The sequence below is a fragment of the Euprymna scolopes genome, chromosome 14 (genome assembly GCF_053919585.1).
Source record: "Euprymna scolopes isolate OS-2025 chromosome 14, ASM5391958v1, whole genome shotgun sequence".
NCBI lineage: Eukaryota > Metazoa > Mollusca > Cephalopoda > Sepiida > Sepiolidae > Euprymna > Euprymna scolopes.
The window spans coordinates 78990405-79062493 of record NC_136495.1 but is presented as its reverse complement, the minus strand read 5'-3'; positions in this window follow the sequence as shown (position 1 = coordinate 79062493).

Genomic DNA, 72089 nt, shown 5'->3' with positions numbered 1-72089 from the left:
AGGCTACTTTTCTCCAAGAAGCTTTCGACAGAAAGGATTCAAAGGCATTCTATGATGGCATGAAGAGAGTGTTTGGTACTCAAGGAAATGGTGTTTCTCTCATTTTCTCCACTGAAGGTAATCTTTTGACGGATAAGAACGATAACCTGAAAAGATGGAAAGAACACTTTCATTCAGTCTCGAAGAATATTTTCTCTACCAATGAAGATGTACTTGCTTCAGTATCTCAGTGACCTGAAAATCCGGAGCTCTCGTTTGAACTGACATTGCAGAAGGTTTTGAGGGCTATTAAACAAATTTTGCCTTGAAAAATATATTTTCAGATACAGGGGATCAACACTGGCTAAGAAACTTTTATGCTTGTTTATTGAGATTTGGAGACAAGGGGATAGTGCGACAAACTTCAAAGATGCATCCATTCACTATCTGCTCAAAAATAAAGGTGACAGAAAGATATGCGATAATCACCGGGGAATTTCTCTTTTGTCTATGGCTGGAAAAATATTGGTCAAACCAATTTTGAACCAAATAATAACTCACATAGTTGATGACATCTATCCTGAATCGCAGTGTGGCTTTCATTATGGCCACCGAGAGTAGAAGAAGACCTGTTAACTGAAAAATGCCTGCAGGCAATGTAGGTAAGATTTGTCAGACTGTCAGGGCTATATGAGGGCCATTTAAAAAAGAGCAATAAAACATTTTTAAAAAGAAAAAGGAACACAGTTTGATTAATACTTAAACTGAACTTTATTTAATATAAAATATAAATATTATCTTTGTAAAATTAAGTAATTTTAAAGCAATATACAATTTAATACTGATAAAACTGAATTATGAATTTAGGGAACAAACAATTAAAGAAACATTAAACACAAATATTTTTTGGCTTTCGGAACAAAATCACAGTGTAGTATCTGCTTTAATGCTACACTTTACCTTTTCTGTCCTCGGTCAGTGGAGGAGAAATCTTTCATTACTGAGATTATTTTTGTTCCTATCCAGAGTTCCTTATTGGGAAGCTGGATTTTGCCCACAAGAGTATATGTTGAAATATTTTAATAACTATTACTTTAAATACAGAAATTATATTTAAAGTTTTGGTTTTCTGTTCTTCTATGTTGTTTTCCATCAAAATGTGTAGCATATTAGTTGTCTCACACGCCATCATCAGTGATTGCTCACTGGCAGTAACCTGTGGTGTTTCCTAGAGACCAAGTGACAGCAAGTTTCCCCAGATTTCCAGTGTTCTCCACCTTTTGACCACTTGTGCAGATGATTGCATGTTATCGTAACAGACGTTGTCACCGATTTCTCGTTGGCATCGGCCATTCGTGTTTCCTGGGGTTTGGATGACAAAATGCCTCGCCAAGGTACCAGATTTGAACTGCACACTTCCAGTGGAGATTTGGTTAGTCCTTTCCCACCTAGGTCTTTCCGTCCTCCCTGACCCTTCAAAACTAGTTGGTGTGGCGCCAGTCGATGTCATCTATACCAGTTTTTTATTATTATTTTGATAATAATAATAAGGGTGCTTGTGCAGTGTACGCACATGCATTTTAAATATTATTTCCAAGTTAAATTAAATTTTGGATTTGTGTTACTGTACACATAGATTCGAAAAAGTTGTCAAAAATCAAATATATACCAAATAAATGTTATCAAAGGCAAGATAAGTTACTCTACTACCTATCTAGAAATGTTTTTAGTGGTTTTACTCACTTTAAAACGTGTAATCGCTTCGAAAATCATACAATGTTTATCGATATATTTTAAAAAGGAATGTCGGCATGCTCGCTATTGAACTCGGTAAGTTTGGGAAAATGAGTTCAAACGAACAAATTATACAAAATACTGTTAGAAACCCACCGAATATATGTCACGTGTCATGGTAACATATACTGAGTAAGTTTCTATCAGTATTTTGTATGATTTTTTTAATTTAAATTCGTTTTTTCAAACTTACCGTATACAACAGCAAGCATGCCGCCATTTGCATTTTTCAAATACATCGGTAAATACTGTATGTTTTTGGAGCTGAATAAACATGTTACATTAAATAAAACACTAAAAATTTATCCAGTTTGGTAGAAACGTAACTTATCTTGCCTTTGATAACATTTATTTGTTATATATTTATTTTTTAACAACTTTTTCGAATCTTTTTCAAATCCATGTGTATAGTAAAACAAACCCCTCATGTGAATTATTTACAGTTAAAATGCTATAAAAACAAAAGCTTTAAGTTTTAAATACGTCTGGTGCTAAAATATTGAAAATTCACCGATCGTAAAAAAAAGAAAAGAAAAACTGCCGTGAAAAATGCTAACTTTAAAATATTTGGAAATACTCAGTGAAAAGTTTTATTTATTATTAAAAGAACAGACTGAAAAATATTATATAAAAATTGTTTGTTTTGCAGTAAAAAAAAAATATTTGACTTTCTCTAATAGAAAACAAAGTTCAAAAACAAGTTCACTTACTATATTTTATTAGATTAAAATTATCCCAATGTGTTATTATAATAATTATTACCCAAATGGAGAATTATTCTTTCTCCTTAGAACATACATGGACAATCGGTAACACATATTGGTAGCCATGGACAATAGGTAACACAATCGGTAGCCATATTTTTTATGCCTGTTAACATGACCACGTGGTTGAATACCGGAAATTTTCTATACCTACAAGTTAATCAGGAAGTGATGTTACGTTGTCATGTTCACTGGCCTACTTTCTCGGTGGTGGCGCTTTCGTGCAGGTCGCGGAACCAGTGATATGATTTTCTCCTTACGACAGGTTGCTGAAAAAGGTTGTGAGAAAAATCAGGAGTTGTATGTGATGTTCGTGGACCTCAAGAAGACATTTGATACAGCGAACTGTGCTGCCCTGTGAAAGGTTTTGAGGAAATCGAGAATACTGGTGAATATGTTGAAGTTTATTATCTCTTTCCATGATGGGATGAAAGCCAAGATGGTGTCAAATGATGAAACATCAGATTCCTGTAACTAACAGCACAAAACAAGGTTGTATTATGGCACCTGTTCTTTTTTCTCTCTACTTTTTTGTCATGCTGAACCACGCATTTGCAGAGGTGGAAGATGGCGTTAAACTTCAGAACAAGTGGAGGCCTTTTCAATCACCGACGATTCAAAGCCAAAACTCGGACAAGGACCAGCATAATCCACAATCTAATGTTCGTTGACGATGCAGCTCTGGTGACAACTTCTTTTGAAGAAGCTCAGCGCCTGGTGGACAGGCTCTCTGCTGCTTGCAAAGCATTCGGTCTGACCATCAGCATCTCAAACCTACACCCAGACAAGTATGAGGTGTGAAACAAAACTCACCTGCACACAAGTTGTCTGAAGGTACCAATACATAGTTGATGGAACCGATCTCAAGTATGTGGAGAGTTTTGACTAACTTGGTAGTAAAGTTAATTCAAGTGGGATTTTGGATGAGGAAATTGTCAATAGAATTGCAAAAGCGTCTAACGCATATGGCAAACTACACCACCATCTTTGGAATGACGGGATGTATGGATCAAAGTCCTGGAGCGTGTATTGTAGACAGATTCAGCAGCTGCATGTCTTTCACAAGGTATGATACCGAGCAATCTGTGGATTAATCCTGAAGATCAGGAGATCCAATACTGATCTTCTAATGATATGTAACATTGATGGAATTGAGAGCTTCCTCTTGAGGGCACAGTTATGATGTCATGCTGTATGGATGCAAGATGATAGAATTCCAAAGATTCTCATGTAAAGTCAGCTTGAAGGTGGTCAACGAAATGTTGGCAGACCAGGTTGCTCAGGTTTAAGGATAAACTGAAAAGTAATTTTCCAGCTGCAAATATTGCACACACTGATTTTGAGGAATGCAATTTACACTGGAATCAGGAATTTTTCTGCACCAACATCGTCAGGTTGCGAGAAACAAGAGAAAGGAATAGAGCTTCAGAGGGTGTCAGGGCAACACACACTCTTCGTCCACACTCTTGCCCACTCTGTGCTTTTCATCCCATTTCATTAGCGGGTCTTAAATGTCATTCTAGATTCAAACACAAGGTTCATTAAATGGTCATCGGAACCTCATACGTCGAAATCATATATATATATATATATATATATATATATATATATATATATATATAAAACTGTGTGTTGTTTGTAAGAAAGAGACCTAGCAAAGTTCTCAATTATAAAGAAAAATAATTTTCAATATATCTATTTTTAAAACTTCATAGAAGTTAAGAAAAAACATTGGTACCCCCGGTTTCAAATATAATATAGGGGTACCAGTTTATGATCGAGAAATATTGAACTCTCTTTTAAAGTTAGGTATATCGATGTTTATATATTTGTATGTATAGTATTCACCCTTAAACTAATTAACAAATCATTATGAATTTTGTAACATAGTTGATGCATGTAAAGTTTGATAATTTAGTATGCTTTAGCTCTCCATGGCAATTCAGATATTTTGAATGTTTGTGAATTTGTTACAATAGAAAGTCGATATGAATTAATAAGTATTCACAAAATTTCAATGCCATTTAAAAGTGATTTTTTTTATGGGAAAAAATTTTATTTGAAAATTTAAATATTTCAAATTTGCATTAAATTCGATCCATAGTAATTAGACATCAATTAAGCAAGATTCCCTGAATTTGAATTTCTTCTTTAGTACCTCTCAAGCTTGAACCTTGAATTTCAGATATTTTCTAGAATTAAAATCATGTAATAGATTTTGATTAAAATTGGAATAAAGATTGTAAGCATAAAGTTTATATCTTGGTTTTAGTCAGACATAAAAGTGGTGCAAAACTGGTCTGTCTGGAGAATAAGATTCTTCTCATATATATATATATACACCCCATGTCAGAATTATATGCAAATCGATATTTTTGTTTTAAGTCCGATGAAAATTCGTGAAACTTTTTGTTTTAACTCCGATGAAAATTCGTGAAACTTCGCACATTATACGCCAACCCATTTTGGTGACTTGCAGTTTTTCAGCGTACCAACTTTATATGCAAGATGGGACGTAAAGGTGCTTTAAATCAAGCTGAGAAGTCTAAAATTGTTCAAAGTCTCCATCATAAGATTTCCACCTTAGAAATTGCCAAAGAATTACACCGTGATCATCGTACAATCAAAAAATAGTGTATTAACCCTCAACTTTACGACGGACGTTCTGACAAGAAAATTCGTAAGAAATCATATCTGTCACGGCGAACAATGAGCAAGATCAAGAGAGAAGTTCGCGGTAACCCACTTGAAACTAGCAAACAAGTTTTTGAAAAAGCTGGCGTTCCTGATGTGCCCAAATCAACTCGTTGCCATATCCTGAGGACAATTGCAAAATTTGGAAAGCCAGAGGGCTGCCCTCAATTGAAGAAAATCCACAAGAAACAGAGGATGGAGTGGGCAAGAGATCACATGAAGGTGAATTTTCAAACTGTTTTGTTCACCAATGAGTGTCGAGCGACTCTTGATGGACCCGATGGGTGGACGGGAGGACGGTACCATAATGAGGGTCTATGTCCCCAAAGGATTAGGCGTCAACAAGGAGATGGTACTGTGATGTTCTGGGCTGCAATCATTGGCAATGAGCTGATAGGACCATTCAGAGTCGCAGATGAAGTGAAAATTACTGCCAAACTCTACATTGACTTCATTAAAGAAAACTTGGAACCCTTGCACAAGAAGAATAATTTGGCATTCCGGAAAAAGATGGTATTCATGCATGGTAATGCACCGTCTCACTGAATATTTGGAGATAGTTTTTGTCAGATGGGAAAATAATACGATGGCCAACCTGTTCTACAGATTTAAATCCCATCGAAAATCTGTGAGCATCTTGAAACAAAATATTTACTCCGGAGGAAGACAGTACAACTCCAAGGATGACCTCTGGAATGCTATTCTGACTGCTGCCAAAGACATTTCATCAGATGAAATCGAAAGTTTGACATCTTCAATGGACCAAAGGCTTTTTGCTCTTGTCAATAAAAATGGCAATTATATAAGATATTGATTGTAGCATGAAACGATATTGAAGTTGTTTGTTCTTTATTATTGTTGTTCTCAATTTACAAATTCCTAGAATAATAAATGTTTCGATGATCTTTTAGCACTTCACCATATTTTAGCATTGGTTTGCATATAAAGTTGGCACGCTGGAAAAAAATGCAAATCACCAAAATCGCTGCCAATTGGTTATTACTGTGCAGATTAGCTTAAAATTTTAGATCTGCGCTTGTGTTAGTGTTGCATATAACGTGCTAAATTTCAAAAATTTTCATAGAAAACTATCGGAATTAGAACAAAATTATCGATTTGCATATAATTCTGGCACGGGGTGTATATATATATATATATATATATATATATATATATATATATATATATATATATATATATATATATATATACATTGGATTAAACCCACCCTCTAATACTAACCTGGAAATTTCTACATCCCAGCACAGTACATACGCCTAGTATTCCCAAATGGTCCCCCATTTGGTACTCGTCAGGCTGATCGTTGCTTACCTTCAGTAATCTGGCAAGAACTAATGTGTCAATGTGATTATGCCATATATATATATATATATATATATATATATATATATATATATATATATATATATCTTATAATATAAAGCTGAACGTCTGTGTGTGTGTGTCTGGTCACGAATAGGCTCTATATGGTTGACTATTTTAAAAAACTGATTGCATATAATGATAGAAGATGTATCGAGGATCAGGAATGGGTATGTTTGATCTGGCAGAACGGTGGTTTATAAAAAGTGTGGGGTCTGCGTTCGAGCCTGGCCCCAAAGTATGGAAATAAAAAATGAATAAAAAAAAACCGTTTACAAGGGTTTTTGATATAGATGTACATAAAAATACTTTGATAAGTATGTTTCAACTTCAATAGGGATGGTATAATAAAATTGTGGAGTCTGCGTTCGCACCTGTACTCCATGGAAATATGGCACAAACTTTAACAAAGACTTTTCATATCTATTTGCGTAAGTATACTTTGATAATTATGTTTCAGTTTGAAGAAATATGGTATAATAAAATTATTGGGTGTTCCTTCGCGCCTGACCTGAATGTAAATATGTCACAAAGTTTAACAAGGTTTTTTAAAAGGGGTGAGGATCCACAATAACACCTTAACTTTAATCTAAATTCACGTTAGCTTTTATTTATTTTTTTGAGTTGAATAATATTTTGTCGAATAAATTCACCTCATAAATTCACGTTCTTATTAAAGTGAAAGCCAAAAAAAAGTCGGAACTTTAGACAATTCTCGACACAAATTTTGCATAACTCTGTTTTTTCCTTCTCCACTTGCATGTGGCACTCTTTCGAAAATAGATAAATAATAAAAAATAAGAACGTTACTTGTTATCATGTCAAAAGAAGGAAAAAATCCTGCTCTTGTGATTACGTGTCTTTTTAAAAACATTTACATAAACTTTTTATTTTTATTTATATATCTGTTTAAGCTTTTTTTTGTCAGTGTACTAGAAGGAATTCAGTTGATTACAACCCTTTCTGTGTGTTCTTTACATTACAATAGTACAACCCCGAATCTGACGGCGCAATACTACACAGTTCAATACTGTAAAACTGAAACGAAGCTGTTCTGCTTGAAAAGAGCGCCATATTCTTCTTATTTATATTCATATCGATTATTTGCTTAAAAAAAACTAAAGTAATTACGTGTTTACTTTTTAATATCCCATTTTGCTGTTTCGGATTATTTTACTAAAGTAAGTAAAGCTTCATTATTTTTCAAAACTGTTTTTTTCTTTGTTTTTCGATATTTCGCCGATATTATTTAGTAAGAGTGTTTAGCAGAAAAGCCAACAAACGACTACCCGAATAAATATACAAGAAATAAATGTTACCATAGTCAATAAAAGTTCAGTTCATGTTGTTTTTTTTTTGTTTTGAAATAGTTTTTAGTGCTCTTTACTTGAAATAATTTCAGCAAACCGGAATTAAAACGAAATTTGAGATGATAACTACTTAAATGAATTTTATATAAACTACAAATGCCATAATCGGATATTCCTCAAGCACAAAATAACGGAAAACATTAAAATATGTTTAAAAATATTCCTTACGTTGACGGAACTCTCTTAAATTGTTAACACAGAATGCTCAGGTACCCCTCCTTCAAATTGAAAACGGGGCTCTCCATTTCAAAGTCGCTGCCATTTTGATATTTTTTAAAACAGGTTCGTGAATTAAAAAAAAATTTTTTTTACAAACTACTTAAAAATACAAACCAATGAACTTTTCTGTCATAAAAGTAACTATTATTGACTATGGTAACATTTATTCTTGTATATTTATATTATTATATATATAACATTTTCTCTTTGTAAGGAAACATCATTTTGTTGGTCACTCTTGACTACGAATAGAAACAATGTTGATACAAAAAATATATTTTCGCGAAAATTATCTTTACTTTCATCATATTTTGCTTAAGGTAAAATTTGTGAGTATCAAAACCCATGTCTTTACAACCCCTCCTTTTCATAACCTATCCTACTTTCATCAATCACAGTCCATTTTGGTAGGCTGTTTTTGAACCTAGTCAACGACGGGTACTTCTGCTAGTATATATATATATATATATATATATATATATACTAGCAGAAGTATATATATATATATATATATATATATATATATATATATGTATATATATTTTCAGTTTGTCTTTACATAAGCAGTAATGTGTTGCTACACAGCCATGAGCATGTTTCGGTCTTCTAGTGTTTAGTAACTAGAGACCTCTTCAGGCAACATACGCTTATTTACGAAAGCGGAATTCAAAATTAAAACCGAAAATCAAATTTCAGCAAAACGAAGGCCGTTTTTTTCCTTTTTTTCTCGTGCTTTTGAAAAATAGCAACTTCAAACTATATATATATATATATATATATATATATATATATATATATATATATATATATATATACATATATATATATATACATATACACATATATATATATATGTGTGTGTGTGTGTGTGTGTGTGAGTATATATATATATACTCTCTCTCTCACACACACACATACACACACACACACACACACACACACACACACATATATATATAATTTCAATATCTGAAGCTTTCATGAACCAAAATATAATAAATTCCTACAAAATGTACATATACGCACATTTAATAAACCGATCAGTCTGATAGCCTTGATTGAATTCAAGAACTCGTCTTATTTTGGTTCCGTCCTTTAACCTAAGAATGAGAGAATTTATTTGCAATTCTTTATCTAATAATCCAATAAGCAGTGCCAGTGACTCTTGACTTCTCCTTCATGGCACAAGTAGTAAAACCATAGTTTCTTGAGGAATTAAACCAAAATTAGAAAGACTCTTCTTTTCCTTTACTCAAGTCTCTACATCCTCTTCCCGCTCCGATACAAGAGATATATTCTTGAATGACTCTCTTTGTAACCAAGAAGAAAAGAAATGGAATCATTTGTTATAGTAACAAAAAGCAATAGACAAATAAAAAAAAGAAATGGCCAACCATATTGGAATCCAGTAAAGTGCTTCCTCCTTTATACACGTTCTCCTGAATGAAGGGGGCTTTTTGAATCCCACAAGTCTTTCTAGCCATAAGGAGATTATTGGTTAAATACAAGGATTGAGACATGATTGTTCGAGTGCATTGATACTCATAAATAATTCTTTCTTGTGTTACTGACTAAGCTTGGTGGTAAGCATAGTAAATTAGTGGAGAGAGACTTGAAGAATTCGAATTTAAACTTCGCATACGTTTCTTTCTATTCTTATATTATTATTTGGATTCTTCAGACTACTGTTCTCATCTAGACTTTTTTTGGTATGGATATTTTTATTGATAGTACACACATGAAACTCTAGTCTCCTTCCAAGTAATCTCCTTCGGTTGCAATCCACTTGTTGTATCGTTCTCAACAATAACTGGAAGGTCCCCACGAAAGTCCTCTTGTGTTAGGATGCAAATGACCCTCGTCACAGCCTCTTTCATCTCCTTAATTGCCTCTAAGGTTTTGCTTCAGCTTAGAGAATAACCAAAAGTCACAGACAGCAAAGTTTGGTCTATAGTGAGGATGAGGAACTGTTTTGATGCCCATCTCGATCAAATAATCTGTGATTTTCTCTGACCAACCTTTGGCTAATCTTTTCACAAAGCGTCCACACCTTCAGTTTCTTGTGCTAATTGTGTGTATTGTACAGTTCTCACACTGACAGCAAACTGTGCACTTATTGTCGCTATAGACACACGACGATCCTTATTCATGAAATTGTTTATTTGGCCAATCAAATCTGGTGTTCTGATATCTTTATTCTTCAAACACTTCTCAGCATCCCTCACAGACTTCCTGCCTTCCTTGAATCTCTTATGCCACTCCAAAACTGATGCTTGATTCATATAAAATGGTCCAAAATCAGTCTGAAGCACTCCATACGTTTCTATGGCATTTTTTTCCAAGTTTAAACAGAATTTTATTGCATATCGTTCTTCTAAAGCGTCTTCACGTCTAGATTGCATTTTTGAAATTCACCAGCTGTGACAGCCAGGCTTTAGTAGAGTGCATTCCAATTTCTGCTGTAACCTAAAATTGTAAATTAGTCCGGCATCTCATAAGATATATTGCAATGACATACTGACCTTTTAAGAATTTCAAGACAATTTTAAGTGCTTGTACAAAAGAAAAAAAAAAAATCAAGAAAATTATTTAAGGTGCCTCGTACAGGGTGACCCAAATAAACGGGCCTCAACTCTAATTAGGCGCCGTTTCTTAGTGTTTTATCCGAATGAAATGAAACTTTGGTCATAACTAGTTTATTATATTCAAGACATCACATTAAAACACTAGGGTCTTTGGCCCTTTTTTCTCCGTTCTACAGCATATGTTCTAGATGGCCTCCATTTAGCTTTTGTTTTTTTTTGGGTCACCCTGTATATATCACTGCTTATAACAGATTATTGATATATATATATATATATATATATATATATATATATATTATAACAAATTACAAATATATATAAATATATATATTGTATTGGTAGTAATTATTTGTTTGTTTAAAACAAAATATATAAGTGTGTCACCCAAAAGAGTGCTCAATATTTAGACAGAGCCAAAATAAGTGAAGAGAGTTGTCCTTGGCCTGACGAAGCGATTCCCTTACTGGGTTTTCGCTGAAACATGTATGCTTATGTGTAGCCATTTGTTTGTAAACTAAATTCACTTATATAAATATATATATCATTACTTATAAAAGATTACTAATATATATATATATATATATTTATAGCACTACTTATTATTACAGATTCTGAATATATATATATACGTATATATATATATATATATATATATATATATATATATATATATATATAAGAAAATTAAAACTCTAAGTTGAAATTTACAATTCAAATTTATTGTTCGACTGAATACTCCAAAAGATAATTTACAAAGTCCTTATTCCGCGGAGTTTCAAAGAATGCTATTCTTGTTATTCTTCTCATCAGAGGACACAAAGAAATCAGCAAATTATATTTGTAGCAGTGCTAGAATTTGCTAGTTAAGGCATTAAATGAAACCGCAATTTATTGTAGTTAAAAATTGCCAAATAAAAATGTGAAAAAATGGTGGACATGTAAAAAACTATATATAAAAAACAAACCGCGTGTAATATTTCAGCTTGCATGGAATTCCTCTGAAGTTGATCCAAAATGCAAAATTGGATTTCTCTCTTTTTACTATTAGGTCCCATTTGACTGGGGATATACTTCTCTTTGGGCTACTGCACTGCTTGGAAAAAAACAATTTTCATTATTTCAGATGTTTTGAAAACTTTCCAATCGGATTACATGCATCGTCACACTGGAGTTATTTTGGAATCAATTAACTCTAAAGAACTATTTTGCATTTTGGATCAACTTGAGAGGAGTTTCATGCAAGCTGAAATATACGTCGTTTGTTTTTTTATATATAGTTTTTTACATATCCAACATTTTTTCACTTTTTTGTTTAGCAATTTATAGCTACAATAAATTGCGGTTTCTCTTATAATAAGCTCTACTCTCTATTGCGTATTGAGCAGTTTTAATTAGGTTGTGATTAAATTTTCTATATATAAACACTGTTATTTATATGAGTTTGATGTCTACCATTGCATATATCAGGTAAACACTACTTCCCTTTGTTTTCATTAAAATATATATATATATATATATATATATATATATATATATATATATATATACTACTTATTATAACAGATTACTAATATATGGATCTAGGTCATTAGTGTCCTAGATCTTTAGTGTACTTTTTTATCTGTGTACGGGTAATGTCTGTTTTATTGTTTATAGAAGTCAATACAATATTGATGTCACTTTCAGTCTTAAGTGTTCTAGCCTTACAGCACACTCATTTCTATCTGTCTCCGACGTCATTAACGGATTTGAACAGCTAAAAGATGATGATAGCTTGCCACAGGAACTCATATTATATTTTGTATTAGACTATATAGTTTGCATGAGAGGTAGAGGGCGAAACACACATAGATTAGTTCCAAGTTCACCTATTGACGTGTGGAATTGTTATCAACAATGTGGAATTGATAACTTTCCACGAACCAATAACAACCTTGAAGCATACCATAATGCATTACAGAGTCCAGTATCATGCTTGCATCCAAACATATGGACGCTCATCAACGTTTCGAAAAATGAAGATAATCTTTCCGTGACAAAGGCGCTGCAATATGAAGTTGGACAGCCTTTGCAAACACGGAAATGGTATAAGAAAGATTAAAAAGAATAATTGCTCAATGTAACCCCGAAAGCAAATTAGACTTTTTGCAATGCATTGCTCATAATTTGAAATATTAAATATCTGCTGTTACTTAGTAATGTAATCGTACATATAACTCTAGCAGTAATTTTTCATTTTGACGTTAATATAACATATATTCAATACTAACTTGGGTGCCCGGCGTTGTCTGGGTGTGTATACGTGTGTGTCGAGCAAAAAAAAGTTAATAAATGTTAAGGGGTAAAAATTGGGGTCAACGTTAAAAAAAATTTTGACCGCTGCAGTCTCTACGAAATTACTTAGAAAAATTTTTGTCTAAACATTTGAAATCTGACATAAACTATATATATCTATAATATAAAGCTGAACGTCTGTGTGTGTGTGTGTGTGTGTGTCTGGTCACGAGTAGACTCCTATATGGTTGACTATTTTTAAAAAACTAATTACATATAATGATAGATGTATCGAGGATCAGGAATGGGTATGCTTGATCTGGCAGAACGGCGGTTTATAAAAATTGTGGGGTCTGCGTTCGCGCCTGGCCCCAAAGTATGGAAAACAATGAAAAAAAAACCGTTTACAAGGGTTTTTGATATAGATGTACATAAAAATACTTTGATAAGTATGTTTCAACTTAAATAAGGATGGTATAATAAAATTGTAGGGTCTGCGTTCGCACCTGTACTCCATGGAAATATGGCACAAACTTTAACAAAGAATTTTCATATCTATTTGCGTAAGTATACTTTGATAATTATGTTTCAGTTTGAAGAAATCTGGTATAATAAAATTATTGGGTGTTCGTTCGTGCCTGACCTGAATGTAAATATGTCACAAAGTTTAACAAGGTTTTTAAAAGGGGTGAGGATCCACAATAACACCTCACCTTTAATCTTAATTCACGTTAGCTTTTATTATTTTTTTGAGTTGAATCATATTGTGTCGAATAAATTCACCTCATAAATTCACGTTCTTATTAAAGTGAAAGCCAAAAAAATGTCAATCAGAACTTAACACAATTCTCGACACAAATTTTGCACAACTCTGTTTTTTCCTTCTCCACTTGCATGTGGCACTCTTTCGAAAATAGATAAATAATAAAACATAAGAACGTTACTTGTTCTCGTGTCAAAAGAAGGAAAAAATCCCGCTCTCATGATTACATGTCTTTTTAAAAACATTTACATAAACTTTTTATTTTTATTTATATATCTGTTTAAGCTTTTTTGTCAGTGTACTAGAAGGAATTCAGTTGATTACAACCCTTTTTGTGTGTTCTTTACATTACAATAGTACAACCCCGAATCCGACGGCGCAATACTACACCGTTCAATACTGTAAAACAGAAACGAAGCTGTTCTGCTTGAAAAGAGCGCCATATTCTTCTTATTTATATTTATATCGATTCTTTGCTTTAAAAAAACTTAAGTAATTACGTGTTTACTTTTTTAATATCCCATTTTGCTGTTTCGGATTATTTTACTAAAGTAAGTAAAGCTTCATTATTTTTCAAAACTGTTTTTTCTTTGTTTTTCGATATTTCGTCGATATTATTTAGTAAGAGTGTTTAGCAGAAAAGCCAACAAACGACTACCAGAAAAAATAAATACACAAGAAATAAATGTTACCATAGTCAATAAAAGTTCAGTTCATGTTTTTGTCTCGAAATAGTTTTTAATGCTCTTTACTTGAAATAATTTCAGCGAACCGGAATTAAAACGAAATTTGAGACGATAACTACTTAAATGAATTTTTATATAAACTACACATGCCATAATCGAATATTCCTCAAGCACAAAATAACGGAAAACATTAAAATATGTTTAAAAATATTCCTTACGTTGACGGAACTCTCTTAAATTGTTAACACAGAATGCTCAGAATGCTTCAAATTGAAAACGGGGCTCTCCATTTCAAAGTCGCTGTCATTTTGATATTTTTTAAAACTGGTTTGTGAATTGAAAAAAACTTTTTGTACAAATTACTTAAAAATACAATACAATGAACTTTTCTACCATAAAAGTAACTATTATTGACTATGGTAACATTTATTCTTGTATATTTATATATATATATATATATATATATATATATATATATATATATATAATATATATATATATATATATATATATATATATATATATATAATATATATATATATATATATATATATATATATAACATTTTCTCTTTGTGAGGAAACTTCATTTTGTTGGTCACTTTGACTACGAATGGAAACAAAGTTGATATAAAAAATATATTGTCGCGAAAATTTTCCTTACTTTCATCATATTTTGCTTAAGGTAAAATTTTTGATTATCAAAACCTATCTCTTTACAACCCCCTACTTTTCATAATCTATCATACTTTCATCAATCACAGTCCATTTTCTGTATGTTGTTTTTGAACCCAGTCAACGATGGGTACTTCTGCTAGTATATATATATATACATATATATATATATATATATATATATATATATATACAAGTATACTTACATATATATATATTTATATATATATATATATATAATCATATATGTATATATGTGTGTGTATCTGTGTGTCTGTATATATATATATATATATATATATATATATATATATATTATATATATATATATATATATAAAAGTGAACGTGTCTGTCTGTGTGTCTCTGTGTGTGTCTGTGTACATTTTCCTACGCAAGAACTCTATCAATTTTCAGTCTACAGACTCGAAATTTGATATACAGGGTACTGATATTTGGAAAAATCGTTGTAATCCGTTTTCGGCCAGAAATTTGGCTGTTAAGTTCAAAGTTCAACGATTTAAGAACTCTGCCAAACTCCTCCATCAATTTTGAATGATAGAAGGCAGGCAGGCTCGAACTCGTACCGTCAAGGAGGAAAAGAATGTGACAAAAAAACGTGACGTCTTTGCTGTTGTGTCCGTCGCCAAACCGGAAGTGACGAATGCTTAAATTAAGACTAGTCAATTGAAAAGAGGGGATGACTTTCGAAAATTTCGGCTAAAAAAGCGACCCTCCTTGTGCAAAAGTGCCAAATTGAGGATGAAGAAATTAATGTCTTAAGCCAATTTTTCGATATTTGTCGTCCGAATGGTCGCGCTTTGAAACGATACTAATTTCGTGAAAATCCGTCATCTGTGTCGAAAGTTTTAGACATACATACATACATTTTAACAGACATACATACATTTTAATATTATAGATTATAGATAACTTGCATTACTTAAAAGCTTAATATGGAATCGTTTTAAATTGTATTTGCATGTACTTTTATGAAAGCGAGATAACATATATTGTAATCATTGGGACTAATTGTCCTCTCATATTTTTACCCTTAGCAAAACAATGGTGGTTGGTATGAAGTTTTTTTAGGCTGTATCAAATAAAAAGTATACCCTGCTCTACTTCGGTATTGAGCACTCTTCTATTAATCTCTTTAAACATTATTGGTTACTTAACCTCTGGGAAACAATAACCTTAGATTATACGAGGCTAACCGTGCCCCGTTGGGTCAGTATATGTTATAGTTTAGCTATGTAATAGTGAGTATACAGAATTAATGTATAAACGTGCAAAAATTGAACGCATGCGTGCGCGAAAGCAAACATGGCGATCAGTGAAAACAATACGGAATGCATTGGATATTAAAGGTCTAAACATCATTTCCCTTAGATTAAATGAAAAATTCTTTATATAAGAGGGGTGTAATCTGTTGAAAACAAAATTGAAAATAGAAATGAAAAGTACAGGTTCACCTTAGTTTTTTTTTTTTGTGTGTGTGTGTGTGTGTGTGTGTGCTAACATCCTTAAAAATATCAGGAAATAATAATTAACTGATTAAGTAATATTTTACGATGAGACCTTTTCAAAGTAAATCTTTATAAAAACAATGAAAAGTCCTCTGCACACACACACACACACACACACACACACACACACACACACACACACACACACACACACACACACACACACACACACACACACACACGTGCGCGCGCGCGTTTTGAAGCGTTTCTACGTATTTTAAAAAATGTTTGGAACTTATAACCCCAACCCTACTCCATTTCCCCTTTCTGCCCCCACCACTTCCACTAAACTTGAAACTTGCCTTGCTACATCGTCAAGAGGTGGGGTCTCATTATATGTAAAATTTATATAGGAAAGTGATCCCCCACGCAAAAATGTTAAATTTTAATTATTAAGAAAAAATCCTTTTATATTATCTTTAAAGGCCATTTAACCGTATTAACAAAAAAGTAGATTTTGATTTCTTTTTAGAAAGTAAACTACTTGGGTTAGGTCGTAAAAAAGCCCAAATATTTTTTAAATATGTTAATTGATCAAGTAGTTTTTTTCTTTTTACATTAGAAAAACATATTTGCTTTGTTTTTTTGTTTGTTTGTTTGAAATCAATCGGGACGACTTGCAATGAAAAATGCAAATAAAATAATCCAAATAAATAATTTTGGACACGAAAAACGTAGTCTTTTTAAAAATCAAGTTCTAGTTTAAATCACGCACAACTTGGGTAATGAAAATGTTTTTAAAAAATATGTAGGTGCACCTGAATAATCGGTACCCCCTTTACAATTTTTTTCCTTTTCGTCTTTTTTTCAAATATTTCTATTATTAGACACTAAGTTACTAGATTATAAAAAAAAATGAAAGAAAAAAATCAATATTTATAGATTTGGAAAGGGGTTTCGTTTCACATACAACGTTCTAGTAAATCAATATCTGATTTTCAGAACCGACTTACAGTCCTGATTAAACATTGGTCCTTTAGCCCCACTCCTGCCATTATTATTATTATTATTATTATTATTTTTATTATTATTATTATTATTATTATTATTATTATTATTATTATTATTATTATTATTATTATTATTATTTTTATTATTATTATTATTATTTTGCTTTCTATTTTTTTCGTGACTTTTTACTTTGAGAAAAGTTCGGTCTGCCTCTCCTCTCATCATTATTATTTATTTACGACTTTTTAAAAGGTGTTTTTGCATTTAACGACCCGAGCTGTTTTTTCTTTTTGCATAGTACTAGTCTACCCGTCGGCCCTTAAGAGGTAAGATGAAAAATGTTCAAAATAAAAAATGATTTTAAGATTATATTGTCATTTATTGTCTTGAGAAAACATTTTTTAAGTAAAAAAAAAAAATAAAACTCAGGAAGGCTCCAGAGCACTACTGCAAGCACTAATTAAAATTAAGGAAGCCCTACTAAAAGTACTAATAAAATTAAGTTTCTATCTCCCTTCCCCTCCTTGAAGAAAAAATATTTTTTTAGTAAGGGCTTAAAAAAAACCCCGCTAGAATCCACAGGAGCGCTACTAAAAGCAGTAAATATGGTTATATATATGATTAGAGTTATATATTATATATTTAAATCAGTTAAAAATTTTTTTTTAACTCAGTAGTGTTAAATTACATTTATTTGTAAGGAAAACACGCTAAAAAAGTTAAAACAAAAATTATTGTTGACATTGTGCATGCTTTGAATGCAGCAATGGCTTTAACATCGGACTTAAGACAGGGCTGCCATGAAATAGATAAACAGACGAATGTTTTGAAACTGGAACAGTGCTCTACTCAAATAGGGGGGGGGCTTTAAAATATATTTGTAGTCATCGACATACAGTCCTGTTTCGTTGTATCACAATTCATCAGTGCCACTAGACTAGCACCTATCCCAAGCAGGTTGCAATTATGTTTGTTGTTCCTTTGTTATTTATTTTTTCTAAAATCCGATTGCTGCATCGGAAAGGCCAGTTAAAAATACATAATATACTTTGTTATTTTCTTTAATTTAATCCCTTTTTTAGAATTTATTAGACAAAATTTAACTTTTATTTTACCGTGCCAATAAATATGATCATCACTGTATATATATATATATATATATATATATATATATATATATATATATATATATATATATATATATATATATTCTGCTGAACCAATCTTGCAATCGCTGTAAGTTAAATTAATTAATTTATCTTGGAAACATCATTATTAGAAATGACGACACTATCAAAATTATTTTGCTTGAGAATGTCAGGTTGAGGAATTTAAGTATTGGTCTTTCGGAAAGGATGCTATCGGACATGATTGAAAAGTACCTTCGTAGTTGTTAATGGAAAGAGGCTTTAAATATGACTATCAATATTTGGCACCATTCTATTACAAATAGTCGAGTAAAAATTATTTTTGTACCCTGTTCTCTATTTTCATTTGTTTTAAATGTGTCCATGCATCTCCACGAGAGGCTCTGGCTGTTGGTCTGTCCGTGATGCATAGGATTCAAGTAACATTATAATCTCTAATCACTCAGATAAAATAGATTCATTTATTGAATACTAATTCTCTAGTTTTCATAGTCGGGGATCATTTTTTATAATGTTATTTTCTGTTCTATAATTGACAAAGATTAAAACACGATAGATTTGATCTTTGAACCGAAAATTTAATTTGATCTTTTAGTATAATTATGCAATACTGACTTATTCTAAATTTCTACTAATTGCAGGCTTAAAAACGGATCAACTTGTATCACGGTTTCTCTTGATGAAACATTGGCTTTTTCCGGGATTCATTTCCATAATTATTTAAATTAACTGGTCTCAATTGAAGGTCAGAAATGTGAGTCAATCCATGAAGGTTTTCATAATGAAGTTTTTGAACCATCTTACATAAATCAAGCTAGAAACAGTGTTTGAAAACAGAAAATATCTATAATAAACTTTTATAATAAATAATAGTAAATTATTGTATATTTTTGATAGTATTTTTTTTGTATCGTTATCTTTATTCGTCTGTACTATTTTATCTTTCACTATTATTTTTTTAATATTTTTCTCATGGTATATTTTTTCCGATTATTTTGTATATTCCTTCAATTTATCTCTATTCTTTCCTATCTATTCAACCTTTATATACTTGTAGCATATTTTTATTTTTATTTCTAGGTTAATGTTCTCATGCTATGTTAGACACACACACATACACATACACACGCCCCCCCCCCCCATATATATATTGCGTATATTCAGGTGTTGTATATTGGTTTATATTGGAGGAGATGATATATTAAAACGTGTCATGTGTTATCTAGTGGATGTAAGATATTGTTCTTTTAACAGACAGATAATAAACGTATAAATCATATGTATGTTGTTTACCCAGGAGGACATGATATTGACGTGTAAACTGAGTCATGTTGTATCAGACTTATCACACGGGATATTTTTACAGTTCATATGTAAGAAGAATAATATATTTTCTTTTTTCTTGAAGAGTTCTTTTAACTTCCTGCTGCTCCGTGACAACCATGAAGCGATCAGGACCATATAATTGAGAAAACTGTTCTTATTTGTGTAACCATTAAAACAACTCTTTATATTTTTATAATATAAATTTATTGCAATTGCCTCAAATGGTTTTCTCAGGATCTGCAGTTTCTACATTTTCTACAGCCCGCTCCTAGCTGTCGGTCCACCCTTGTCTAGACGTCTGTCTGCTCTGGTGGTCAATCCTCAACTCTCTGAATCTCTCCAAAACTAACTACATCATGTGTTCTCCCACGACACCTAATTACGTGTCTCAGACCAACCTAATGTTTCCATCTAGTTATTTGTTTATCCAAATCCAAAAGAATGCTTACATCTATTTTCTATTTTCGCATTCCTTTTGCGATTTACACGTCAATCATTTCTTCCTCAATTTAATTGTTTATTCTTCTAATCATAATAACTGATCTAGCGAGCATCCGTCGCTCAAATCAATTAATAAGAATACAATAACAATAATAATAATGTTTTGACCATTGCTCCCGCTTCCTACAGTTAACAGATACTACACTATGATCACAGCGTAAAGGGTCATAACATTACATTTGTTAATATTCAGTTGTAAAAGTTACACTCTTTTGGAGGTTGAAGGTTCAATCCTTAGTGTGGGCGACATCCAAAATACAATTGTGAATTACATGGCTGAAAGAACGAGAGCATGATATCCCCATGGATTAATTAAAGAGTTCCATTCGAAATTTCAAATAAATAAAATAAGAAAAAATAACCCATGAGCTATTATGTAAGGGTTTTTTTTATTCGAATTGTCACAAAAGAATTTTATTTTATTATTTTATTTTTAATTTTACTGATTTTCACCCCAAACAAAACACATTGCCACAACTGCTTCCAGTTCGTCAGAACACATTCCATTAAGGTACTTATGAAACAGGCGCAGGGGATGCAACATTTCGGTGATGGGACAGGAGTTTAAGTTTGGTTGCTGGTGCGAGAGCTATAAGGGAGGCGATCATTTTTTTGACCTTGTCTAAGAGTGAGAGACAAGAGGCAAATGCACCAGCTCAAACGGGAAAACAATACTCCTTGCATGGTTGTTTTGTAGAGATATAGAATACTCTCAGGGGTGAGTAATTTTCTAGCATTGTAGAGAGAGCTCATCTTCCTTGCAGCAGCCTTAGCAATCTCTTCAATGTACCTATTCCAACTCATGTTGCCTGTGAAGACAAGGCCGAAAGTTTTGAATGAAGAGCTCTCAGGTAGCATAAGTGGCAATCAGTGGTTGTGAAGGTTTCTTGTAATTGTTAAATGAAATGTAGTTTGTGAAATGTACGTTTTTGCATATATATTCTTTTCTTTTTGTATGCCAATCATTTTTTGATTAAAAGCTCGATGTTAAAGTATAACAAAAAAAGCAAACACAAGGGTTTGTTGAGGGAATTGTATTTGCTACATTGCTGTGCATTTTTAACTTTGATAACTTTGTTTATTTTTCTGATAAGTCTCCAAATATCCATTATTGAGATAGGAATATCGATTGTTCCCCTGTAAACGAAACAGATCTGTAAATGGGTGAAAAAATATTTCGCTGTGACGATATAAAGACCAAGACAGTCGATGTGTTCGCTGTGAAATTGAGAAACAGATAACAGCTGTGAAGAGAATCGAACCTTGGACCGTCTAATTGTAAAAGCAATAATCTAGAATAAACTGAGCAGCTTTTCTCAGCATTCTAGCTTCTAATAAGAGGAACAATTTCTGCTCCGTGTATCGTTATTCACACAGAAAAGGTTTTGTGTTTCGTTCTAGTGTCATGGAGCTGTTTCTCCCATACATCAAGAAGCCTATTACATATTTGATATTGATGTCTTGGCTTCATTCCATACAAAAGTCCGTTTGTGTTTGGTTTCCTGTCCATTCTCTCGTTCCGGAGTCTTCACCATTACCGGACTCTGCAATAGGAAGTCTCTTCAGGTTTGGCTTCGCTCTTTCTTCTATATGAATAGCAACTCAGCTACAGATTTCCATCTATCTTTTGACAAGCGATTATTGAGTGAAGCAGTTAATATGACATTAAAGTGCATTAGCATTTCTCAAGAAAAAAGAAAATATAATCGTCTCTCTTCCTTTATATATATATATATATATATATATATATATATATATATATATATATATATATATATATGTGTGTGTGTGTGTGTTTGTGTGTGTAGGTGTGGGTATGTTACTATATATATATATATATATATATGTGTGTGTGTGTGTGTGTTTGTGTGTGTGTAGGTGTGGGTATGTTACTATATATATATATATATATATATATATATATATATATATATATATATATATATATATATATATATATATAATTATTAAACTCTGTGGGCCGTCCGCCGTTGTTTGAATGTTGTCCATCAAAAACATGGTAATTATATATATGTATATTAGCTTGGTGCAAAAATAATGTTGTATTTTGACGTTCAACTTCAAAAGATCATAACTCCTTTCATAATAAACTTTATTAATTGAAATAAGAACATTAGAATTGACACATTTTTGCCAACGAGCAACAGGTTTATTTATCCCATTAGCATAGAAATCCGGAGTTTTGGAGGCGATGAAGTTATGGAAGGCCAATTCAGCATCATCTCAGCTTTTGAAGCATTTTTTGCGCAAGAAGTTGTCGATATGCTTGAAAAAGTGATAATTGGTGGTCGAGAGGTCCGGTGAATATGGCGGATGAGGCAGAGTCTCGTAACCCAATTTGTTCAGCCTCTGCAGGGTCAGTTGAGCAACATCCATTGAGTAAATGAAATTGAGTGTAGCATTAGAACAGATACTACACTCTGGTTTATATATTTTGTTTTGACAAGAAAAATGTGGACAAAACAAAATTATGCATACGACCAATACAAAAATGGGAAAGGGTCTATGGTCATCATTGTTACTGACTTTTGTTGACTAATCTTATCATAGCTAGAATTCTCAGTCACCATAATACCACATTCACACTAGGGGTCCTTCTACTAAAAAATCTATATAATTACCTATATAAAGTAGTAGCGTTTGTTTGTTTGTGTGTGTGTGTGTGTGTGTGTGTGTGTGTGCAACTCTCCTACAGCCCACACCGCTGGACCGATTATGACCAAACCTGGCATGATGGTCCCCCACCTAGGAATGGTGCACATCATTTTCCAAGGTGAAGGTCCAGATCATAGCCTATGTATATGTACTCTCCTACAGCCCACACTATGGGACTGATCATGACCAAACCTGATATGATGATGGTCTCTGACCTAGGGATGGTGCACACCATTTTTTAAGGTGAAGAGTTAAGGTCATATTTGGTGCAGCTCTTACAATATTCACTTACTGCAAGGGTGCCTGCGAAACTGGTACCCGAGCATACAGCGAAATCTTGCACAAAGTGCAAGTATATTTTTGCTAGTAAAAACAAACTTTTTAATATACTCAGTCACAAATATGTTAGCGAGTACATGAACGTTAACTAATTTGCATATTACTTTGAAAAACGAGCGTTAATTACTTATTTATTTTTTATGGCTTCTTATTGGATGATTGATTTCATTTCACTATTACGCTGAACTATATTATGCATAGTTTCTACATTCTGCAGAATTGCATAAAATATAAGATGATAACGTTCCAGCATATATATATATATATATATATATATATACATATATATATATATATATATATATATATATATAAGTGACCTTGTTAGTGTATTTGCGAAGGTCTCTACCAAACTCGTTTCTGAACATTTGGTCTACAGGGTAGAAATTTGATATATAGGATATTTGGACCTATAGCACACTTCTGATATGATTTTTAGCTGGCAAAAGGGTCAAAATTGGAAACAAAACAGTTGACCTTAGCAAGAGTAGTCGACTAACCATGTTTACATACACAAACCTACATTCATTGGTCAAACAACGTTATTTTTTAGCTATTTATATGCATATGAGCGTGACTCAGACATGAGGCTGGAGAGGTGTATATTTCGGTTTCAATTCTATCTGATGGTACCTAAATTAATATTTTTCTTTTTACTTTTGATATCACTACTATATATTAGGTGCAATATAATAATCAATAGAGAATTGATTCTATAATAATGAATACGAAATCTGCATGAATTAAAATATTATATTTAAACATATCTTACGACCGGGCATAAAAAAAAGAAACGATTCAACGAGAATGATCAAGAAATCGAAAGGTACATCTCAGAACGTAACCAAGCACTCAAATAAAAACTCAGAAACCCATGCAGGAAGCCGTTGAAACCCCCCGCGATAAAATACGATCCTAAAGATGTTTTTAGCAAGTAGTTGATTATAATATGCTTATCTTCACACGTATTGATAACAGAACAACCGCTCTCTCCAGGCAAAAGTTTTGCTTACAATAATGTGGCGAAGCTCTCTTGAGAGAGTATGACTTTTGTTTGGCATCGTAGGTAGCAACTAATGTCCAGGGTTTGAATCTCACGCATGGTACACCCACTGCATCTTGCCACACTGATGAGTTTTGAAATAATGCAAAACATGTGTCTTGGGATGACTATATTTTAATATATACGCTCCGCTATAGATGGTGGACTTTGATGCAGGAGTTAATGGTTTCCACTTAAGTGTAAAGCAAGATTCTTTATGTAAAATAATTGAATCCTCTGTGGTATCAACAACGTAAAAATAGTAAACCAATTTGTTTATAAGCAATGTAGATTTTTTTGTTTATCAGCACGCAAGTGCACAAATGTAAACTTATCTCAATCGAGGTAAACTCTTCTAAAATTAAGTATGGCTTTTAATTCAAAACCCATTAACTTAACACAAACGCAAAACTTTCGCTGAAATGTGTTGAAATATAAGCCGGATTAAGTGAAACTCTTTCTCTGTTAGATCGAGCCTCTCAATTGTTTCAAACAGATTCCCTCACTATAATTTAATATAATACCTTTCAGGACAACACTTACGTGTCAGAGAGTCTTTCTTTTACCTGTAAAAGTAATTTCTAGGACTGTTGACACTTGCAATACAAGAAGCACTCGTTTTGGGGTAGCCTTCCATCATTCAAGTGCACACTTTTTAAAGCCAGAAAGGTTTTATTGGTGTTTTTATTTATTTATTTATTTATTATTATTATATATATATTTTTTTACATATTTTGCCGTTACCTTCATAAACTGTACACATTCAGTTGAGGTAGATTAGGAGAGTATATAAATGAATCTCAATGCATATTGGGACAAACTGTTTGATAGGATTTGACTTCTTATCTAGTCCAAGTAAGGGCCAAATTGGAGTATTGCAAATCACATGACCATGTAAGCAACAAAGACAAAAACTGTTCCGCCCCCAGGATCCAGTTCTCAGACATTATAGGCAGCTACTCACAACTATCAGCTGGTCCTGGTACAGGGGGGTAAGTTCTTACTTTTTTGTATAAAGGTATATTCTGCATATTCTGCAGTCATAGCTGTACCAGCTATGACTGCAAATATTTTTAACCAGCACAACAGAAAATTATCAAGTTCAAAACAGGGATGACATATTACCCTTTGAATGGAGAACGTTTAGAAAGGAAAATGTTTTGCAACACAACACATGTAATAGTATATATATATATATATATATATATATATATATATATATATATATATATATATATATATATATATATATATATATATATATACTAGCAAAAGTACCCGTCGTGGATTGGGTTCAAAAACAGGCTTCAGAAAATGGACTCTGATTTATGAAAGTACTAGCGAGTGTACCTGACGTTGCCCGGGTGTTTGTAGGTGTGTGTGGTGTTAAATAAAAAAGAAACCGGGGTGAGGGCTAGGATCGAACCCGAAGCCCTGAGGCGAAGTTTGAAAATAAAATCGGCCAGCCAGAATGAGTTAGTGAAAGATGTTTGAATTTATTTAAGTAAGAACCAAATTGACAGGTGCGCGCCCGGAAATCGTTGAGCATTACGACGCCGACACCAACGACGCCGACGACATAGGTTTGTTTATTATAAGTGAAGTAAAAAAAGAAAACAACGTTTTAATTAAGCGGGGTGGGGGGGGGGTAATCAAAACATTGAAAAAAAACACAAACAAAACTAACGTAAGGCAAACGAACGATGAAAACAGAAAAAACGAACACGTGAAAAATGGCTTAAATAAGCCTGTGTCGATATTAAAATTAAAAAAATCGGTGGGTACCCGGGTGTTTTTGGGTGTGTGGTCGGGGGTGGATAAGCGAAGTAAAAAAAAAAAAAAAAAAAAACAGAGAAACGAACGTTACGTTAAAAATGGTTTAAATAACACTGGTTCAATATTTAAATTTAAAAAATCGAAAAAAAAAAAAAAGACCTCTCACACCACGATTCAAACCCTGAACGTTCAGATAATGAACCAACGCGCAAATCAACTGACCTAACGCGACGTACATGAAATTTATTCAGTTTTTCAACTATTTAAAGTAAATCGGGTCATGACATCATCTGACGCATGCGTAGAACTGCTCGTCGTCACGAGAAGACCGTTTTTATTGACCCCCCCCTGTCGAAAATTTTCGATTTCGGGGTGAAAAAATGAACGTTTTTGGCCAATTTAATGATATTTTTCGAGCGAAGGATGGGGCTTCGATATGATACCGAGTTTGTGAATTTTCGTCGTGTTTGTCGAAAGTTTTTAGCAGACACACAAACATACATACATACATTTTCGCTTTTATATATATAGATGATAGGTTATGAAAAGGAAGGCTTGTAAAGAGCTAGCTTCGAATTTGGGGGTATCAAAACCAAAGCAATATATGATGAAAGTAAAAATAAAATAGATAAACCCCATAATTTATTATACCATACCTGTTCACACTGAAACATGTATCACCATATTCTGTGGATCTATATTAAAAAACCTTGTTAAACTTTGTGACATATTTCCATTCTATGGAGGTAAGGCGCGAATGAACACCCCATAATTTTATTATACCATATTTCTTCAAACTGAAACATAATTATTAAAGTATACTTACGCAGATAGATGTGAAAAGTCTTTATTAAAGTTTGTGCCTATTTCCATTCTAACGCAGACCTCACAATTTTATTATACCATCCCTATTTAAGTTAAAACATACTTATCAAAGTATTATTATGTACATCTATACCAAAAACACTTGTAAACGTTTTTTTTTTAATTTTTAAATTTTTTATTTCCATACTTTGTGGACCAGGCGCGTACGCAGACCCCACAATTTTAATGAATCATCATTATGCCAGATCAAACATACCCATTCCTGTGTCTCGATACATTTTCTATCAGTTTTCTATAATAGTCAACCATATTCGTGACTAGACACACACACACAGACGTTCAGCTTTATAATGTAGATATATGCATGAACTAACCTGAAAAGAAAGGATTTATAACCACAAACCATACGCACGAGCCATTTAAATATACATGGAAACGTAGAAGATTTGGACTGGGTCCAAGCATTTTGAGAAAAATCCAAACTGGAAAGAAATGATGATTTTGTTTGTAAGAACATTTGGCTACAGCAACTTTGAAATGTGAGATGTTGGAAAAATTATGACCAAAAATGATGTTTAAATGGAAACATGAAAATAATTAGGGGGTGGAGCATATATATCTTTTTACACCTCCTTCTGCCACATACACTTTCACTCTGTTACTTCTAGTGAAGGGTGGTTTGTTGGTTTATATTATATGGTGTAATCATGATGACACATCAGATTTCATTATATCATCAAAGTTAAGCAATGTTAAGCCTGGTAAATACTAATGATGGGATTATTCCAATATTTTTTCCTAATTCCGATACAATTACAGATTCCGTTCTAAACTTTCGATTCCAATACAATTACTCATGTTGATTCCGATTCGTTTTAAATTTCTGTTTAAAGCTATTTATTTTTCATGCTACGTGTGTATATATGTGTGTATATTTTCGTGATTGTAAAAATCCACTGGATTTTAGTTTTACTCGTAAGTTAACATCAATCAGTATTTTTGATTTTATCATTTTTTTTTTTTGGTTGGTTGGTTGATTGTTTTTGTTTTACGGCATATCAACCCTTTTCAGGTTATTTAATGCCGAATCCAGTGATTTTGAAGAACAATTTTTTAATAGAATATATTCGTTTTTTCAAGTCTAACCTAACAGATACTACCACCTCAGGTCAGAGTGGACCTGGGAGCAATAGCAATTAAAGGGTGGCTCCACACTACCCAAAGCCCGCAGGCTGGGGCCTCACCATCGAATATAGTTTAAGGTCCTATCCAAGACCTTTAAGTTAGGAAGTCAATAGAGAAGTGGGATTTTAGAAAAAAAGTGGTTAAGGGAAAGAGACTTTTGTTTTGGGCTTTGCAAAACATGACTTAGTTGTGCAAATAATTAAAAAGAAAAACAAAAACAGAAAGATGTTAATGTAGGTGTATTTGTGTCAGGGAGTCATCTTCCGACAGCCTGATCTAGTTGCACCAGTCATTTTATCATTAGTACCAAACGTGGTGAATACTGTTGTGAACAAAAGTAAACAAATATAAAAAAAAACAATTAAAAGAATCGTTTTTGGTATCGGAAAAATAGCACAAATATTTCCGATTCTGATACAGATTCAAGAAGTTCCAATTCTTTCAAATTCCGATTAATCATCCTAGCAATAGTCAGTCCGAGATCGTGCATGGCTGTCATTCCAGAAAGAAGCCTCTTCTGAAGGTCTGCAAACAGTTTGCTGAAGACATGTCAACAAAGCCCGTAGATTACTGGAACCATGTCCTATGGTCTGATGAGACGCAAATTAATTTGTTTGGTTCTGATGGCCTTAAGCATGTGTGGCGGCGGCCAGGTGAAGAGTACAAAGATAAGTGTGTCATGCCTACAGTCAAGCATGGTGGTGGGAATGTCATAGTCTGGGGCTGCATGAGTGCTGCAGGTATTGAAGAATTACATTTCATTGAGGGAAACATGAACTCCAACATGTACTGTCAAATAATGCACCAGAAACTGGGTCGCAGAGTAGTGTTCCAGCATGACAATGACCCAAAACACACATCCAAGACAACCACTGCTTTAATGAAGAAGCTGAGGATAAAGGTGATGGATTGGTCAAGCATGTCTCCAGATTTGAACCCAATAGAACATCTTTGGGGAATCCTCAATCAGAAGGTGGAAGTGCACAAAGTCTCAAATATCCACCAGCTCCATGATGTCGTAATTGAAGAGTGGAAGAGTATTCCAGTGACTACATGTGAAGCTCTGGTAAACTCCATGCCGAGGAGAGTAAAGGCAGTTTTGGATAATGAAATATTGAGAGTTGACATGTTGTATGTTAATATTGACAACTTTTTGTAATGGGTGTACTCACTTTTGTTTCCAGGGATTTAGCTTTTAATGGCTATATTTTGAGTTATTTGGAGGGGAAAATAAATTAACTGTGTTATATATGCTGCAGACATACTACTTTTGATTGTGTCAAAAAATCAATATTTCAGTGTTGTCCCATGAAGAGATATACTTATTTGAAGAAATGTGAGGCGTGTACTCACTTTTGTGATACACTGTATATGTAATATTCCTTAGAAACTTTCTTTTTCAGATAAAGCTGATTTAACTTATTCAGAGAGAGTAGCGCACCAAGTACCCATCATTGTAAGCTTCCGATTTTCACTTGATGATCGAGCAGTTACAGTAGTCTTGAAACTAAATAAAAAAAACTTTTCTTCTGATATTAACATTTATAGATTTAGTTCTATTTTTTTAGGTAGTGAACATGATTCTAAGAGACACTGTACACTCCCCACTCCCTCTTTCTCGCACAAGTGACGTTCCGAGTTTATGTCTGCTGCATCATTACTTTTATGACAAGTGCTTGACTGAGCTCCAATCTACGGTCCCTCGCAGTAAAACGTTTACAATAACTTCTCGCCTAGCTGCAACAACCTCCAACAAATTCCCTTCTCTCTATCTTTGCCTAAACGGAAATTCCATAAGCAGTTTCTTTCCTGGAACTGTTCGTCTGCAGAATGCAATACTGTGTGTTTGCTTCCCGGCTGATTATAACATGGTCGTCTTCAAATCTAATATGAAGAAATTCCTATTGAGTCATCCTCTCAAATAATCTAGCCCTAATCAAGTTCCACCATGATTGATCTTGTTGTGTCACCGTCTACCTAATACTTAAGACTTATCCTAGAGTGGCCTTTGGGCCTTGATAAGTTGTACCTCCCAAGTAAAAGAAAGTATGAGTAAACAGTTGTAGTGAGATACGCTATGATAATGTGAATAAAGAAACATATATTATCCTCAAAGCAAGAGACTTTTTTAGGGAAATCGCTCAAGACAAAGTATGAAGCCACTTGATGTAAAGAGCTATAAAATGCCACTTCACAGTCAGAAACTTGTCAGTGATAAACATTAGATGGATAGATTCCGATCCAGTAAACAACAATTATTCCCCCTTTGTCAGAAGTATCGCCCATGGAATGTGAGGACTAAAGCACAAAATAAGGGAAACGAGAGTAATGAGGCAGCTGAAATTAAACCCAAGGTTCATTTTTTAAAAAAATTTTCTGTGAATGTTTGACTTTTTATTTATTGTTGGATGGGAGGTGAAACCAGTGCCGACTGTAGATGGTCCATCTTTTTATGGACACGTTTTGATCCTTTATGGATTTTCTATGTTCCCAGCTCTGTACATTAAGTTAACTCTTTCATTTGTAAGAGTAAGTTAGAAGAACTTCTGTCATTATTAACTAACAGAGCGTTACCATTGTTGACTAAGAGTTGATTCTGTCAGGTATGTCTACACAGTATGGTGATGTATGGAAGTTAAACGTAAACAGTGAGGGTTGAGGATATGCGTTGCATGAAGATGAATCATATGATTCGATGGACGTGTAATGTGATATAACGATATGCAATGTGAATCTTAAAGATAGACTTAGATCTGATGACCTCAGAGGAACATTAGCATAGGGAGAAGAGTATAGAACACGAGACTTTGATGGAATGCCCATATCAAAGAATATATGAAAATTATTAATTTAGTAGACGTAGAACAGTTGAGGTAGCAGGTTCAGTTCACAAAGAAGGCTAAGAAATCCATTGGAGAAAATGATAAGAGTAGGACAAATAAAGATTTCGCCAGTGATTTTCCCCCTGAAACTTTATCGAGAACATAAAAACATATGTGGAACATATTAAAAAATGTGTGGAACATATTATTACAGGGCTACTACCCTGCAAACTTCAAGATAGTTTCCTTCAAGTCTGATGTACACAAATATACGGTGAACCGCCCTCTTGAGTAATCAGATTTATGTCTACCGTTTTAATCCCTCTCATAATATTTTTCATAATCTTATTGACAATCTCAGTAATTCTTATCCTCGAGTAGTTTTTGGCCTTAGTAAACAATGATTCATTAGTATAAAAAAAATCAAAATTTAAAACAGTTAAATAAAATTCTTTGGAATCTGAGATTTCTACGTTGGAATAAGTATTTGGAGAAAAACAAAACAAAACAAAACAAAATAAAAAAAACACAAGACAAAACAAAACAAAAAACAAAACAAAATAAAAAAACAAAACAAAACAAAATAAAAAACAAAAAACAAAACAAAACAAAAAACAAAAAAAAACAAAAACAAAACAAAAAAAACAAAATAAAACAAAACAAAACAAAACAAAATAAAAACAAAATAAAAAACAAAATAAAAAAACAACAACAAAAACAAAAAAAAACAAAAAACAAAAAACAAAAAATAAAATAAAACAAAAAACAAAATAAAAAAAACAAAACAAAATAAAACAAAATAATATATGAGAGGCATTCCAAAAGCAACACCTATTTTTTTAATCTCAGCAAGGATTGCAAATTGCATTATTATGGTGTCTGAACGTATGCATTCATGGCCTGAAAGCTTCATTTCTCTATTACAGATATTGACGGTGTGAAGCTCTAAGAAAGCAACCTCTGTTGTGAACGTGCGTCAGAAGCAGAGATGTGTTATTAAATTCCTGGCAAAAGTGCATTAAGAATCGTGATGACAAATTCTGGAGCACAAAAGGGGCTCGTTTTGATGGCACCACTCCCGTTTTCGTAGTTCTCCAACATTTTGAATTAAAAAATAGGAGGTTTTACTGTGAAACTACTATTGTATGTATGTGCCAATAACAGTAGAATGAAAAATAAACGAAATCACAGACTAGTTATAATCAAGTATCCATATGTTCTTTCTGTCTCATAGAATACTTCAGCATGACAATCTCATCCACCCTTATCTTTGAGTGGTTTTTTGCGTTGATAAGTGAATACTCATTAATATATATAAAAAAAATGTTGGTTCCAATTTGTCATTGCTTGGGGTAATTTTTGACTGAGTTATTCCACGTTTTTTTTTGTGCTTATCCTCAACCGAAATATGTGTACATCATTTTATCCAATGAGATTAGTGTTCAAGTTGTCCAAACCAAACTCTAACAACCGTATTATTATTATTATTATTATTATTATTGGTAATAGTAGTAGTAGTAGTAGTAATAGTAGTAGTAGTAGTAGTAGTAGTAGTAGTAGTAGTAGTAGTAGTAGTAGAAAAACAATTGATATTGAAATATTTGTTCCGTCAAGAATAGAATGTTGAAATAGATTTTCCCTTTGATATTTTCGTCATACATACTGATGTACTTGAAAGCATTCATAAAAACAACTTTTAACGAAGTTATTGTAATATTTTCTAAAACTGGACATGTTTTCATGCCGATAATGTCTTCAAAGTTTATTTTAAATTCTTTGTTCAAAATAAAATTTAAATTGTTTTTTCCTCTGTTTTTCTTTTTACTTTTTAGGCAAGTCGAAATTTCAATCATCAGAATTTGACTTTTGGACTTTAAGAAGCAAACTATGAACTTGTTATGTATAATTTCTATCGTAATAGATACGTTTTATTGTCAAAGTCATAATTTAGGTTTTAGACTTGACGTTAGAAATATTAATAGAAGATAAATAAGTCATTATTTCCTTGGGAAAATATCCGAAATAAAAGTGTTTTTTTTTTTTTTATCTCTTTGATCCAACAATGTTGATTTTAGATATAACCCTTTTGTTGACCTATTTTATTTTTGTATTCTCATGTACGTACGAGCGCGTACACACGCACACACATATACATGAAGAGGAAAATATATTGATAATAGAAAATCATATACTGGTCTTTATAGATTTATTAATCAATTTGACAACAAGGGAATACAATACAATGTGTAGGGGTTATGAAACTCTTTATGCTGGGCATTTCGAAGCTTAATACTTCTCATCAGAAGAGGAAGAGAGGTATTAGATAACAAGATAACGATGCGATGTCTAGCAATATGTGTATTAGGGGATTTTGTACGGGTTGAATATATTAGAGGAGGAGAGAATTGTCTAGGGGATATTATATAATTATGGTCCTTTAAATATGTTGGAGAGGGGTTTTGATAAGATTGGGCGACAGAGGATGGAGTACACTTTAGGGAGTAATTACTATGTCATGAGATTTAATTAATTAATTAATTAATTAATTAGGGTCCAATGAGAGTGGCATGCGCCGATCTATACGAGTAAAATAAAGAATAAAGGGTAAAAAGAAAAACAAGTGTGTGAGAATGTATTAGGTTGGTGCAAAAATGTTTTTTTTTACATATATATATCTGGTGAAAGCATTATTCTTGCATCAACCTAATATATATATATATATATATATATATATATATATATATATATATATATATATATATATATATATATATATACTTCCAAAAATGATGACTGTTATTTTATTCCACCCAAATGGATCAGAGAGGATTGCAAATTTCATTGTTATAGCGACGTCTATTCATCTTTATATATACAAGAAAACCCTCCCAAAGTAAAAGAATTCATATATAAAGAAATAATAAACGTGAACGTGAATAACACTAAGTATTTCTAAATTGTTTGTAATGTGTGAATGTAAGTTATAAAGTGCGTAATAAAATGGTGGCCATCGAACTTTATGTGATCATGCAAAAAATATCTCGATACAAACATTCATAGTAATAAAGTTTTCTAGTTTTGTAAGCGAATTCACTTTTTTGTGTATTTGTTTTAAAAGAAGATACATCAAAATATTTCTGGAAAGAATATGTTTAGTAGATAAGTATTAATATACCACAAACTTATGGATTGCATAGAAATAAGAAGTCGCTTACATTATGAAAAAAAAAACACGTATTTGTGAGGATTAATGATCAACTGCGTATATCATTTAAGAGAAAAACATTTTAAGTAGTTTCTTAATTATAAAATTATTGTACTTACTATCACGAAACATAAAATAATGTTAAATTGTTAAATAATTATAATGTAAACACATGTAATTGTTTTGCTGAAAGCTGAAGCAGATAGTGGAATGGAATAGTGAATTTTCAGAACGTAAACTGCTGTTAGATCTGTAATGAAAATATCTCGAGTTTATAATTATTCCTAGGCGGAACAAGTATTTTCAGGAAGGAAATAAAGCAAAATGTATTATATTCGAGCAAAGAACATGATGGAAGAAGATTAAAATTTAGTCAAAATCGAATATTAATTTGTCAGATGGATTCCTATTTAGATCAGAATTTAAAATTTTTACTGACTTAATTTATATATCAGATTCACAGGCAAAGAAAAGATAATTTCATCAGAGGAGAAAGTAAGGCGAAGAAATATGTAAATATATGTGACTGCCAGTAAACATATGAAATTGGTGAACACTCTCGATAATAAAGAACATATAAGATGCTGACTGTAAGCATCCACTTTTCAAGTGCTTTGTTGCATTTGGAGCAAGTTCAGAATTTAACCTAATCAAAAAAATATGTAAAAAACATCTTAATGATGTACGTACTCCTTATGGAATGAAAATATCATATTCCAAAAACTATGAAAATATTACAAGACTTGATGTTAAAATCTCTGTAATTCGAATTGAGTTGTGCCTCTTTATTAAATATAGTGGATCAAGCACAACGTCTCGCTTCATCAGAAAATTTGATTTTCTTAGATAAAAAATGCTACTTGACTAATTCATGTGATTTTAGGAATATATCATTTTCGTGCCGTGACCGGTACGTACATTATCAACATTTTTCTGTACTTTATTTTTATTTTTTGAATTAGGTTAAATTCTGGACTTGCATGCTGCATTTTATCAACAGTTTCTTTGCTGTAATTAATTAAGAGATTCTAGTTCTTTAAGATATTTATGAACACAAATTCTTTTAATGGTTTTAATTATGAAGTGAAGCTGAAGTTAGAGTCTGCATTATGAACAATACACATCCACGTATTTTGCTTTAATGTGATTTATCGCGGTAATTTGATTAAAATTTTATATGAAACTGATTGAAGGTGTTTATGTTTTTTACTTATTTAATTACCTGAAAAATTAAATCAAGCTATATGACAAACAAAATTAATGATGAAGGTGTATCATGCAGAAAAAAAATCAAGTAATAAAATATGACTTAATCCGTGCCATTCCTTCAAGTTTTAAAGTCAAGAATGATCGTAGTAAGAAGCTGCTGCTGATGCTACTACTACTACTACTACTACTACTACTACTACTACTACTACTAATTCATCATCATCATCATCATCATCTCTCTCATATTTATTTTATCACCTTATTTCCCTGGAAACTTGAAATCTCAGTCTCGAAGCTTGGCGATGGTAAGGATTGATTCCATTTAAATTCCATTGTCTAAGACTCTTGTTAATATTGTTTGTACCGCAGTTTTATTGGGTCATCCATCTTTCTTCCGGCCTTCTACCTCAAGGTGTTTGCTTTTCTTATCCAAGTTTTTCAAACTGTGGTATATTTAACCCTATTAACATGGTATTAGAGTTGATAATTTATTTCTGATCGGATCCGACATTTCATATATGATCATTGCTCTGTCAATACGATGAAGATGGGCGAATGAAGACTAGGTGAAGGATTAGCACTCCCTTCCAGACAGCATCATTCACCTAACACATCTGCTATCTTAATTCAAAGATATTTTAAAGAAATTGTAGGGATGTTATATAGAGCACTGCTGGGTATGTCAAGTAACTTGAGCGATTATCATTATGATCGTTGGTGATGTATGAAAAATAGAATTTTAGAAAATATGTATCGAGACGAATTAAGTATTTTACAGATAAAAATATTTATGGTAGAAATGTATCGGGAATGCTAACGTGGAATATTAGAAAATAGACAATAAATATGATTAAGTGATGCCATCAAGGTCATCATAATGCCACATGCACCAATGACGTAATGAAAGGGAGATAGATTTCGAGACATGTACAGTTCTTAGTTAGAGTTTGGAGTTAGAGAGGAGAGTTGGATAAGTTAACATGGAAGATATCGTCTCCACATTTGGAAGCTGGGAGAAACATGATCTTAGCATAATATAGCAATCAAAAGAAGCCGTCACAAACTACAAAGGACAAATAAAGTTATATCAAGTATATAACCTACTAGCAGTTCAGCCCGGTTTTGCTTTGACCTTTGTAATGTTCATAACTTACCTTATGTGTGAATACTCTTTATGTAAGATTTCAAATGTTTAGACCAAAAATTTTCTAAGTAATTTGGTAGAGACCGCAGAGGTCAATTTTTTAAAAAACAATTTTGATCTCCTAATATTTATTATTTTAGTCTCAAATCAAAATACAAAGTTTTACCCATGTTCAAGTTGCCTGCATTTAAAATTTCAAGTCTTTACGCCCAAAAATTAGCGGAGGAATTTGGTAGAATCTGCAAAGGTCAACTTTTTCAATTTTGACCTTTTGGCAACCAAATTTTCGCCCTAAAACTAATTAAAATGCTTGAATACCCGTTATGTATAAATTTCAAATGTTTAGACCCAAAACTAGCTGAGTAGTTTGCTAAACACCGCAAAGGTAAAATCTTTTGACCCTTTGACAGCTCAAATTTTCGATTCAAACCGAGTAAAAAGCTTGCCCTATCTCTGAATCTGGTAGAGACTGCAGAGATCAATTTAAAAAAAAATTTAGACCCCAATTTTGGTCCCTTAATATTTAGGTTTTGAAGTCAAATCAAATTAAAATGTTTGATCCATGTTCAAGTAACCTACATTTAAAATTTCAAGTGTTTAGACCCAAAATTAGCGGAGGAGTTTGGTAGACTTTTCAAAGGTAAAATCGTGCAATTTTGACCCCTTGACAGCCAAATTTCTGATCGAAAACCGATTAAAAAGATTTTCCAAAATCTCAATACTCTTTATGTCTCTGCTTTATCGTTATTTCCATGGCAGGTGCTCATCTGAGCTTTAATCTATGGTCCCCCCCCCGCCTCTGCCAAACTTTCACGAAAAACACTCGTCTAGCCAGAACCACTATTAATAATTTCCCACACTCTTTATCTGTGCCTAAACCTAAATGTAGATTCCATGAATAAAGCTTCTTTATTAGAACTGCACACCTGTGAAACTCGTTTCCGTTGGCCCGCTTTCCAGCTGACTACAATCTGATTGTCTTCAAGTCCAACATTAATAAGGTTTTGATGAACCGTCCCCCCTAAGTAATCCAACTTACAAAAATTCCACTACTTATGCTTACTACGCTATAATCACATTGACTAATGTATACCCATTAACCCTTATCCTCGAGTGGCTTCTGGGCCTTGATAAGTGGTGATTCCCGTGTAAAAAATGTCAAATCTCGAGTCTCTAGACCGAAATTTTTTCGTAGGGAAGTGTACACACACACACACACACACACACACACACACACACACACACACACACACACACACACACACACACACACACATTTTCACTTTTATAGATATATAGATTGTTGTTGGTTTCCTTCAGAGGGAAATAAACCTAGACAATAAAATGAGAAGACGACACAACAGAGAAAAGTATGTTCTTCGCCTTTGCATTACACAGACTGATGATAATGAACTGCTTTATTGTATGTGTTGCACACCCATACACACATTGCACAAGATAGACGCTTTTACAATCACACACATCATGGTGTATACAGCAGGAATACATAACAGAGGATGGAGCAACTTTTACTTTTATTGTTCATCATCAACCTTCTTAAGACAAATATTTAAATTCATAAAAACAAGCAAACGAAATCTCACATTTGCACTCATCGAATGCAGCAGCAAGTCCTGGGAACATGTTTACCAGAAAGAACAGTTGGAACTAATTCATACACCATCCACTATGACTATGTAATCCTTACAGCTAAGTGCCTAGAAAACAGTCATTAAACCTGGCTGAGTGATATGGGACAAGACGGAGAAAGAAACAACCTTAGTAGAAGATGATGCAACCTCAATGATGCTGGCTCAAACAGAGCTGAGAAGGAAAAGATGACGAAATACAAAGGTCTTATGTATAACTGAAATCTTAGGAAGATCTCTATAATTCCAGTAATTATAGGAGCAACTGAGCTCATAGAAAAAAAAAATTAAAAAGCTACCTGGCAAATATACCCGGTGAACCAGGTGCAAGAGACATTCAAACAATTGTACTCAAAGGGACGATCAGAATCTTAACAAGATCTCTCGGTTTGAATATCTGAGTTAGCAGGTAAATGTTTGGCATCCAGTAGGATGCCTCATCCCCAGTTTGAATAAATTGATAAAAAAATTGAAAAAAATAAGAATCTAATAGGTTCGTTTTTTAAGGTTCATATGAAACGTTCCCCCTCCTCCTCCTCCTCCTCCTCCTCCTCCTCCTCCTCATCATCATCATCATCATCATCATCATCATCATCATTTTAATTTTATCACCTTATTTTCCTGGAAGTCTGCAATCTCAGCTTTTTTTTTTTTTTTTTTTTTTTTTTACATAGGCGTCACCACATTATCAAGGCCCAGAGGCCACTCAAGGATAAGGGTTAAAGAGTGTACAGTAGAAATTGGTCAATATAGTAATCATTAGTAATGAAAATTTGGTAAATTTGATCTTCGAAGCTTAGCGTTCTTGACGATTGATTCCGTTTAAATTTCATTGTCTAAGACAGGGGTCTCCAAAGTTTTCAAAGAGATGGGGAGAACACATTGCTAGCTTTTTAGAGCTACATGAGCCAAAAACAAACAAACCAAAAAATTACCTGGACACGTTTTATACTGTTTTACTTAACTTTGCTTCTTTTTTATTTTTAATCTTTTAATCATTTTCTAAACAAAAAGAAAAAAAAAACACCAAATTATTTTCACACGTTTCCATTAAAAAAAAAAAATTTTCTAAATATTTTTACGTTTTTTATAAGAGCACCATGGGCCAGATTAAAAACTTTGGCAGGCTAGATCTGGCTCGTGGACAGTAGTTTGGAGATCCCCGGTGTAAAATAATAGATAATAGAATAATAGTTTGCATCCCGGTGTTATTAAGTCGTCCAGCCTATCACCTCAAGATTTCTACCTTTTCTTATCCAAGTGTCGCTCCTTTCAACGTGACCAAACCAACATAGCAACTGATCATCAGGGTATCAGCGTTGTTTCTGACCTGACCTAACATTGCATGTATGATCATTGCTCAATCATTATGATGAAGATGTGGCAAATTAGGAATAGGTGAAGGATCAGAATTCATCTGACATGAAAAGCAGCAAAATTCCACCCCTTCACTGTTGAGGTCCCTAGATCCCCAAAAGCTTTCTACTCTTAAAGTTTCTTTCCTTGAACTGCTAGACTTTCGATGTCTTTTCCTGTTTCCTACTTCCCCGAATCTACTAACCTACAGAAGTTTAAATGTGATATGAACAGTGATCTTGCTGCTCAACTCCCCACAAAGACCTCAAATAGTAACCCCTTATGTTCCAAGTGGCAATATGCCTTGTTTGGGTGAAAAAGAGTAAAAAAGAAAAAAAAGAAAAACATATATTCTAATAATGAAACTAATGGATCGAGATGTCGGTTAAATGTCTACGCTTACAAATAAGGTGAAATTTGGTGCTTAATCTCTATCTTACTATTATATAAAAAGAACTTTGTGTATGTGTCTGTGTGAGAGAGAATTCATTCCCTATGGACTTCAAAACGGCGGGACCGATTTTTATGAAATTTCGCACAAATGTATATTATGTATCTGGCAGTGTCCTTAGATAGATTTAGTATCAAAATGTTTTCTATAAGTATCGATGATCGATAATCGAAAAATTCGATGAAAGAAGGAACAGGCGATTTTGACATCACGATTTTATTTGAGAAGTTTTATTACCACACAAGCCGAAAGGCCGGGCATATAAAATCAACAGTAGGTTCTTTGAGATGACAGGAGCGCGTTTAAAATGAACGCCTCTGTTCAAAGCACAACTGAACCGTGATATTTGACTTTTGCATTTTAACTTAATTCTGGTCATTATTTATAAAAATAATGTTATAAAATACAGTGCAATATAGAATACAATATATTTTGAAACTGAAGTCACTGCGTAGAGATATGTGAAGCTTCCTCTCGGTTCATAGCCAACTAGTGAAGGCAATCGATCGATTTGATTGAAAAATAGATGCTTTCACTAATTTAGATGGCGATAAAAATATGGGATTTTGAAATATCCGTTCATCATCATTTAATCCCGGGCAATGTCGAGTATATCTGCTGCCGTTAATAATCTGAGAATAAATAAAATAAATAAATTGTAGAAAGAAGAAATAAAGCTCAACTTTTAATTTCATGCTTTATTTTAATCTGGACAAATATTGAAATATTTCTACATTGAAAAACAGAATTGAAAATCTACATAAAATCTAGACAGTATTACTGTCTTCATAAATAGCATCGAATTTCTTATATTTTAACTATTAATTTGTTTCACTCAATATATTAAACAACTATCAGGGAGACTCGACGTTGTCTGGGATTGAATGATGACCAACGAATGTTTTACACTCCCATATTTTTATGTGGTGAAATCGCCTATTTTTCAATCAAATCGATTGATTGCTTGCCCTAATTGAGGACCTATCGAGGTTCCCCGAGAGGAAGCTCTACATGCCTCCTCGCAGTGACTTAGTTCACAATACATTGTAGTTAGCATTGCACTGTAGAGAATCTACTGTTGATTTTATGAAATTATTTTTATATAATGGCTTGAATTAAAGTTTAAAATGAAAACGTCAAGCATCGTTGTTCATTTCCAACGCGCTTCTGTCATATCAAAGAACCTGCTGTTGATTTTATATGACGAGCCTTTCGGCTTGTGTGGTTATAAAACTTCTCACATGCACTTGTAATGTTAGGCCGTATAAAAGTGTTAACTTTGGTTAAAATCGCCCTTTCATATTTATCGAAGACATTCCGATACGAAACCTATCTTCAGGCACTGCCAGATACATAAATAATATTCATGAAAAATTTCATAAAAATCGGCCCAGCCGTTTCTGGGTACATAGAGAACGAACTTAAACATAGATACGAACAGAGTTCCTTTTATATAATAGATAGATAGATAGATATTAAGTAATAAACACTGTCTCTAATTGGTTCTCGTTATTTTGTCACTATTTACTAATCTTCAGTACTCTTCTTTCTGTACTCTGTAGCGTAATACAACTGGCAAGAATAGATGTGTAGGACGCATAGATTATGTCATCTGTTCACTGGGAAAATTGTATTTCCGCGAACAATAAACTAAACGTGTTCATTTTGACTATATTATGATCACCTATCTAGTACATATCCGTGTCATGTATCAAATCAAAGTGCTAGAAGTCAGTACACTGACAACCTACACAAGAACTACAAAATTATTAAACAGATTTTCATACACAAATACTAAAACAAGCACTAACTCTAATTTAATTCATTTTCAGCATTATCTGACTATTAGGCCAGTTTTATAGTCAGTGTTCAGTTTTTTCAATTTTAATAAAAACTGAATTTTGAGATGAAGATTGGTTATTCGTATTATTCGGATTCTCCCGACTATTGTTCTCATTTTGAGTGTGATTTTCACAACGTTTCGGTCGATGTAAACTCCGACCATCTTCAGGTGTATCTTGTCGAACTCGGGAATGTTTCTGTCGAACTCGGGAATTTGTACTAAATTCGTAATAGAACTGTGTGCAAGGATCAGTGGTGCAATGGTTAAAGTATATGGAAGAATCAATTGTAAAAGTGATATTCTCCTCAATTCTCAGTGTGGGCGACCGGAAAATACAATTGCGAATTACTTAGGACCTCTATCCAGTCATAGCTGATGGAACGAGGCCATACTACCTCCGTGAAGTAAATAAAGGGTTCCGTTCTAAATTTCTGAGTTCGACAGAAAGATTCCCGACTTCGACAAAATATATCTGAAGAGAGTCGGAAGTTATATCGACGGAAATGTTGTGAAAATTACAGATCAGAACAGTAGTCCGAAGAATCCAAATAATACGAATAAACGTACCGTTTCAACAAACATGGAATAGGATTTTTTTTTCATTTCAGTAACATAACTTCCAATTAAAAACTTCTATTTATCGACGAAAATTTTCAAAATTTGTTTTTATGATCCTATAAAGCACTATTTACTCATCTAAAAATTTATGTACTTTATAGCTTGATATAATTGATAAAAATAGACACCTAGCGGATGCATAGTGGGGTTTCATATTAAGAGATGACGGGGACATATATAACAATGATGAGGGAGAGAAGACATTTATACACTTCTGGGATGCTTTGGACTTCATATATACTGACTGGAGATGTATACAAGCTCTTAACACAGAGGAGGGGAGATGCATAATCCTCGAAGGGTTACACAATGTTCATTATAGATAATGATAATAACAATTACCTTTTCTGTTGTAACTGAATGACGACACGAGACAACACGTACAAAACATGATGATGACTTCTTTATTTATTATTATTTATTCTTATGTAAAAAAAAAAAAAAAAAAAAAATTATCGGATCGACCGGTCGAATGAATGTCAGGAATTCACTTGTATCTACATGGTTAATCTTCTACCCTTTCGCTTCCAAAGGCTCAGCTGACCACTGACTACCAACTGACTGACTCTCAACTCTTTCTCTAACTGACTGTCTGACTGCCTCTGCTAACGAACTCATAGAACTTTACGGAGAATTGTCCTTTGTCTATGACGTCAGAAGTGTGTTTTTCAAATGTGACTAATTTCACGTGGTTATGCATGTTTTTGTCCAAAACACACTTCTGCAAAGAAAAGAATCCTCTCCTAACCTATTTTTCACCTAACCTATTTTTTTAACAATATATTTTCAATTTTCATTGTTCATTATTTACTGAAATATTTAATATTCAGAATTCTAAAAGAATTAACAATAGCCTTATTTTCTAACATTCCATTTCTTAACTTTGCCTACAGGGTTCGATTCTAGGCTTATCCTAATCTCATTTTCACTTATTTAATATTCTTCTTATTTACATGGAAAGGGGGCAGCCTTTTCCTGTAACAAAATTGTTTTATTATCGTCTTGTTTAATGCCGTTGTTTCTCTTCACTGCATTTCATGATTGGTCGTTAATTGTCTTGTCTGTCTAACCAAGACGAATAAAACTCTTTTCATGCAGTAAAGACGCAAGGAGACGTTCGCTGAGAGTTTTCTTTGAGGTTTTATTTTTTGAGAGAATTGACTCAGGAGAGAGAGAGAGAGAGAGAGAGAGAGAGAGAGAGAGAGAGAGAGAGAGAGAGAGAGAGAGAGAGAGAGAGAGAGACTAATGTTCTCTTAGCTAATTATTTAGTTTCTTCTTAATTGAAATGAGTGACACACAGACATAGCGATCAAAGTAACATTTCACACATAGCGATTTTCAAAGTTTTCTACACTATTGGCAATGTTTCCTTCACACGGCTTTCACAGAGAGAGACTGATTTGATGAATTTCATTTCTCTCAGCTCAAAAACATGACGTCATTCGTCATCTAAAACCCATACCTTTGCTTTGTTTACACCGTTCAGCTTTGACCTTACATGCTAGTCATCCTTGAGAACGATTCAGCTTTGAAGATTTCAGTTATCATGCACTCAGTGTGTCCCTTTTCAAAATCTAACTTAATAGCCTCTGTCAAACAAATGTCACACATGTATTTACTTGTATGAGAACACTAGCACAAATGATATAAAGCATGTGTTACTTGACATGTCACGATTATGTTGAACCTGCTCTGCACTGTTGAATGTACGTAATGTGAATACATATCTTGCTGCTCAACTCCCCACAGTCTTTTGTTAGACATAATTCCAAATAATAGTCCCTTATGTTTCAATTTGCAATGTGTCTTGTTTGGGGGTGAAAAAGAGTAAACAAATGTGCCCAGTGTATGTATATAAGGATTATTAAGCAATATTCATTTTTTGATTTGATTCCATTCATCAAAGAAAGCCATTAGTTATGACTAGAGATTGTTAAGAAATCAATTCCTCTTAAGTGATGAATCACTTATTGTCTGAGTCATTTCGATTTAATGCAAGAAAATTAAAAGGAAAGAAAAGCAAAACAAGAACATGAAAAATCATTGACAAATGTCTTATCTATAAAACAGTAGATGTACTTATGTGTGCGTGCGGAAATATTTAACCGATGAACTCTTAAACCCATGAAAAAAAATAAATAAAAAACGTTATAATAAATTTTTATATTTGTTTAGAAAATTTATGAATATTGTTATTAGATGACATTACGTAAGAAACTTTAGATCTTATTCAGATTGGTTGGCACTTATGGCAGCAATTAAAAGTAGAGATAATCCAGAAAAGTTTACATGATGTATGTACCATTCACGGAACGAAGATGAAATATTCCAAAAATCACGTAGTGTTACATGATAAGGGCTGTCGTCTTGTCTTATGATTCTTACAAAAAGGTAAAGTGGAATTGTATTATATATTTGTATTATATGTCTTTACATACACGTCTCAACATCATCATGTCCGAACTGTCTGAACACTATGTCATCACTCAAAGAGCTTTCTTCTTCTACACGTCTAAGGAATGAACATTTTAACATATAAGAATCTCTCCTAACATGAACAATATATTTCTAGAACTCTTACAACAACATCTCTCTCTCTCTCTGAGTCTTACAACATCCCTCACTGTAATAAGACTCTTTCTAAGCATCTCTCTCTTCTAAGACTGCGCGTATAATAAGACTCTCTCAATGAAACCCCTATATAACAGTAGTTTGATCAAGTATGTTTTTTTTTATTCAAGGAAATAATATTTTATGACTAACCGAGTTGTAGCGTTTTCGTATGCCATGATGAAATCCGAAAAAAATAAACAAAGGGAGACAACTCATTTCGAAGCATCGAGGTCAAAATCAGCCGTATGCCCCCCTTTTTTTTACTTGAGTCTCGTCGCTTATCATGGCCCAGAGACCACTCTATGGTAAGGGTTGATGAAAACGACCATGTTATAGTCAGTCGGGAAGCAGCTCCACGGTATTGTGTCCCTAATAATTTCGTTAAACCATTTTTAGTATAAAAAGAATGTTTTAAATTTATTATTTCTGTGAGAAAGTTTTTTTGCATAATAATAATTAAGGCTATGACAAGAGAATATTGTTATCATTGTTTTGACTCTCGAGTATATATCCGACACAGTTAGACACAGTTAATCAATTGAGATCCACATTACTCTATCTAAAAACATATAAGATATTAACTGATATATACTCGAGAGTCAAAATAATGAAAAGAATATTCTCTTGTCATAGCCCTATTTATAATAATACTTTTAAAAGTAATGTTTATCCTCATTCAAAAGTATAACTCAAACAAATATCCATAAAGGATGTGTAAACTGAACCTGTTTATATATTTATTTCCAAACGCTTTTTTAATTTTTTGTAATGATATGTTTTATAACATTTACAAAATTCGGGTTTTATTTAGAATTCAGATTAATCACTCTTTAACCCTTATCCTTGAGTGGCCTCTTGGCCTTGATAATGTGGTGATGCCCATGTAAAACAAAAATAAATAATAAAAAAAAGAAAACAAGAAAAAAGAAAACAAGAAACAAAGAAAGAAAATCTTTATTATGTATTTACTCGTCATTGAACGAAGATGTCATATTCCAAAAATCCCGTAAATTGATCAAGTAGTATTTTTTTAAAACTAAATTACCCAACTTTACGATTTTTAGCAGAAAAAAAGTTTTAAACATTTTGAATACAAAATCTCAGTAATCAGATTGCGTTATTTACGAATTGATTTAAAAAATTTATATATTTTTTCAATGAAAATTGAACACACAACACATTTTTTTTTTCTGAATAATTTTTCATACAAATTTTAAAGGAACAAATGCCAATTCGCTTGCACATTTTTTTTTAATTTTTAAAAAGAGTCTATAATAAAAAAAACTTACAATCTCCTATCAACATGACCTATTTAAATTTATACTCCTATCATTTTTTTTTTTGTGTATTGATATTCATATTAAAAGACCGTTTTTTCTATTTATTAAAAAGAAAATACAACTTTGTTATTTATGGATCGTGGAATTTCATTCATCTTCAAAAGATATGGTTAATTTGCATATTCTTTTAAACATTTATTTTAATTAATTTCCTATTAGTTTTTTTCAGTTTTCTTATGAGATGATCATCTTTAGTTAACTATTACGTGTAATCATATTCATGCAGATATTCTACATCATTTATACTTGCGTAATATTTGCATAAAAAAGGTTATAATAAGCACAAACCTCTTTCTCTATATATTTATACATGCGTATATATATTTGTCTAAAAAGTTTTGCCTACCAAACTCCTCTGTCAGTTTTTGATCTCCAGACATGAAACTTAATATATAGGGTATTCAAACCATGCGAAACTTTATATTTGGGTTTTAACCAGGAAAAATCGGTGCAAAAGTGTGAAAATTAAAATTTACCAGGTGAAGGTCGAATGACGGCATTACGAATAAGCATGCATAACGTAGCATCTATTGGTTCATGTTTTAATTTTTAGCCTTGCAGCAAACATATCTTCATAGCTCAGGCATTAACATCAAAGAAAAAAGTAAATCGTTAGCTAAACGTTTTGATTTTGATTCTTAATGGTGGCACACGGACGCCAGACAAATAAATTAATATTTAGATAATATAAATTATTGATCCTCATACTGAAATATAAATTTCATTTTCTACTTTAGGTGGGGATGTGGGCATAGTGTTAATGGATACCAGTTCAGACGCAGATAATGAAATCAGTTGAAATCCAGCCATATACCAGGGGCGTTCCAAAAATAATGCCTCCTATATTTTTTTTTCTGCCTGAATAGATCAGCGGGATAGCAAATAGCATTGTTATGGTGACCGAACTTATGCATTCATGACTTCATGACTTCAATGTTTTATCTCTCTATTGTAGATATTGACGGTATGAGACTCTCTAAGAAAGCATCCCCTGTCATCGACGTGTATCAGAAGCAAAGATATGACATTGAATTCCTGGCAAAAGTGCACTGAAATGGTGGTCACTATGCAGAGGCACAGAAGTTTGCTCTGTTTAATGGTACTGCTTCAATCTTCAAGGCTCTTCAACTTTTTGAGTTAAAACTAGAAGGCTTTACTTTTGGAATGACCTGTATATGACAAAGTGCGCTCAGGATGCCCATGCACAGATATCATTTATCGCTGGCAAAAGTGCATTGAGAATGGTAGTGACTATTTAGAAAAATAAATTCTGGAGCACAACAGCTCGCTCGTTTTAATGGTACTACTTCCGTCTTTGTAGCTCTTCAACATTTGGAGTTAAAAATAGACGGCATTACTTTTGGAACGACCTTCGTATATGACATTGACTATTAGACAACATATGAACACTCCTCCTCAGGTGTAGATATAGCAACTTGTATTCAATGAACAGGTTTTATGGTTTGGCATTAATAACCCTAAAAAGGCACATCTTTATAAATATTATACTTCTCCAAAATGATTTTCTAAATTTATCACATTTGAGATATCCACCATCGACAGAGATATCCCACCAAGGATGCTGATGATTGTTTCTGTCAAGCCTGATAAAAGTCATGATCCTGATAAACTAGCTCAGAGTACTTGCACTTGTATTTAAGGCACTCCTCTGCAAACTTTTTAATCTCTCACTTGAAAAAGGTATGGTGTTGAAGAGAACACATGGTGAAGAACTACCGCGTATTCAATATCCAAGAAGGACAGCAAGGAAAAATCTTTGAATTATTGATCTGTTAGTTTCCCCTCCATTATTTGCAAGTCATGAAAATCATTCAAAAGCGAGCGATCATGAACCACCTTCTAGCCTCCAATGCTATTTCTGCATCACAACATGAAATGTACCTTTTTTAAAAATAATCTGCCGCTCATGGAAGACTGAGTCACCCAGATCATGAATGAGTGCAAACATATTGTTGGATTTTTATTTCAAAGTTTTTAATTCCGAAAATCACCGAGTAGTCCGATGTGCTTTTGAACCTTTTTGATTTTGTTGAAGAACATCCATTGTCGTTTTTTTTTTTGTTGGGGGGGGGGGGTTCTTCTTCGTTATTGTAGCGAAATTCAAAAACTGAAATATTGAATTTCAAGTGAGACAAATGGTATCTACTGAATTGTCATGTCGCAATGATGAAAATATCCAAAAATTACGAAAAGCAATAAGATAGAAAATTACTTATTAAAGAAAACAGATTTTTAAGAAATTAGCAATTCTAGCTTACATAATTGGTTCTTCTTCGTTTCCGTTGTGTTTAAGCCACATGTCACATGTTACAAAACAAACATGGCCGAGTTATTATTTTTTTAGTTGAATCATAGAAATACGTGTTTTATGTAATATTCCAGAAATATTTAACTAATTGTGACATGAAAAGTTGGTAGATAACATTATTTATTGTTGAAATTAACAAAAAATATAAGTAGTTATCATTGTCTTTTAATGAAAACTAAATTCTATGGCTGTCCTATTTAACTACGATAATGAAGAAGAAACGTTTTTTATTTGTGTTTATTAACTTTTGCAGGCAATCATTGTGCTGCTTTTTTTTTGCTTTTTTTTTTTAAATCTCTGTAGCAGTGGATGGTCACCTCACAAAAACCCTGGTTCTATATGATGATCGAACAGTGTATAAATAAAATATATGTGTGTATATTTGAAAGCTCTGTTCATAGAAAATTCATCCTTTGATGATAAAATGGATTGAGTGATTCTTTCACTAACGTATCTTTTAATGTCTATGTGAATGATTGTTTTTCTATATAGGCAAATACATATATGGCAATAATTTGCCAGATGAATTGACCGAAATGTATTACTTTTTGCGGACGATATAAAGCTGGTATTACTTAGCAACAATCATTATCTCAACAGAATCTGGTTATGGTTTTTAAGTTGAGATTTACCTCTGAATTTTGTAAAATGCAATTCTCCTTCTATTTCTGCTTACTGCCCCCTTACCACCCATTTTCTACCTGAACCACTCAAGATTGTCGCTAATGTAAAATACAGCTCCTGAGATAGCGAGCAAAACTGAACAGGTTCTCTACCTGAGTTGGAGATATTTTCTAAGCCACTTCCTGGTACAGCTCATCTTGAGTATTCCACCCAAGCAGCAAATCCTTATCTTCAAAATTATATCGTACACCTGTCGGGTTTATCGTCCAATGTTTGATGGTGATGGGAATCTCTATGCTTACTAACAAAGAATGCCTTAAAAGACTAAATCTGTCTTCACAAGAGTAGGTGAAGGGTATGAGGAGATCTGATTCTGCTATGGCGTATCATCATCAGAAATGTAAAACTACATTTAGAGGATATATATTATTGAATTTGAATTCATTATTGAGATGAGTATTATTTATATTAATTTATTTATTGCGGACTATTATTCTCATCTTTATTAGTTGTTGTTTCATGACGTTTCTTCCAATTATTCCTCTGGCCTTCGTCAGGTGGTAACCACAATGGGATAGGAACTCCAGGTTCCAGGTGATCATTGTCTGAAGATAGCAGTTTCAATCCTACCCAAAAGCTGGCCAGAGGCTTACTTGGCCAAAACATGGTGAGACGACAACAATGATGAAATGCAGTAATTGTTAAGAATGCAGTTAGGAGATTCGAAGTTCCTATCCTGTTGCGGTTACCATCTGACGAAGGTCAGAGGAATAGTTGGCCAAAACGTCATGGAACAACAACTAAAAAGATGAGGATAATAGTCCGCAATAAATAAATTAATATAAATAATACTCATCTCAATAATGAATTCCAATTCAAATAATATATATACCATTCGGTACGGACCCGACCATAGAAGATCAGATAATAAACGTGGATATATAAGACCAAAAAATCCAACCTAGATCGCCCTTTGGGGCCCGTGGTGCAGTGGATAGAGAAGTTTAATCTCTACGGTACCAGGTGAACACTGTCTGAAGATAGCGGTTTCAATCCTACCTAAAAGCCGGCCAGAGACTTACTTGGTCAAAACGTGGTGAGACAACAACTATGGACGAAGGGATAGTTGGATGAACAACTAAAAAAGATGAAGATAATACTCTGCAATAAATGAATTGATACATTTAGAGGAGTTTTTAAAACCCACCCCCCAACTCTGTCACATGCAGAAGAGGTACCATTGTCGCGTTCATTTCAACAGAAGAAAGGCTGTATAAGCGTATCTGCTCCCTGGAACAGCCTGACAGGGTAGGTTGTGGTGATTCGTAAAAAAGTCACCTCCAGCAAACATTCAGACGGTATGTAGATATTATTTATCTCATCTCAAGGTCAGGAATGATGAAAGTGTTTCTGTTGAACAAACTGGATTTGAACTTGGGACACCCAGATTTTCAGTCTGTATTGTTAACCATTAAGCCACTGTCAACCCCGGGGCTCTTTCTGCTGAACTCGGGAATCTGAACAGAGTTTCAAATGGAAACTCTTTATTTAATCCACGGGAGTAGCAGGCTCCCATTTCACCAGCTATGACCGGATAGAAGTAATTCGCAATTGTACTTTTGAGTATCGTCTGCTCTGACGATTGAACCCTAAACCTCTAGAGGACGGTATATAGATGCAATATGTTTAATTGTCGTTTGAAATGGGTTGCTGAACTTTGATATTTTTTATTTTAGCAAATAACATTGATTGATTGAAATCGTTAATAACTGTCTTTGGAGGAACTTTTCAATTTAGAATAAGAAATGAAAATATCAGAAAGAAGCTTAATATTAACAGATCCATCAACAACTTACGTTTTTGAATTTTTGAGATAAGGATTGGCTATTCGTATTATTTGGATTTTTTGAACTACTGTTCTCATCTTGAATTCTCAGGAATTTGGACGGAATCTGAACAAAGTCATTTATTTACTTCACAGGGTAGCATGCCCTCGTTCCATCAGCCATGATTGGATAGAGGTCCTAAGTAATTCGCAATTGAATTTTGCCGGTCGTCCACACTGAGAATTGAACCTTTAACGTTCAGGAAAATATCACGTTTACAATTGATTTTTCCAAATAATCTAATCACTGCACCACGGGTCTGCAAGAACCTGTTGTGCAATGATTAGAGTACTTGGAAAAATCAAAATCAATCAAAGGGTTCCGTTTAAAAATGCTGTCCAAATTCCCGAGTTCAACAGAAACATCCCAAGTTCAACAAGATAACCCTGAAGAAGGTCGGAGGTTACATTGACCGAAACGTTGTGAAACTGGCACTCAAGATGAGAACAGTAGTCCAAAAATTCCAAATAATATGGATAGCCTATCAACAACCTTATTCAAAAAAAGAGATTCGGGTTTGGTAGCCGATTTAGTGTCGCCGTTTTGGCTTGGCTGATCCGGTGTAGCTGATTTGGCATGTGGCCGATTTGGCGTCAAATTAACATTTCATCGTTATAGTCAAAGTCTTTTTTTTTTTTTTTTTTTTTTAATTAATTCAGTAAATGAAGATATTTATTCTTTGAATAAAATTAAAGATTATTAAAAAAAATGTAATTTTATTAAAAAAATAACTTAAAAATAACCGTTTTTATTTAAAACAAAACACAAAAACAAACAACAACAACACTCAGTCGTCAGCAAGGAGATTATATTTTTATATTGCTTTCTTAATAAAAAAAAAACTTAAAAATAATCGTGTTTATTTAAAACATAAAACAAAAGCAGACAACTCAGTTGTCAACAAGATATATTTGTAATTCTTAATTAAAAAACAAGAACTTCAAAATATTTCTTAAATTTTTAATATTTAAAAAATTAGAAAATAATTAACCAAAAAGAGTTTTGCAAAAATATGATTTTTCTCAAAAACAGTCAAAGTGATATATTTTCATATTGTTTTTCTTAATTTAAAAAAAAGTTATAAAATCTTTTAAAAAATGTGACTAGAGTGGTCAACGCTGAATTGCTGCTCTGACGAATGCTAGAAAATAAATGGGGACTTCAGTATAGATTTGAATAAAAATATTTACCTAAGAACTATTAAATTAATAAAAAAAAAGAAGAGAAAGGCAAAACATTGAAGAATGATTGGTAAGAACAAGTAATTTATAAAAACCGCAGTTATGGAAGAATGATAGAAAAAATCTGTTTAGGCATTTAAAGTAGTTTTAATTTGTTAATTTTGTTAAATATTTTAAATTTATACTATATAGCAACTGACACTCGCTACAAGCACATGCAGGATCTACTTCTCACGACTTCGAGATTTGAAATCCATTTTCTCCCTGGCTTGTCCAATCACAAGCCAGATCTCTATCACGTGACAGAGTATATAAAAGGCGAAATCTAAACCTCTCAACTCCCTTTTTCACTGCTAAGCCCAGCAGTACACATCGCCGGCCGAATGTGAGCACTACACAAGCTAACAATGGCTCTTTTCTAATTACCATTTATTTCCACGTGCTGTAACCACATAAACCTTATTTGATCATTCTATAAGACTACTCTCGTCGATACAACTCACATTCACCACGACAACACGTCAACACACTGAAGACTGTGCCATTTCTCTTTCCTTTAATCAGCTTCCTTTGCCCCGGCGACTACTAGCCATAAACACCTGTTGGCTGAACTGTTCTTTCTTCAACATGCTGGCAATATATTAATTCTATCTCTGCACAAGAATACTTCAACCTACTAACCCGTTTCTCTCTTGTATTCTTCCTCTAACACTACTAACGAAGATAGCAAATAAAGTTTGTTTATTAATATAGAATGAAACTCTATTTCGTTGTTTCTCATCTCTATATTTTGGTGAACCCAACGTGATATGAACACGCAACCCGATTGCTTTTTCTCATTTCTATAACTACTATTAATAAATAATATTAAATAATGAATCATGTCGAGTTATAATTCAATTTTTTAGTTAGAAAAACACATTAGTTCAAATTCGGTCGCCATTTTGTTTTGCTTGGCCTCTTTCACATAACACTGACATAGTTCAAGCATGCTTTTCTTAATTTTAGATGCATAATAATAACTTGATTTTTAGTTGAAAGGATTCCTCATATAGTAATATATAACAAAAACAACAACAACAAAAACAACAAAAACAACAACATAATAGTTCATTCTCAACTTCATTGCTGTTTTACATATATACCACACACATACATGTTCACACACAATGTGTGTATGTTTCTGTTCACCTGTGAGTATATATATATATATCAATGTATTTTTATACCACACACACACACACACACACACACACACACACACACACACACACACACACACACACACACACACACACACACAATGTATACATATGCTTTTGTACATGTGTGCGTATATATATATCGATTTATTTTTATGTATGGATTTTTAAATATGTATATTATAAGTACGTATACACATACGCACACCCATCAGAATATATGCGTAACCATGCATATGGTTTCAGATGAAAGAAATAAAAACGGTACAAAAGAATAAATAAAATAATAAATTCCTGAACAGTGAAAGGAAAAAAAATCTCATTTCCTTTTTGTTCCCAATAAAGTTCCTTTTCCATGCCAGGATCGGAAATGACCACCGTGCGTAAAATTAGGTGAAAACTTTTCTTATGCATGTGCGTCTTTCTTTGGCCTTTTGGATTGTATGGCTTACTTGTTGTGACTAAGATCACCTGGCACCAAAAGAAATTAGAATAAATAAAGCTAATATTTCTGAAATGTATAACACACACACACACACACACACACACACACACACACACACACACACACACACACACACACACACACATATATCATCTTGTCATGTATGCATATACTTTTTTTTTTACAAAGGAGTCGCCATTTATCAAAGCCCGGAGACTACTCGAGGATAAAGGTTAATATTGCTTTATATATATATATATATATATATATATATATATATATATATATATATATATATATATATATATATATATATACCAGCAGACCGCCTAGCTTTGCCTGGTCATAAAATACGCTTAAATATATTTTAATTCCTTTAGATTTTGTATTATTATACAGCAAATTCTCTGTTGATTATTATTATAATGATTTCAAAAGTTGAAGTGATCGCACGTGTTTTGATTCGTGTGCGGTGAGAGAGAAAATGCGCCGCATGGTCGAAAAAAAGTGAAAAGGCAGGTGACGACAAAGACAAAGAGCATCTCGACAGAAATGTTCGACGTGTGAGTGATATTTTGAAACACAATGAAGTGCGTTGTCGGAAATTACTGGAATAAATGCTTTTTGTATACACCTAAAAAAAAAAAAATGCTGAATCGTATATTTTGTGTCTACCCTTTTTTGTTTGTTCCTGTGACAGTACCAGACAACATGCGGATACGAGTGGTTGAAATGTAACAACACGATTCGTATGTAACGGCCACATTACATATATTGCATCGAGAGAAAGAAAGCAAAGTTCTTTTTCAAGATTTTTACCAGACGAATTCTTGCGGTGAATGTTTTCTAAGATTGGAGCTCAGTCGAGCACCTACCTAGAACATCATAGAGAAAGCTAGAAAGGTCTTTTCTCTGTGCAAGAGGCTGCAAGAACGAGAAAGAAACGCCCTTCACCAGATTGCGAAATCGATTTTGTACTCTGCACTTCCCTATATATGAGAGCAGTACTCAACCTTAAGACGAATCTGGCTCTTATACAGGTAGAGGATTGCATCAGGTATCAAGTACCTTCTGGAATGGTAGAATGATCCGACCATTTCTTCATCAACCTTAGCAACAAACTTCATGTACGTCTTTCAGCTCAGGTCTGGGATAAAAATCAGCTTTAGAAGCTTATAGAGGAGGGAGCTATCAAGAGGAATGAGCCATTTATTTCGACAGGAAAGAAGTGAGGATCCGAGCATTACTGGTGAAAAGAGAGAAGCTAGAATAATTGTGTACTATGTATGATTGGTTTTATATGTAAATATCGTCAAGTTACTTGTTGCGAATTGTAGTACATATAAAAGCGTAAACTGGTTTTAAATGTCCATCGTTTATTGGCGACTTTATTTTTATAGCATCTCATATTGAAAAGTCTAGGTGATTAATTGCTTTTTTAGCTTAAAGTTTTCACTATCTGAAATCTTTTTCATTAAGGTAAAGGATTGCATAAGGTGCCAGGTACTTTTTGGAGTGGTAGAATGATCCAACAATTTTTCCAGCAACATATTTGATGCTGCCTCCTTTAGCTTTAAGTGTTCACTATTTGATATCTTTTTTTCATTCAGGTAGAACATTAAGAGTGTTGGTAATAAAAAAATGATTTTTCATTTATCTCCTCTCCTATATAATATTTTCATTGCAGAAATTCCCATCTGGACCAAAATTCCGTAGGTTTTCAATAAGAGATGCCACATACAAATTCAGTACATCTACCCTGATAGCCACTATCTTATATAGCTTACGACCACCATTTCTGCCACATTCACTCGTGATAATAAAAATGTTACATTACATCCGATGAGCAACATCATCACAATCGGCACATCTACAGAGGAAGAAATTCATATATTTCTCCCTAATTATCTAATCCTAACACCGCTACCAGTTGAGACCGGGGCCAAATCTACATTTTCCAAAGCTACTATGATTACACCGCCCTTAACTTGCTATCAGCTACATAGACATAACATAATCTTACAAATTTCCGATCCAAAAATAATGAATTCTCCCCTGACAAAGTACTCCCATTGACATTGGCTGTGACCCGTCTATTTCCTTATTACGGAATGGAGATATTCTACATAAACGAACGTTTACCAAACAATAAAGGATGGCGTCACTACACAACATCTTTCTCCCGCCGATGCTTCTGATTCAATACCATACTTGCTGTTGTTAAATACACTGGAAAAATATTACACGTACATACACATTACTAAATTGCCACTTTCCCGTATAACTATAAATACATTCATATATATATATATATATATATATATATATATATATATATATATATATATATATATATATATATATATATATATATATATATATTGAGTATATTTACGTTTCCATTTTTCTCCTCGTAACTTTGTTTACACAGTCGTACAATTCTAATTCCGTTACAGTTCATGTCTGCATGTGTTCGGCTGAGCGATATTGTGTACAGTATATATTTATTTTTCATTTATTGTATTTCTACTTATATAACAGTAATTAAATAAACATATATATATATATATATAAAATAAATAAATATATATATATCTATATATATATATATAAATAATATATATATATATATATATATATATATATATATATATATATATATATATATACTGAGTATACTTACATTTTCCCTTATTTGGTTTATATTTGTATTTTGCAGCTATCCAATTCATGTATGTTTCGTATTTGTGTGCGTGTGTACGCTTGCGCGTGCGTGCGTATTTATGGTGTATCTTGGATTCGGTATTTATTGTATTTATACTTACGCTAGGGTACCAAAACCATACATACTTGGTTTTCATTATACATTTCGGTCGATGAATACGGAACTTTTCGTTTTTATTTACATACACACTGACAAATACTTACCGTTTATTCAGAAACATGACTATAGTTTTAACAATTCTTGTCTTATCACGAAACAAAAACAAATAAGACACCTCTTGTATTATTATCAAATATTACTATATTTGATAAAATAATTTATTACATTATGTTCGTGCCGAAACTAAATTATTTTTATTGCAATATTTGCTTTATTATTTTATAATACAAGAAATTTTGTGTTTTTTATGAGGGGGGCATCATTAAAGCACAAGGAATGTTAGAAATAAATTATTTTGGCTGATCAAAATACTTCTTATTTGATAATCCAATAAGTGTTTCCTTTTTTCTGGGTTTCGTAATAACACAAGAAGTCTCCAAACGGAAGTATTTTTTTTTTTTAATAAATATATGGGTTCGTTTTGCGTGTTTTGACTCCGTCACTCCGTTCTGTTCGGTTGCGTTACATAATCAACCGTATCCACTTCCGGTAGTTTTATTTTTTTCGAGCAATAAGCAATGGTGTCTGCCTAATTGTCGATGATTCAACGAAAAACATAGCTAAATTTTCTAATTTCTTCGAAAACTATTTTTTTATTTATTATTTCATACCTTATCATTTTGTGTTACTTTTGAGATATTTTCATTACTGAGACATGTCAATTCATTAAATACGGCTGGTTACACTTGAACATCAATATTCCAACATTATTTCTTTCTAAAAATAAATGTACAAAAATAAACACATTTATTTGATTTAAAATAATAAAAACAGTTTCCCTAATTCTTTCTATCTTCCTTAGCAAATGTCAGCCATCTCCCACTTACTTTATTGGTTTATTCTTTAAAAGTCGAAACAAATTATTATTGATAATACACTATACTTACATACAAAAATTAAATCGGCTAATTTTTTTTTACATGTCCATACCACAATTAAACCCTCATGTTTCCATCTTGGCCTTCGGGCCGGGATCAAAGTGTAGTATCTGTTCTGCAGATGCTGCACTTAAGATAATTTGTACTAGTCAATGGAGGGGAAACCCTCTATACTGGGACAATTATTATTTTTGGTAACCAGAGTGCCCCCTTTTTACCTACTTTTAGGGGAGCTGGTTTTTACCCCACATTAAAAACGGCCTTGTGCCTAATTTGCTTTGGTGGGGAAGCAAATAAATACAGTAAATCTAAGGTATCCATCCACAAGTATTGACAACATAAACATAAAAAAACATATATTTTGCCTTTTTTTGCGTTTGTATTCCACTTAGACAAACTGAGCCACAGCAACGCGTGGCCGGGTATAGTTAGTAGAATAATAAAAGAAAGATTATTGTGTAGATAGTTTCCTCTTTCTCTCTCTCTCTTTCTTTTTTTTTTCTCTTTCTCTTTTTCTTTTTCTCTCTCCAATCAGTTCACATCTATTTTCCATTGACCAGGAGCCAGACATTTGAACCTTTTGTAAGCTCACTCTCCACTCCTCATGGTTCTACTCTCTTCAAGCTCCACTCTGTACGATCAACCAATCACTTGCTTCCAAGTTTTCCTTGGCCGATCAAGCTTCTTGAAAATTAAGACCTTCATGCATATACCACAGTTTAGCAACATGACCAGCATAACTGATCCATCCTTAGGATAATGACGTAATGAGTATGAGCACATCCGGGTATTTCCTTCTTACAAGATTATGATTGTGACTATTTGAGCGACTTAGGAAGAGACATTGAAAGATACACACGCCTCACACTAGAAATACCATATTCGACAACGTGCGCTCATTCAGTAAGGCCATTCGTCAGATTATTACTCGAAACTGTAGCAAAATCCGCTCAGCTAGTTTAACGACATATATCCCTTTCTACTTCAAACGATATATATCCCTTTTACGGGACGTATCAGGTAACCTTCTACACTGGGTAACTCTAGTGCTTTTGGCAAATCCTTCAACCTTCTTTGCTTTGGTCAGATTCACATATTATTTTATTTCTGATTCTGTTTCCTATTACTCACCGTAACACTACTTTTACGTTGACATATTTACTGGTCTTTTATGTTTTCAAGATAGATGTTTCAATCCGTGTGTGTTTTTTTTAAATACCTGTTTTTTTTTTCATAGACAACACCATAGCATATAATTTTGCTCCTTACTGCTTGGAATAATAATGTCGAATTTAAAACTTATGCTATACACGAAACAAAATTCATCATATTATTTGGATTCTTCGAACTACTGATCTCATCTTTAGTATCATTTTCACAACGTTTCAGTCGATGTAACTCCCAACCTTTTTCACGTGTATATTAACGAACTCAGTAATGTTTCTGTCGAACTCTGGTATCTTCACAGAATTTCAAACCAAATCCTTTATTTACTTCACGATGTGTTCAACAGAAATATCCATGAGTTCGACAAGATACACATGAAGAAGGCTGAAGGTGACATCGACCGAAACTTTGTGAAAATGACACTCAAGATGAGAACAGTAGTCCAAAGGATCCCAAAAATATGAATAATCAATCCTCATCTAAAAAATTCAGAACATAATGCAAGTTTCTAATCATAATATTTATTAGATCTTTGTTTCTGTTTTACCTGGTCGTGCGACACTTTCATACTTCAAAAACTGTTGGATGATAGATTAGATTTATTCGACTTGGTCTTTGTTCTACAAATCACTAATAATAATTAATAACAAGGTATGAACACATTTTTTAAATTAAAATTATCTTATGTTTAATGCTTTGGTCAGATTAAAATTGTGGATCCATCCAATCATTCAAGCGGCCAGATGAGAGAGAACTGGATGAGTGCCCAACACTCGCTACCATAGAACATGACATCTCTAACACAACAGCTATGAAACTTACACTGAATGTAAAGCGCTAGCAGAAACAATACCTCATAAAATTTAACTCACGCTGACTTCACCTTATGTGGTTTTGCAGACTTCAGATCCATATCTACACTGAGTTTACTCTAGGGTGTTGTCATTTTGCTTTTCTTTTATGACAATCACTCAAGGTAAGACAGAAACCACTTGATGTAAGGAGATAGCAAGACCAAAAGCTGATTATCGCAAAGACAGGAGATACCTATTGACCTTAGTCATGAAAAAACCATGAAGGAAAATAATCAGCAAAAAGAGAGTTCCACAAGATTGCAAGTTTTGGAACTAAGTTATTGGAATGAGAAGTTGTATTACAATAAGGTATCAAAACAACACATTCATGTAGACCACTAGATCAACGAGTCAAACGAACTGGAACAAAAGAAGCAGTGAATAGATCAGACAATTTTGAAGAACATGTGTCATAATAGCAATAGAAAAGACTGAGACCCCCAAGATTGATGAGCTGACCATCGGGACCAGACCACAAGGAGCACCTATAATGCGCTACAAGGACCAACTAAAGCACACTCTAACACCAAATCAACTCCTCGTGGGGAAAACTGCCAGAGACTGCATAACATGGAGGAGAACAATATGCATATGCACTGCAGACTCCGAGGAACAGAGGAGGGGAAATGAAGAGGCGACAAAAAAAGAAGAGAGTGCTGTGAACGAACCCGTCCTTTCCCTATCATCCACTGTGAACACTGTCCACGGACTGGGCCTCACAAGTCTTGTTAAATAGAAACATCAACCGTGAAGATTAGGACTCATGGCAGAACCCGATACTCTGAAGCGAGTGGGAGCCGATGACGACAACGATTATTATTATTACTATTATTATTATTAGTAGTAGTAGTAGTAGTAGTAGTAGTGATTTTTCCAGAGAGAAAATTTGAAAGACATTACACACACTTTTAACTGTTCTATTTTGTTATCAATTTCTTTCCCGGGCAATGCCGGGTAGTCATACAGCATACAATAAACGACACGCATTAAAATCAACCTTATATATTTGTCGGAATAGCATTTCCGTTTCGTATACATATTTGCAAACGTGTGAAATATTTGCAGAGTTGCAATCTTCATACATTCTTCAACAATTCTTCGTACTTATTGTCTGCGAGCCTTGAAGTTATTTCCTATTTTACAGACGGAATGTTCCATGACTTGAACTTCTGCAATTCTTGACTCATCATTTCCGTTGACTTTTTCCTTTTCACTTAATTTGTTTTTGTTTCTCGAAAGGAAATGGAAACGAAAATAAATGTCGCCCTCGGAGCATCAAGATTAGTCAACAAACCGAAAAAAAATGATACTTATGTAGAAAAGTTACTGTGTTTTCGTCGGCAACAGCCAACAGAACACATAAACCGCCGGAAGGTGCTGAATGAAAAATTCGTGAAAATACTGACACATTTAAAACGATGACAAGAATAATTATTATAAAACATAATGTTTTTATGAAAAAAAACCAACAAACAAAAAAAAAAACAACAAAAAACAAATGTAATTTTTTAATGGGTAATGTTACGAACCTTTAAAAAAGAGTAGAAATAAAAACCATTCAACCTATTGGGTCATAGTCAGCTAACGTACTTCTTAATTTTCTGTGGATCTGCTACCGGAAGTGGTGACAAAGCAAATCAGTTCCTTCACTTTTATCGTTCTTCAGTATTTCTATTGTGAAGCAATTTATTGAAATAAAAAAAATAAAAAAGGACATTATTGAAAGTATACAGTGAAAAGTAACAAAATTATGCATATAAAAATAACAGAAGTCGTTTTTATTTGCACTTTTAATAACAACATTAATTAAATAAAAGTTTTTATTTTATTTGAAATTTGATAAAAAATATATGTTTAATTTTAAAAATAAAAGGTTTATTTGAATTTATATAATAAATAAATATAAAAAAATAAATATAAAAAATAAAATTATTGAAATCAAAATAACAAATGAAATTATTGAAATCAAAATAACAAAATTTCAATGTAGTTAGATATCCATTAATTTGCATATCAACAAGTCGGTAGCACAAGAGGGACATTGTAAAGAAACGTTGTTAGCGCGAGAGACGAGATGTGGTGAAAAGACGTGCGCATGATGGCAATATATTTTCTCTATATATTTTATCCTAATTTGACCGCAAGCTATTTCAGCCTTATTAGAACTATGGCGTTAAGACAATTCGACATTCAGCTAATCCCTGAATTCAGTGGCACGACAACGTACACTCCAATAATGGAGTGATTGAAAGATCTAGAATTGACTTGTGAGCTGTGCGAAATAACCAAGGTGGAGCGAGTCCAGGCACTACGATTGAAAGATGCAGCTCGGGAAACATATCGGCAGCTTTCAGAAGAACAATGGAATGCTATTGAGAAATACTGCCGTCAAGTTATGGAGAAGAGTAAAATGCGATTTGGTTGGATTGTCTAGAAAAAAAGTCAATCGCTTTTGAATTTAGAACTTAAAGTCGCATTTCTGAAAAAAAGTTTTAAATGGAGAACTTAAAATGCGATTCGGTTGGATTTTCTAAAGAACGTCGTCGCTTTTCAATGAATAATAAAAAAAAAACCGATTCGGTCGACTTTCATGAAAAAAATGAAGAACTTAAAATGTGATTCGGTTGGATTTTCTAGAAAAAAACTCGTCACTTTCGAATGAAAAATTTAAAATGCGATTCAGTTGGATTTTCTAGAAAAAAAGTCGCCATTTTCAAATGAAGAATTAAAAAAATGCGATTCGGTTGTGTCTTCTGAAAAATGTCGCTTTTAAATGAGGAACTTTAAATACGATTCGATTGGCTTCTTTAAAAAAAGAGTCCTCGCTTTATAATGTTGTAACAAAAAATATTATTATCACCGTGCGTAGCTGGCCTGAAGTGAGGTTGCAAAAAAATTACTTCCTTTGCGACCCTCTTTTCAGATCTCTTACCTACAAGTAACAAAGAAGATAGTGCTCTCCATTACTGAGGAAGGGTTTTATAACAAATGAACCTCCCTCTATTGGTATAAATATCCACCAAACTATTGTTCATCTTGGACGTCAGAAGAGCCTCCTCTGCTTCAGAAGCTACACTTTGGTAAGTTAGCCCATTATTTACCACACTATTCCAGTAACAAGAAAAAAAATGTGTATATATATATATATATATATATATATATATATATATATATATATATATATATATATATATATATATTAGTCCTTGCGTAAAAGAGCACGGCACAAAATGTTTTAAATAATAATAGAACAAAGACTTTCGCTGGCGAGGACTACTATTGACCGTTACCAGTTATACACTCTTTTTTAAATTTTCATCTCTATTTTTCTCGTTATGTACTGAATATTTGTTAATGAAACCTATATGGAATATGTCCCTTATTAAATTTTAAAGATTTTCTATTCTGAAAGAAGTTTAAAAAAATTTAATCTAAAAAAGCTATATTAAAGTTTTTGTTAAAAAATTCAGATTTTCTCATTATTCCGACCTGTATTACAAAGAGGGGGTTGCAAAAAATGAGTTGTGTGAGGAGAAATACAAACTGAAATAGAGAGAAGGAGAGTTTTAAAATATTATCTTAAAAAGATAAGATACAAGTTAGAAAAGCATTTTATCCAAGGCATGAAAATTGTTAAACAAAATGTTTTTACTATAGGCTTTAAAAATAAAGGTACAAGATTCAATTTGAAACTTATTTATGCAATTTAAAAACATTATCTTTCATCTAGCAATTAATGATATAGATATAAAATTTTCAATGATTTTTTTTAAAGTGCAACAGAATGTACATTACATAAAATAAATCCAAGGTAATTTTTTGATTCCATTCAAATTAAATTTTTATACCTTACTTTGTAAAATTTATAAAAGTGCACTTTGAAGACTTTCCAATTGAATCTTGTACCTTTATTTTTAAAGCCTATAGTAAAAACATTTTGTTTAACAATGTTTATGCCTTGGATGAAATGCGTTTCTAACTTTATATATATATATATATATATATATATATATATATATATATATATATATATATATATATATATATAAGCAAATTAAAATATAGAATATATAAATTGTTTAAATTTGTGTGACCCTGCAGGGGAACGAACAAGTGCTAGGCTTCTCTCGGGAACCATCTAGAGGTAAGAGTGATTCATGGTACCCTCATTCTGTCCCTTAGCCGAGGTTCCTCTGTCGGTTGTAGTTTATTGTCATAAACAAGACTTTCCTTACTGAGCAGGTAGTAGACTAGGTCTACCCCCTGCCTTCTTTATGATGCACAGTCACTTCTACCTTGTGGACAGAGCCAAGTCATTGCCCACACACTCAAAATGGTACCATTTATCACAGGAGTCACAGCATATCATATCTTGGCTTCCTAGAGGTTTATTGCAGGTAGAGCACAATCAAATTTTATCGTCTCGTTCCTAAGATTAGCCTGAGGGTTCCAAAGCTTGGCTGCTGCCAGAAGCGATAGTCGAAGCATTATTAGATTCACTCTCGTCAGGATCATCATTAGATTGAGAAATTTAAATTCTTTAGTGAATGACTCTTCACAAGACTATCACCTTGTTTGATAAGAGCCATTCCATCTTGACCTGGCAAGACATCAAGTATGGTACCCAGCATCCAAAAGGGTCCAGGTTTTAGAGGGCTCTTGACCAAAACAATGTCATTCCTGAATGCGGTTCTAGAACGGTATCCAAGATCTTCCTAGCGTCCTTCCTCTAAGATCAAGGAGATGCTCTTTGTACCAAAGTCCCTAAAACCTTGGATAACCATTGGCTCCACAGTTCAATTGTATCAATTAAATTTCCTCAGCTAGGAGGAACCAAGGTGGAGAGATCATTTATTCTCAATTGTAACAATAGACTTCTCAACTCCTATTGGATCATATAAACATGTTGGTGCGAGAATAGTCAGTTGCCTTTCAGTAGACTTTAAGGGTTGGTTATTTACTGTCCTCTGAATATCAGAGACAATAGTTAGGAAAGTTTAATAATCTACCTTACCCCTACCAATTACCTTGTAGAGGCAGAATTTTAAAGTTTTCATATTATGTTCCCAGACTCACCAAACCCCAGGGGAAAATAGTAGAATTGTCTCCTACTTAATGTTACAGGACCCAAACTTGGTTTGGTAATCCTGAAAAAGACAAAGGCACTTAAATAGTCTCCACTATCAAGAAAGGTCTTTGCATTGTCACTGATAATTGACTCTGGAACACCATATGCGTTTGTAAATCTAATTATGGCCAGAAAAAGGAAAAGATACTCATGTCTGCAACCACCTGAATATGCACTGCCCTTACACTTAAACAAGAGAACAGCAATAGGTACATTTTTTCCAGTGTTCCCTTTCTCCGCTCAAAAATGTCCTGTGAAATCAACTTCAGTATTCATATAAGGCACCTCAAATTCAACACGAGAAGTCGATCATGTTACCTGGCAGCACAGGTTTCGAATTATATCTCTTATACATAGTACAAGAACTTAGGACACTTTTTTTCCTGGGGGAACCAATAACTCCGACAGCTTAACTCAGTTAGAGTTGACCCTACACCAAAATGAGAACACTTAAGACGGCAGTCGAATATTATGAGTCATGTCAGATAATAGTTCTTACCCAGCACCAATGGATTCTTAACTTCATAAGTAAACTGAGGAAACATGTCCAGGCATCCACTCAAGAGGATCAACCCTTCCTCAATCAAAAAAAGATTGTGCCTGAACATGATTAGGTGTTGGCTTTACTATTGGATCCCGGAGGTAATTCAGTTTTGTAGTAAATTCTAGCTGTTGAGAGTTTTTAATTAAGTAATTTGTGTCTTTCTTGTCATAATTTTCGTCTCTTTTCCTTGTCAAACCAATGAATCGGAAGACTAAATGGGTTACCTTCAACAAGTGGGTAAATGTTGGGAACCGCTTCAAGGAAATTACTGAAGTAGACTCCTCATTCATAATCATTGTGAACTTTGTTGAAGAACAGGCCATCTGCTGGCACTGATCATCAAGAGAGGGTGAGATCTGCTCTGGCCAAGTCAAGACATCGCCACGCAACCAAAATTCAAAGTTGTCTTGAAACTTTTTCATTGTTAATCCTCTGGTAATTAAATCTGATGTATTCTCAATGGGGGAAACATACCTGAAGGTTGGTTTAATGCCCTACTCAAAGCTTAATTGCAAAATATATTTTAGTCTAAATATACTTTTAATGGCTATGATTTTAGACAAAATTCACAAGAACATTACTTGTGCAACTGTTGCTATACACAACCTTGAAGAGCAGATACCTTTGCATCCATCCAACATAGTAGGCAGACACTCTAGGGCAAGAAAAATAGCCATCAGTTCTAAAGTGGGTAATGTCATCCTTCACTGGTGCAACCCATGCTTCGGCAAAAAATCAAAGCAGATCTTTTTGTCCTGAACATAGTAGACAACAAGATGCATTGCAAAACATATATATTTCTTCAGCTCGATTCCCATCACAGGTCTGTCTGCTAAAATGCATATCACTTAATTTCGATAGGTCCTCTGCAAGGTTCTTCTAAGATGACTGAAACACCGGAGGGACTTGCTCATCCCATTTCAAATTCCACTCATACAATTCTCCTACCAAAATCTTACTTTTTATGGTTATCAGTAGGCATAAAGACAAAGGATAAAATATTTTGGCCGATTTTGAAAGAATCCGCCTCTTATTTTATGCATTCACATCACATCTGACAGGGGTAGTGTGCAGCTTTTATGAAAGCAGATCATACTGGTACTCAAGCACCATCTCCCACCTGTCCCCATGAGTACTCAATGTACCGTTCCTTCTCATTTCATTCCTAAGGCCATCACAATTGGTGTTACTGGACTACACTACAAACCCACCTTCCTGCAAATGTTCTTGACTTGAGAATACAGTCCTGTAAGTGAACCTAATAATCAGAGTCAAATAGTGAAAAAAAAAAAACCAAACAAAAAACCAAACTGTTTTTGTCCTCTTCCAGGGCAACGTGAACCATCAAGAAAACCTTCCTGCAAGTAAGACAAATTTGTTAGACCTAAATGACAGCAAGTTCAACATATCTCCTATCATGTTCCCTCCAAAGTAAGCAACCTCATTCAGTGACGCCAAGCTACTGGTCTTCAGGTTACAATTAAATATGGGCCTAATCTTCGTAGTTGCTGCTGGATATGCCGTAAAAATGGGTCGATGTGGTATCCAGATATAATCCCCTAACTTTTAAGGAGCTACATGTATTTTCTCAATTAATCCCTCTTGGTTCTACTGAAGGAACACATTCATATAATCCTGATACAAAATGTGCAAGGCAATTGCATGATTCGAAGGTACCTGAGAAAATTTATTTGCATACCAGGGCAACTGAATAATATTATCCATTCTTGAAGGTTATGGATTTTTGAAACCATTGGATCTGATCCTGGTCATAATTTAAAATCTCTTCTCTGTCTTGAATGCCTAATGATTCAATACTGAACATATTCTCGAATCCTCTCTTAACATTGTTGAAGGAGAAGGCATCTACCCAGGGGTCTACATAGGTAGAATCGACTTCCAGCACAAATCAAGCATGAGCTGATTTCCCCCGGGGAGTGTTCTTTATTACTGAACTAAACAAAGGAGAATGCCATCGAACAGAGGCAGGATCTGTGGCAAAAAGGAATCTACTTCATGAAAGCGGATGAAACCAACAGGGACAAAGAAAACTCGACCCTTCAGACAAGGCATCAATTGCAAGAGATCTAAATTTACACAAGATCAAGCCCCATAATTTTCCTATAGACACAAAATCTGTGTTCGACTCAAATTGTTCAGCCAGAATACATCCAGTCTGTTTGAACTCATCCAACAGTGTGCCAATTTTTCAAATTTAGAGATAGATCCAATGAGTCTGTAACCAGCACTGAGACATACTTAGTAAGGTCAGACTACAAATCAATTTCCAGTACCATCTTCCTGAACTTCTCGTGTTCTCCAAGCAGGGTAGTCAATTTCAAATGACAAATAATAGGAGAAAATTTACTAGAGTATCCAGAGGGATGTTAGAAATCTGAGACTACTTGAAAAGAGGCATTTCAGGATATGAAACAGTTATCCATGGACTGCTTCGGTCTATCCCAGGAGAAGGACCAGGCAATTTGCCACCTCGAATTAGCAAACGCTTGATTGCCTCGCTGGCGTTTCACAATATGACAGACAGAAACGGAATTCTAATTCCACATGATTGAATCAGCTCTCCTTTCAATTCTCTTGGAAACTTCAAGAAAAGAATTTTGGTCATTAATCGAGTCCCTGCTAAATCATTCTCAGAGAAGTCGCAATCAAGTAAGTTGGCCAATTACTCTGAGATAGAAGTAGTCCTGCTGATGAAACCCCCAAAATCTGTATAAGGACCATGCTTTTCGGGGAGAAATCAATGAAATATTTTATCAATAATATCATTGACATCTAGATATTCCTTTTTTAACACCGGGAGTGCCTACTAATAATTTGCATTGACATAACTCAAGTGATTAATCAAGAGCAGAGGTCTTTCGCATTTAAAAAAATCAGTTTTTCTGCATCATTTGCAATGCCTGCAGCACAATTCTCAAATCTAGACAAAAAATTATAGAAATTCATTCGATTATTTTCCCATTTGACTACCAGTGAATGTGGGTCCCATGATCTGGACATGAGAAAGTTGAACCGAAAACGATGAAGGAGATTTATTCATAGTAGATGCAAATGTATAGGGAAGTGAAGGTTGCTCCAAATAACTACTGGTCCCCAACAGATGTAAATGGGAAGAGAACTCTTCTTATTCCTTTCGTATAGCCAGTTGGGAACTTAACCAATCAGATTCCGGTGCTCTCTTTCCTCATCCGATACACAAGAAATCTGTAGTTTGCAGATGGAAATTTCTCGGTGGAATACTGAAAATGTAGTGGGAATAATTTCTGCACCATGGGACAATCAGAACCTTCCATGATTTTCATCGTCAGAATGGATATTCTGGTCAGGTGCTGCTTCCTGGAAACTGCCACAGTTGATGTATTAGAGGCTTCCATGACTCGTAACAAAAGTGAACAAACTCCAGTCATTTGTTTTTTTTATTGATAATGCCATTCCACGTTACTTTAGGAATTCGTGTTGAACATTAAGTAATTTTTTCGCAAATTGTTGCCAACGAAAATTAGTTATCACTGTGCGCAGCTGACCTGAAGCAAGTTATGACAATTTAATTCTTTCCCAACCCTCTTTTCAGGTCTCTTACGTACAAGTAACAAAGAAGATAGTGCTCCCATTAGTGAGGAAGGTTTTTATAACAAATGAACCTCCCTCTATTAGTATAAATATCCACCAAACTATTGTTCATCTTAGACGTCAGAAGAGCCTCCTCTACTCCAGCAGCTACACTTTGGTAAGTTAGCCCATTATTTACCACATAAGTGAGTGCTAGATGTGCTTAGCCGTGTAGTGTGGGCTAGCAGTGTTTGGTAGTCCTGGGCATGGGTTTATGCAAAATGACCTGTAAGGATCATGGAGGGGGTGTAGTTAGATATGCATTAATTTGAATATCAATGAGTCGGCAGCTCTGGAGGAACATTATAAAGTGATGCGGTTAGCACAAAAGATACAAGACGTGGTTAGCACGAATAACGAAACATGTTTAGCACGAGAGATGAGGCGAGGTTCCCATGAGAGATTGCGAAATTTTCGGGGTCGTCACCAAAATTCGACTTTGTAATGTAACATGAACAAAAAAAAGAAAGAAAGGGAAAATAGTTATGCAACAAGAAAAAAAAATGAAAGGAAGACCTTGAATTACAATTAAAAAGTCCGAAATTTATTTATAAAAGAGGAGTGGTGGATTGCTTTTTGCTTCCCAGAAGCACTGGTAACATTTACCACATTAACAAATTTAGTAAAAGAGAATTTGAACCATAAACATTCATATTACAATTCAAAAGAAAAAAAAATACTGAGGAAAAAACAGTTTTACAATGAAGTCACAAAATTAGACCTCTCAAAAAAGGGGAGGGGACGTTCTCGTATCTCTTAAAATTTAAAGAAAGGCTTACTTGAAAAAAAGTTTGGCGACGAAAAAAAAAAACATGAGAGAAAAAGTTCTTGAAATTCTTTTAAAGTTTTTGTTTTTTATGTTTCACTTCTTTATGAGTGTCCATTTTTCGTCCTTTCTTCAGGACAAATGAAACTTTCAAAGGGTCTGAAGGTTGGACTCTCTCTCTCGCCCAAGAGCAGAGTCCGAATGTAGATACTTTCCTCTGGAAACGGTTGTCTTTTTTTCTTCTTCTTGTCTAGCAATAAAAGCCTCTTTCGCTGAAAGGTGTTGCTTTCTTCAACAAATGGTGTTTTGTAAACCTCCAATATCAACCATTCAATAAAGGTTTTTCTTCATGTGGTTAAATGTACTTGCTTACGTCGATCTGTACGACGGAGCCCCCAAAATGAGTTTTTCTCTCAAGACATTTTATCTGGAACTGACTCGAAAAAAAAAAGGGGTTCCAGGGATTGATTTCAGAATTAGCCAATCATTAACGAGAACACATAGCAAACATCCGCGAGCGAAAGAGAGAGAGAGAGAGAGAGAGAGAGAGAGAGAGAGAGAGAGAGAGAGAGAGAGAGAGAGAGAGATGTACGCATACATTCACCAGTAGAAAGGTCCTTCAGTTCAACGACTGCTATACAATGGGCCAGTAAGGGAAGTGAATGGGGAACAGGCATGCTACAGGCTGAACAAAATGCTGACCTCCCATTTCCCATGCACCGCCTTTTGCTACTATCTCGATAAAAAAATAAATTTCCGACACTCTCCTGACAAGAAAAAAAAAAAAGAATTCCTTGCAACAAAAAGGCTTTTAAAACCTAGATCAAGCTGAATTTAAAAGGGCTTAATTTTTTCTTTATTTATTTTAACTAAGGATGGTCGAAATTAATAAAAGATTCAATTAAAAAAAAAAAAACTTAAAATTTCGAAAATAATAATCTAATCGTTTTTAAGGGGATGAAAATTTGTAAGAGAAAATAAAAATGACTTTGAATTCTGAGTTTTAGATTTGAGAACCCTGGCAGGCATGCTGGCGTTATTTCATGAAGCCATAACAAGCCAGTCATATTTACTCCATAAACAGGAGCGCAATAAAAGTAGTCTTCCATTCGATTAAGGAAGCTACCCCAGGCTTTCCAAATAAGCTAATTGAAAGTGTATTTCCTAAATAAACTGCACGGGGAAAATGTAACATTAAATGTCTGTCGAGCTTCACACATCAAGCTCGACAAACTAAGACTGACAAGTGTTTTACAAACACCACAGTTCTTGGTGCTAAGAGATTCTTCAGAAATCTCTTGGGTGAGATCCAAAGCTTCAGGTTCCAGCATCAGGAACTTCACCTTACACTTATAAAATCTTCCTAAAAACATTACTTTTGCTGCATGGGAAGAATCCAGTAGCAAAATAAATTGGGCTATAAAAACCCGAATAATGTTGCAAGGAGCAACGTAGAGGATTATCCTCAAATACTCTATGAGACATGAAATAGCTTTAATTAAAACAGGAAAGGTCATCCTGAAAGGAGAAACTTCATCCTCATACGGACACAATTCTATAGAAGGCTTGTGCAGAACAAAATATGCACCCTCACATCTCCGGAGGGGCTGAACTACACATCATGTAGCTAACAAATACTTGAAAATTAAACTGCCGACACTCTACTGAAAACATCCAGTGGAGCTTGAGTTTGCCAAACTCTCGGCAATATAGTTTCCCTTTCACCCCAACATGGAGACTAGGTGATAAAGGACCAAAAGTCCTGAAACTTTTGGAGTGACATTCGCTCCGAAGGTGCATGATTGCACCGAACGCAGTACTTACAGTAAGTACTTTTGA